We start from the raw sequence: 72,089 nt of genomic DNA, 5'->3' as shown, positions 1-72,089 counted from the left end.
GCGTTCTTAAGTCAATGGCTGTTCTAAGCATTAAATCCTTTGAGAATATTTAATCTATATAAATCAGAGAGCAGTACTTCTGGCAGAAAATGCTCTCCCCAAAAAACAAGTATAAAACTAGACAAAAATTTCAAAAAATGATCATTTCAGGAGTCTGGGAAAAGACCAAAGACAAACAACAAATTAAGAAATATTTATTTGTGAGAAACTGCTGAACTTCTATACAAGCAGTGGGAGTCTGTGGTATTCTTGCCTGGGGATGTTTCCAACTCCCCAACCCTAATACCTTGATAGTGCTACCAAGGTGGGGCTGGCTGTAAAAACCAGCAGCTTCACTGCTAGAAGGGCTGGCTTGATCTGGGTGGAAAGTGAGAAACCCATATCCATTGGAATTGTCAGTAAAAATAGCAAATTTGATGAGAAATAAATGAGTAAATTTCATGTTCTGGAAAACCATGCTTCAAAAAATGAGGGTAAATTACAAATATTCCCAGATAAAAAAAAATCTTAGGGAATTTATTCCTAGCAGGCCTGCCTTCAAGAAATACTAAAGGATGTACTTCAGGCTGACAGGATGTGGTGCCAGTTGGCAGTTTGAATCCACACAAAGAAATGAAGAGCATCAGAAATGGTAAATATGTGTAAATATAAGACAAAGATAGATTTTAATCTTTTCTTCTCTTAACTTAAAAAAAAAAGACCCAAGATCATATAAAAGAATAACTTTAACACTTTACTTTTGGGTTTATAACATATAAATATGTAATATATATGAGAAAATGAAGCTATATTAGAGCAAGTTTGTTAAACTTCACCAGAATTGTGATTATTAACCAAAAGTAGATTGTGAAAACTTACAAGGCATATTGTATTTCTTAAAATAACCGTAAGAAAATAACACCAAACAACTATAGTTAAATCAGCAGAGGAATTAAAATGCTACACTAAAAATAATTGTTTAGCATAAGGAAAGCAATAAAGGAAGAATGGAGGTCCAAAAAAGACATGAGACATAAAGAAAACAAATAGCAAAATTTCAGGTATAAATCCAACCATATTAATAATCACATTAAATGTAAATGGACTAAACACTAATAAAGTGGCAGAGGTTGTCAGACTGGAAAAAGGTCAGGATACAACTATAAGCTGTCTATAAGAGATAAACTTCAGAATAAAAGACACAAATTCGTTGAAAATAAAAAGATAAAAAATAATATACCAACTCAGTTAAAAAAATGGGCCAAAGACCTTAACAAACACCTCACCAAAGAAAATATACAGATGGTTGGTAAAGAAGCATATGAAAAGATGCTCCACATCCTATGTCATCAGGGAAATGCAAATTAAAACAATAAGATATCACTGCATTACTGATTAGAAGTACACAGATATTTAATTTGTCACCATTGCCTTTTTTAGACATCACCAAGCAATATATATCTAAAATGGGTGGTGAGTGATGAGAGTACTTACTGGTTTGGAAATTAAAGGGTTGGAGATATGGACTTATTAAAACTGTGATTAAGAGAATGAAATTTTTAGTCAGACAAATATGTGTTCAAATTCAAAATTTGCCACTGGTATGAGACCTTGCAAAAGTCACCTAACATTTCATGTAAAATAGATAGCTAGTGGGAAGCAGCTGCATAGCACAGGGAGATCAGCTCGGTGCTTTGTGACCACCTAGAGGGACGGGATAGGGAGGGTGGGAGGGAGGTGCAAGAGGGAGGGGATATGGGGATATCTGTATACATATAGCTGATTCACTTTGTTTTACAGCAGAAACTAACACAAAATTGTAAAGCAATTGTACTCCAATAAAAATGTTTAAAAAAATCACTTAACATTTCTAAGCCTAAGGTTTTTGATGTATAAGATGAAGATGATATTGAAATTAGCCTAGTGGATTATTATGAAGATGAAATGAAACTATAAGAAAAAAATGCATGTAAAATTCAATAAAAATTGTTCTGTACATCTTAGTTGTTTTTTTTTTTTTTTTTTTTTTTTTTTTCTTTTTGCGGTATGCGGGCCTCTCACTGTTGTGGCCTCTCCCGTTGCGGAGCACAGGCTCCGGATGCGCAGGCCCAGCGGCCATGGCTCACGGGCCCAGCCGCTCCGTGGCATATGGGATCCTCCCAGACCGGGGCACGAACCCGTATCCCCTGCATCGGCAGGCGGACTCTCAACCACTGCGCCACCAGGGAGGCCCTCTTAGTTGTTTTTGAGAAGAGCTCAATGATTTAGAAACATCCTTGCTTTCTAAGCCATGATTCACTTGATTGATATTTATTTCTTTTGTTGAAACTGTTGATTGCTGAGAGAAGTTATGACAGCATAGAATCACTTAAGGGGCACTTTCACATTTTAAAAAAGTTGTATTTTAGCCTACTGTTTCACAGTATGCACCTAAGAAATAATGGAAATTTACCTATAATTATAAATAACTAAAGGATTTGCATACATTAATTTTATACTAAATTTAGCCAAATGTACTTTGTTGTGCATAACAAATGTCAAGTCAATATATTTAATAATGAAATTCTGGAAATCTGCCCATCTTGTAACTATCATATTTAGGGCATTGTTCATAAATACTTTTATTGGATCAATTGTGAAGAGAATGGGTGATGAAAAAATGACCAAAATAATTAGTAGAAAATGTTCTTAAATTTTTGTGGTCAGAAAATTTTTAAGCACATAATTGGAAGATTTCATATTGTTTGTTAATTAAATGTGTACTTGCCTCATTCTAAAAATAATCCAAACTGGCTATAATTGGATGCTGTAATCAATGAGTCACCAACTGCCATTTGGAAAGTTTCATTTATATTTTAAAATTTCTAAATTACTTTTTTTTTTTTTTTTTTTTTTTTTTTTATAAATTTATTTATTTATTTATTTTTGGCTGTGTTGGGTCTTCGTTTCTGTGCGAGGGCTTTCTCTAGTTGTGGCAAGCGGGGGCCACTCTTCATCGCGGTGCGCGGGCCTCTCACTGTTGCGGCCTCTCTTGTTGAGGAGCACAGGCTCCAGACGCGCAGGCTCAGTAGTTGTGGCTCACGGGCCTAGTTGTTCCGTGGCATGCGGGATCTTCCCAGACCAGGGCTCGAACCCGTGTCCCCTGCATTAGCAGGCAGACTCTCAACCACTGCGCCACCAGGGAAGCCCTAAATTACTTTTTATCAATTACTATTTCTGTGTACTAAATTGTGACCTAAAGCTTCATCTTTCATGGCTAACAATAAATAGCAATCTTTAAAGAGTTATTTAAACAAAAATGATGATGTCCAAACAAAATATTACAACTTTTTAAAATAGTTACAATAGAACCTAATAAAACCTAACACTAATAGGATAGTATATTCAGTGACAGATAAATAAAAGGAGAAATCAATTTTTAAAAAACACAGAGATCAGTAGAATTCTATCCTGATATAATTTAATGAGGGATTCTAGTGAGAAGAAGAGAGTTTGTATGGTCATTTCAATTTGAAAAGATTTATTCTATTCTTGGGTAGCCTGCTTATATTTTATCACTCATTCATTAAAACTGCTGAAAATGTAGTACAACTAAATTTATCGTTTTTCTATGAAGAGAAAAATCCAGAATCTCTTTTAAAAACAGCCTTATGGCCAAGACAAAACCTAGTCAGAAGTTACTTGAGTGAAATGCCAGAAAAGTCATGGACTCATAAGCAAACCCCAGGAAGTCTTTTCGAAAACTTGTGGGTGAGAAGTGAACTCAGCCAGGGCAGGGTGTGGCATCCTAAATGAAGTCAGGCCTTCAGAGGAGAAGCCACTGTTCCTCCCACTTCCCTGGGGAGGGGAGGGGTGGTGGTGATTTAAAAAGTACTTTAACATAATTGTTAATAGGAACTGTTTCGTGTGGCAGGCTCTTCAGATGATTTTCTTTCCCTTTTCTCCCTTCCTTCCTTCTTTCTTTCTTTTTCTTTCTTTTTCTTTCTTTCTTTCTTTCTCCCTTTCTTTCTCTTTCTTTCATCTCTTTTCTTTCTTTCCCTTCCTTCCTTCCTTTCCTTCCTTCCTTCCCTCCCTCCCTCCTTCCTTCCTTTCTTTCTTCCTTTCTATCTCTTTTTCTCTCCCTTCCTCTTTCCTCCCTCTCCTTTCCTCCCTTTCTGCCTCCTTCCTTCCTTACCTCTTTTGTACATTCCAAATTTTAATATTTATAATACTTGTATAATACAAAAAATTAAGAAAAAACTTTTAAAAACATTAAGAGTTTCAGTCTTTAAATTTTCTGCTTTTAATCTTTCTTTTGGCACAAAAAGGAAAATAAGAAATGTATCTCAAGCCCCACCAACTATGCAAAGGGATCCTTTGTGCCCTTGCTGGGGGCAACAAGGCCCATCGCAACAATTTCGTAGTAGTGCAAGTCTGTGATATTAGTTGTCTATCTTTTGTCCTATGTTATAGGCAGAGAAGAAAGAAAGATGGCTTGTAAAACTCATCAGGGGCTTCCCACCACTCTCAGGACAAATTCTAAGCTCCAGTGTGGCTGGAGTCTGGTGAACCAGGGCAGGATATGGAGAACATAAAAGGGGGGAGTTAGAGAAGGACTGTATGTGGGGGTGGGGTGGGGGGGAGATCTTGTAGGACCTTGCGGGTCTTTTGATGATTTTGCCTTTTACTCCCAGCGAGATAAAAAGCCGTTAGAGGGTTTCGTGCAGAAGAGTGATGCAATTCGAGAGATCATCCTGGCTGCTATATTGAGAATGGCTGGCAGAGGGGCAAGGGTAAAAGCAAGGAGATCTGTTGTGGAGTTATTGCTGTGTACAATTCAAGTAAGAGATGATGGTGGATTAGACATGGATGGAAGAAAGTGATGGTGAAAACGGGCAGGATTCTGGATACATTTTGAAGATAGAGTGCATGGGATTTACTGTAGATTGGATCTGGGACGAGAGAAGGTGCCAAGGATGACTCTAAGTTTTTTGGCCTGAGAAACCAGGGGCATGTAGTTACCATAGAGATAGAGGAGACTGAGAGAAGTAGGTTTGTATGTGGGGCAGAGTGGAGAGGATAATAGGAGTAGATCAGGAGCTTAGTTAAAGACATGCCAATTTTGAGATACCTATTAGGAATCATGATATCCTTAAGGAGGCATAAGGGGATGGGACCTAGCTCATGGGTAGAGGGATTGGACCATGATAGTTTATTCTAAGCACTTGGAGACAAGATAAAAATACAGGTACAGATACAGTAAATGGGTGGATGTGGTGGTGGGAGCTTGAGGAAACTCTTTTCTGATTGTTCCTATTTTATCAGTGAAAGGAGAAGCAAGGTTATCTGCTGAGAATGAGCATGGAGGAGAAGGTTATTACAAACGTTTCTCTTTGAGAGAAATAAAAGATGTGAAACATGTTATCTAGGAGAATTGAAAAATGAGTGGACTATAGAAATATAGTATATGGTATTTGCATAGTATTGTAGTTATGAATTTAAAGTGACTCCAGTCAGAATGGTTGTGTGTTTTTCTCCAACCTATTCAGCTACCTGGGGCATCTGGTTCAGGGTCTCTCAGAAGGCTGTAATCAAGGTGTTGGGCAAGGCTTAGTTTTCTGCTTCAAGGTCTCACTGCAGTGCAATCAAGGTGTCAGCTGGGCTGCATTCTCTTCTGGAGGCTCTATTGGAGTAGAATCCACTTCCAAGCTGGCAGATTGTTGGCAGAATTTATTTCCTGATGGCTGTAGGACTGCAAACTTCAAGGGTTTTGTTTATTTGTATTTTTACTGGCTGGAGGCCACTCTCAGCTCCTAGAACATGTGTGAAGTTCCCTGCCATGTGCTCTCTCCATAGGCACTTCTCAACATAGCAGTTTGTTTCTTCAAGGCCAGTAAAAAAAGTCAAAGTGAGTCTGCTAGCAAAAAGTCTTAAATAATATAACCTAATAATTGGCGTGACATCCCATCACTTTTGTCATATAGCATAATGTATTCATGGGAATAATTATCTCATCACCTTTTCCATATTCTATTGGAAGCGAGTCATGGGTCCTGCCCACCTTCGAGGGGAGGGGATTACACAATCCAGGAGGCAGGGATCATGGGATTTACTTTAGAGTCTGTCTGCTGCACCATTCTAGTCCCAATACCTGACACCCAGTAAGCCAAACTTAGTAAATATTAGTTTTTAAACAAAAGCTTACCAAGGTCTTATTCTGAGTCAGAAACTGCTCTAAGCACTTTAAAAATATTAATCCCCACAGCAACCCTAGTAGGTAGGTCCTATCGTTATCCCCATTTTACAGATGGGGGGATGAGGGACAGAGACATCAATTAATTCAGGGTCATTCAGCTAAGTAATTGCATAGTCAGCACTTAAACTCATGCTCTCTGGCTTCAGAGTCCATATTCTTACCTATTATGCTAAGCGGCCAAAAACAAAGTGAATGAATAAATGAGTGCTGTTGAGAGGTAGAGGAAATAATTACCCAGCAGCTCTAAGAACCAAGTAAGTTTTGAAACTGCATTTTGTATTTCAATTTTGATGCTAAGCCAGTTGGCACTATCAGAGACTTTTATTGCGATTTTAGGTCTTTTTTCTATTAATATTAAGTAACACAGGCCAAGTGGAGAGGTGGAGCCTGGAACAAAAAAAATGTGTGGAACTCCTTGCTGTGCCTGAGATTTCTCAGAGGTGACATGCCATTTTTATCTTTTCCTTATTTAAAGATATTACCTGGAAAATATAAAGTAAATTTCAGCTGTAGTAGATTCATAAGGAAGGAATAGGTGACTAGGAGATATCTCCAACAATAACAACTTATGCTCTACCTTGGTTTGTCATTCATATTGAGTTGAGAGGCATAAGAGAACAATGACCAGATAGGTGGTGAGACAGGTTTAGAACAAAATATGTTGCAGCTCTGGTTTCAGTGCTGGCCAGATGCCATTCTAGGCTAAGTTTCTAAGGAATTTCCCCTGGGGACAGCCCCCCTGTGCTTTAGAAATATCCAGCTAAGTGGCCTCCGAAGAGGGTGCCTTAAATATTTGACCCAGGACTCAGAATGGTAGAGAGCCTTTTAGCTTGAAGAGAAGAAAATACACTTGAAACATGTATTATGGTGGTTGAGGTTTTTAATGACTGGATTATTTTTCCACTCATTAAATCCAGAAAAACCCTGTTATACAGTGTTAGGCTTCTAAGTTTGGTTCTGCTTCTTAATTATCTGTTCTATCCTTCAATAAATCACTTAACTTTAGGTGGGTTTTGTTTCCTTTTCTATTAATTAAGGGAGATGGACCAGACAATCTCTGGCTAACAGCACTGGAATGGAATTTAAAGTCCACTCTCCCACACCGTAACAGCCTACTCAGTTTGGAGTCCTGAGGCTGTGTATCTCTGTAATGATTACACACAGCACTCATCTACTCTTTCCCTGGTTCATTTCTTCCTGTTATTTATTTACTTCCTAGATTATAGTCAGTTTAGAGGGGCTGTACTTTGAGTAAATATATATATATATATATATATATATATATATATATATATATATAAAACAGGGTGTATTCGTTATTTCACAATATTTCAAAACACAGCCTGAGCTACAGAAAATTTAGAGAGTGGGAGGAGTGATGAGCTATTAAGTTAGGATGACTCAAGTTCTAGGAAAATATCAACAGGAAAGTCAAAGCCCTAATTCCTCCACCACTCATCTGTTTGTCTCTTGGAAATAGTGATCTCATGAAACACTCATGGGAGCCTTGAGCTAAGCCAGACCTCCTGGTGATCTGATGAACTGCTGGGAAATAACCTGGGTCCTTTAGATGTTCAGGGGCCTAGCTGAGGCCATCACATTCAGGACAGTGAAGGGAGGACTCCTGGTGTATGCTCACTAATACCAGCCCACTGTTTGAAAAGTCTGTGGGGATCCTCACTGGTTGTACTACAAAAGGAAGTGTGGACAGACTGGCACATATCTGATACAACTGCAGGGAAAAACAAGCAAGCAAGTAGCCTCTTTACTTGTTAAGTAACATACCTGCTTTTCTGAAATTAAAAAATATATATTCTCTTAATTGTAAAATAATTTTCACTTTAGTAAATTTAGAAAACACCTCAAAGTCACCGGAATCCCATTGTCCCTAAAAGACAAAACATAAGATCTTCTTTGGTATACACTTCTGAATTTTTGAATGTGTCTGATAATAGCCCATTTAAAACACCTTTCTTGGAATCCCAACATGATTCTGTCTGTTTAATAGAGGACCACTCCATTTCCCTTATTTTCTTTATTTTTCTTTCCTTCTCTTATTAATTCACCTAACACTTACTGAATAATTGCTGTGTGCTAGGTCCTTTCTCTTTTAATTCTCTTATATTGCATGTATTGTTATCTCTAGTTTGTAGATAAGGAAACGGAAGTTCAGTGAATTAGGGTGATTTTTCCTAATCTCACAGCCTCTACCTACCTATTATCTCAACTATCTAATCTATCTTACCTATCTATCTAACTAATGAAAGTATTATCTATTTTTATTTTAAAGCCAAGCTGGGATCATACGTACTACCTAAAATACGTACCCTTTGGTAAATATTCCCTTTTCGATGCTTCTGATTTCACAGTTTATTTAGTACCAACCCTACTAGATCTCTTGCTAAGTTCTCTGAGTACAAATTCCTTGGTTTCTTTTGCTAAGGAGGCATCAGGTGTTGCCAGTGTGAAAACAAATAACTGGCTCATAGAAGCCTCATTTTTAAGGCTGAGGATCAAGGGGTGGTGCCTTAAAGAGTGAGGCTTCTCACCTCCTGGCTCTCTCAAACCCTATTGGACTATCCTTTTTTTTTTTTTTTTGCTGTACGCGGGCCTCTCACTGTTGTGGCCTCTTCCGTTGCAGAGCACAGGCTCCGGACGCGTAGGCCCAGCGGCCATGGCTCACAGGCCCAGCCGCTCCGCGGCATGTGGGATCTTCCCGGACCGGGGCACGAACCCGTGTACCCTGAATCGGCAGGCGGACTCTCAACCACTGCACCACCAGGGAAGCCCTGGCCTATCCTTTTAAGAAATTTCTTTATTTTATTCTCTCCCTCCTCTGAGCTCTGAAATCCTTCATTTGTGCATTCACTGTGGCACTTATGGCCCCTTGGCTTGAAAAAGGAACATCTCCCCCATGTTTATATATTCCCTGGGGACCCAGACCCTAGCTTTTGATTCCCCTTGGTATCTATCACAAGGACTGGCACAGAACAACCCAATAAACATATTTTGAAAAAACATCTATTTGTTCTTGATTGAATACTGAAAAATGTGCCAGTTTGTTCTTAAGAGAATAGTTCAAGCCCAGGGACATCCATATAAATATCCAGGGATTCCAGGCCATTCCCCACTCTGCACAACACGTTTCCATACTCCTCATCTAAGCCTCACTGTTTTCAACTGGAAGGTTGAGAATTAGAGAAAAACACTTTCCTAGCATTATTCCTGTCCTAAGGGAGCACAGCTGTCACCCAAAACAGCACTGTGTGGCATTTACAGCTTCCCAGGTGATGAGGCTTTCCGACCCGGTGATTGAGGGCATGTGACAGGGGACAGGCAAACGATTCTGTTGACTCTCACACCCTCGGTCCTTTCCTCCAGAGCTGTGTGCTCCGTGGGTTAAAGATTTTCTTTTTTTGTTTGGACTGATAGTGAAGAACTCCACCATTAGTTGTATTCTAATTTTTTGAACTTTAAAATTTTTATATAATTTCAACCTTACAGAGAAATTGTCGAGCAGTACAAAGAAGTTCCATATACCCGTTACCCAAATTCACTAATTGCTAGCATTTTCCCCCAAATATGCATTTCTATCACATATACACACATAAGTATGCAATTTCTGTACTGGGATTAATAATCATGAGTTCATGCTAACTTCAATTCCAATCTGCACTAAAGAGGTAATTCTAGCCTCTCTGCCTTTCCATATGTGTAATTTTCTTCTCCAGAAGTAACTTCTCTCTCATTATCTTCAATATATTGTCATTTGCTCACCTCCACGATACAAACAAAAGTTTCAGAATTGCTAACCCACACCACTGTGAAAAGCCAACCTACTAACTAGTTTAACACTTGTTTACAATTCATTTTGTCTTTAGATTGAGGGTAGAAAGTTAAAATACTGTGCCCACAGGTATATTCATATGTCAAAATCACCAAATTGTCCATTTTAAATATCTGTAGTTTATTTTAACTCAACCTCAATAAAGCTGTGAAAAAATACTGTCTTCAAAAGTTACTAGGGTTAATTCCCCCAAGGAACCTTCTTAAAAAGTTATGTTATTTAAGATATAATTAGGTTGATTTGTTTCTCTTTGGTTTCTGTTTCAGGGTTCAACCTCCCTCTTTGTTATTTTTATTTCATTTTTTGAATATGTAAAGCATTAACAGGGTTCCAAAAGTCAAAACTATACAGAAAGTTGTATTTAGAAAAGTGCGACTTCCCTCCCCATTCCTCCACTTGATTCCTACCCACCCTCTGCAGGTAACTAATCTTATTGGTTTCTGTTTTGTCTTTCCTGCTTTGTTTTGTTTCCAAAAATAAGCAGATGTTTGTACATTTTCTTATTTCCCCTTCTTTCATTATGTATACTTGTTTGCACTTTGCTTTTTTTCCCACATACCAATGTCTTGAAAGTCACCCCTTTTCAGTTCGTATCAGTCTCTCTTTTTGTTTTTTGTAGTATTCCATGTAGCTATGTAGTATTCCATGTTTTCTTCTACTACCTGTATGATTTTATACTTTACTCTTAGATCTCTGATGTGTTTGGAGTTTATTCTTATGAATGGTGTGAAGTATGGATCTAGTTTCATCTTTTTCCAAGTGGCTACCTAGTTGTCCCATTTACTCAAAAGTCCAGTGGTTTGAGATGCCACCTTTATGATATAGTACTTGGGCCTATTTTGGACTGTCTAGTCTATTCCATTTGACTATCTATTCACAATTGTTCACGTTGTTCACAGCTATTCACAATCTACCACATTGTTTTAATTATAGAGGTTTCATAGAAAATTTTGGTATCGGGTAGGTAGGCTTCTTATTGTAGTTTTTTTTTTTTTTTCAGTGTTTTCCTAGTTATCCTTTCATGTTTCTTTTTCCATGAGCACTTTGGTATCAGCTTGTCTAGTTTATACATTTATAAGATGGAGTGTAATTTATACACTAACAAAGGGTGTTTTTCCTTTTATCAAGTATCTTTGTGGCTTTTGTGTAGGAATGTTTTACAGCTTTCTTTATACAGGTTTTGCACATTTTGTGTTACATTTAATGTCCTTTGTTGTTATCGTAAATGGGATTTTCCTCTATTATCATGTCTTCTAAGTAGTTGTGTATATGAAAACGATTGACTTCTATCTGTTCATTTTATAGCCTTACTGAAATCTTTTATGATTTAGTCTTATCATTGATTCTCATAGTTTGAATTAATCTTATTGATTTTCTAGAGTTTTCCAGGTACTCTCATGTCATTTGAAATTCAAGGTAGTTCTGCTTATTCTTTTCTAATTCTTAAGTTTCTTACAATTCCTCTTAATTGCATTAGAAGAGATCTTCAGTGTAATGTTAAATAATCATGGATAGTGAGCATCCTCGCCTTCTCTGCCATTATTTTTTAATTTAATTTTATTAATTTTTTCTGCCCCACGTGGCATACGGGGTCTTAGTTCCCCAACCAGGGATCGAACCCACACCCCCATGCAGTGGAAGCATGAAGTCTTAACCACTGGACTGCCAGGGAAGTCACTGCTGTTAGTTTTTAAAAGACTATGTATATAAAAAATATTTTAAAAGACAGAAATAACTCTTTAGGTAAGACATTTCTGGATATTTATCTGGTAAGATGAGATTATGGCCCTTTTTATGCCTAGAAACTAGAAAAATATTTTTAGCACAAAGGGTAAAAGTAAAAATTTGATTTTATAATAGTTCGTTGAAAACACTTGTGTTGGGCTCAGTTCTTCCTCTTTTCTTTAATGAACTCTTTAATAGTGATTTTTCTCTTTATTCATTCATTCATCTGAGATTTATAGAATGCCTATAATACTCCAGACACTATTACAGAGTCTTTATCTTTTAATTTTTACTACACCCATGTGAGTTAGGTATTATCCTCATTTTATAAAGGAAGAAATCAGGGTTGAACTGTGATTTTGAATCTGGTCTCCTACGTCAAATTTTTCTAAATTCTCATATATTTCTTCCTCAGGGAGTAGAAATGTAGATGAGTGACACCCAGTATATTTTTAGAAAGCAATTGTCTTACATTCTCTTCCCTTCCTTAAAGGTCACAAAGCTGTATTATTGTGGGGAGGCTTCTAGGTCTCTTCAAGTGGGAACTCAGCAACATTAATGGGAGTAATTTTGTTTTTAGTTATCATGAAAGGTTTGAGGGAAATGTTCTTTATAGTATCAGGGATCCAAACAACAAAAGGTTTTCCAGATGATGGTAAGTATATCAAGGTATTCAGGACCTAGAACAGTGCCTGACATAGTATAAGCACTCACATAAAAACAGTTACAATTTATTTAGTATTTACTCTGTTCCACATTGTTCTTGTATTGACTGGTTTAATCCTCACAACACCCCTAAGGGGCATAATTATTATTGTCTGTATTTTATAGATGAGAAAACTGATGTAGAAAAGTTAAGTTGCCAAAGATTCCAAGCAATGAAGAAGCTGGAATTCTGCAGATCTCATGTTCATAACCACTACAACTATAAATCTTTCAAACAAATGGATGACATTCTGTGATCATGAAAGATAGTGTTCAATCTCCTGAATGTATAACTACCAGCATTACTCATCCAGGGTAAAATTTTGTTACTTAATGCAGTGGATGATTTTGAAATTGATAAAGAAAATTAAAAGGCTCTTGCACTCAAGAAGGTGGAAGAAAGGCACCGAGATGCCTGAATTTCTTAGGTATTTTGTTAAATCTAGATGTTTTGGTATTTCAACATTTTGGACTTCTTGCAGAAACTGTGCCAAGTGCCACGCGTAAACACAGCTTTTAAAGGCACAGTGCCGAGCATATAATCGCATGTGCACATCCACACAAGGTTATATGGTATACAGGCAATAATAAACAGTCGCACAGCAATGGCCTTGGAGGTCAACCAGTCCAACGACACTTTTCGTGTCATATACTGAGGCCCAGGGAGGTTAAGACCACAGTCACACAAAGCTGACATCGGGCTCAGTCTCTATGGCGCGCGCTTTTCATTTTCTCAGGTTACCTAATACATTTGCTTGCATTTCCTCTCTTGGTTTTTTTTTTTTTTTTTTTTTTTTGGTGCCTATTTGTGCAAAGGTAAATGGGTCTGGTTTCACGTGCTTGCGACCCCAAACACCATAGAACAGAAACACGGTCAGGGCCCTGACTACCTGGCCAACTTGAGACGAAATAGTAGCGCAAGGTCAGAGGGCGCGACAGGCCCGCCCCTGGGGTTCTGCGCTGAGACGTCTGCTGCCGCGCTTTCGCAACCCTCCGTGTGGGTGGTCGGACAAACGCAACCCGGATGACACAGCTCCCAGTCCAGCTCCGCGGTCCGTTTTGGAAAAAGGGGGGCGCCCCGAGCCGTGGGGCCACAGGAAAGACTAGGAGCCGCAGGAGGGCACCTCGAGGAACAACACAGTGACGTCAGAGATCTTAGGGCCTAGCCGTGGTACCTCCGCTGGGCTCGAAACTCGCCCCACCCAGCGAACGCAAAGGACACACCTCCCAGCCGGGAGGACGCTGGGGGCGGGGCCACCTACTGACAGGACCCTCGCGCCATCCCCATTGGACTGGAGAATGAGTGACGCGAGAGGCCCCGCCCCTCCCCGCCCCGCTCCTTCGTGGCGCTCCTCTCCGCGCCCGCCTCGTCGCTTGCTCTGTGGGCGCTGACGTGTCTGGGCGGGTGGTTGCGACGCCTCCCCGCGCGGCCAGCCACTCGTCGCGGCGACGGAGGGGCGGGGTGGCCGGGGCCGGCGCTCCCCCTGGCCCCAGCTCCCGGCCCGCCCCGCCGCCCCGGCCCCCTGGATGAGGGTATATATTCGGAGCGGGCGCTGGACGCCGATGAGTGGCCGCGCCGAAGGAGCCGGAGCTGGGCGGAGCTGTGGTCGCGCCGAGAGAGGTGAGGGGCTCCCAGCTCACTCGCTGTCTACTCTTGGCACCCTGGAGGAGACGGCGGGACTCGGGACCCGGGGCGGGTGGGGGCCTGGTGCCGCCACGCACACGCTTCCACGGCCACGCGCGCGACGTGGACACGCGGCGCACGTACGTGCAAAGAGCCAGCAACCTGGCACACGCCGAGGAGCGCGCTGCCCACCCACACTGCTCCCGTGTGGCCCGCAGCGCTTCTCAGTGCTGGCATGAGGGCGCCCACATGGGCAATGTCTGCAATCAGGGGTTTGTCAAGCGGTTGGGAGCGGAGCCTCGCCTGGACCTGGGATGGGGGCCTTGAGGTTCTCAGGCTAGGGCCTTGTGCACACTTATGCCAAGCTTGGGGGGCCTACAGTGGGGACAAGTCGTTGGAACTGTGCGGTGGGAGTGAGTTGGGGTGTCCTGTGTAAATGAGGGAAAGACTCTGAAAGCGTTGATGGTAAGGATTGGAGATACTTGTGGGGGCCATGAGAGTGGGACAAAGGCTACTTGCCACTTTCGTTTTGTTTTAATACTGGTGATGGAAGAGGGTTGAAATTTCTGGCTTTCCCCTGGCTTGGCCAAGCAGAAACATGGGATTGGAGGGTTCAGAGCACGCATGTGCCGTATGGCTTCCCGAAGATTTTGTTAAGTTTGGCCTGACCCTATGCTATATTTATTTGTACATGGTTTATGAAATCTGAAATCAGGGAATAGTGATTATGATAATGTGTGTATGTTATTATGTAGTGCCTTTAGTTTAAGGGTTTTCTGGTGAAATTAACTAGGTGTGGATCGAAGGCAGTTTCTGTTCCTTCACTGTTATTGAGTTGCCTCACTTAGCTTGGGCTAAAAAAGACTTAATAGGCTATGCTGTGAAGCATTTAAAGGGTTCAATGGTCATGTCTCCTCCCCATGACTATTTTTCAAACGCTCTAAGAGGTTACTTATCAATTTGGGGGACATAATATAGCCGCAGATACAGAGGTAGGAAGGAGACCAGAAAAGGAGGGGGAAATACTAAATATCTTTTAGACTTGAATTTAAATTCTAATAAAGTTATATTTGATAATGGTGGGCTACTGCCAAATATGTCATTGTTTTAATGCAGATGCATTGCTATGGCCATGTAGCAGGTTCTGTCATAATTTCTAGATCTTCAACTTTTTCAGACTTTGGTTGTCAAAGTAAAAATCCTTGTCTAATTCTCTTATTTACTACTGCTTACCATTACACACATGCACACACCTCTTATGAGAATTAATGGAGAAAATAATACTATTTTTGTGGCATGGAGGTGGTTATGTCTGGTTCATCCTGTAAAGTTCCTCTCCTACTTGTCCTGTACATTTTCTTCCTTTCTCCATTCTGTTGGCTTATGAACTCAGTTTTGCAAAGTGAGTCAGGTATAAGAAAATCAAGTGTGTCTGTATTTTTGAATAAAGTACAAATCACCTGTTTCTCTTGCCACCCCTCTCTTTTTACACACATACACACATGCACATACACACGCACATGGAGATAACAGAGTCTTTCTCCTGAGGGTCAGTATAGCATGATGGTTAAGAACGTGAACTTAGGAGTCAGGCTGTTAGGGTTTGAATCCTAGCTCTGTCACTTTACTGGTTTTGGACCTTGAGCACGTTATCTCTGTGGCTCAATTTCTTCCTCTGTAAAGCAATCCCAATAACAGTACCTTAGAGTTGTTTTGAGGATTAGCAGCTATCTATAAAGCAATAAGAATCGTGCTGCCATATATATGTTAGTGTTCGTTGTTATTGCCCCTTCTAGGGACCCACAGATGTAGGTTCTCTTAACCTGAGTTTGTAAATGGTGTTTGATGTTTAATAGTCCTCATGAGGTAGAGAGTATTATTAATCCCACTTTACAGGTGGGGAAACGGAGGCATAGGGAAATAAAGCTGAACTCCAGAATTTTGCTCTCAACTACCTTGTATACTGCCTTTTACTATTCTTACAGGAGAAGATACTTGCTTTTTCTTTGGTACCTACTTTTCCTCTGTCCTTTATATCTGAGCTAAGCAATTACAATGCAGTGATGATTCTTTACAGTGTGTCTCAAATTTATCCCTTTCACTCTTATTTCCTCTGCAACAAATCTGGTTGCTCTTTGGTTTTTCACACCTGCAGTTGTCTTTTAACTTGTTTTCCTGCTTCTAATTTTCCCTCCTTACAGTCTGTTTTGTGCCATGCTCTTTTCTCTCATCTCTCTAAAGCATGGTGGAACGACCCTGTTTAGTAATCTGTGTTGGCTTCCTGTTACCTCCTCTGTTTGGTCTAAATTCCTTTGCTTAGTTTTCAAGGCTCTTCATGGGTTAGCCCTAACCTACATCATTTCCCATCATTCTACATAAAACTTCAACTTTCTTACTGCTCTCCATCCTACACATGTTTACTTATCATGGCCACCAGGCTCTGCTTGTTTCCTAATCTTGTCTATATAATCTCTTCAACCCTTGAGACACAGCTAGATCATACTTACTTTGTGAACTCTTTCTGGACAATGCCTGTCTTCTCTTGCATTTATCTGTATTAGCTGAGTAGATTAAATATTTCCTCATTCTCCTATTTTTTATTACTATTAACATTTGGCTGAATTATCATGGAATGCTCTTAAAAAGCATCTCCTTATCACTTGATTGTTATGTGTGTATTGCTTGTCCTTTAGGGGTCAATTCTTTTTTTTTAATTTCATTTATTTTTTATACAGCAGGTTCTTATTAGTTATCTATTTTATACGTATTAGTGTATACGTGTCAATCCCAATCTCCCAGTTCATCCCACTGCCACCCACCACATTCCCCCCTTGGTGTCCATACGTTTGCTCTCTGCATCTGTGTCTCTATTTCTGCCATGCAAACTGGTTCATCTGTACCATTTTTCTGGATTCCACATATACACATTAATATACGATATTTGTTTTTCTCTTTCTGACTTACTTCACTCTGTATGACAGTCTCTAGATCCATCCACGTCTCTAGAAATGACTCAATTTCGTTCCTTTTTATGGCTGAGTAATACTGCATTGTATATATGTACCAAATCTTCATTATCCATTCGTCTGTCAATGGGAATTTAGGTTGCTTCCATGACCTGGCTATTGTAAATAGTGCTGCAATGAACATTGGGATGCATGTGTCTTTTTTTTTTTTTTTTTTTTTTGCGGTATGTGGGCCTCTCACTGTTGTGGCCTCTCCCATTGCGGAGCACAGGCTCCGGACGCGCAGGCTCAGCGGCCATGGCTCACGGGCCCAGCCGCTCCGCGGCATGTGGGATCCTCCCAGACCGGGGCATAAATGCCAGAGATTTCTGTGCATTAATTTTGTATCCTGCAACTTTACCAAATTCACTGATGAGCTCTAGTAGTTTTCTGGTGGCATCTTTAGGATTCCCTTTATATAGTATCATGTCATCTGCAAAGAGTGACAGTTTTACTTCTTCTTTTCCAATTTGTATTTCTTTTATTTCTTTTTCTTCTCTGATTGCCATGGCTAGGACTTCCAAAACTATGTGGAATAGTAGTGGTGAGAGTGGACATTCTTGTCTTTTTCCTGATCTTAGAGGAAATGCTTTCAGTTTTTCACCATTGAGAATGATGTTTGCTGTGGGTTTATCGTATATGGCCTTTATTATGTTGAGGTAGGTTCCCTCTGTGCCCACTTTCTGGAGAGTTTTTATCATAAATGGGTGTTGAATTTTGTCAAAAGCTTTTTCTGCATCTACTGAGATGATCATATGGTTTTTCTTCTTCAATTTGTCAATATGGTGTATCACATTGATTGATTTGCATATATTGAAGAATCCTTGCATCCCTGGGATAAATCCTACTTGATCATGGTGTATGATCCTTTTAATGTGCTGTTGGATTCTGTTTGCTAGTATTTTGTTGAGGATTTTTGCATCTGTATTCATCAGTGATATTGGTCTGTAATTTTCTTTTTTTGTAGTTTCTTTGTCTGGTTTTGGTATCAGGGTGATGGTGGCCTCATAGAATGAGTTTGGGAGTGTTCCGTCCTCTGCAAGTTTTTGGAAGAGTTTTGAGAAGGATGGGTGTTAGCTCTTCTCTAAATGTTTGATAGAATTCACCTGTGAAGCCATCTGGTCCTGGACTTTGTTGGAAGATTTTTTTTTTTTTTTTTTTTTTTTGTGGTACGCAGGCCTCTCACTGTCGTGGCCTCTCCCATTGCGGAGCACAGGCTCCGGACGCACAGGCTCAGTGGCCATGGCTCATGGGCCCAGCCGCTCCGTGGCATGTGGGATCTTCCCAGACCGGGGCACGAACCCGTGTCACCTGCATTGGCAGGCGGACTCTCAACCACTGTGCCACCAGGGAAGCCCTGTTGGAAGATTTTTAATCACAGTTTCAATTTCATTACTTGTGATTGGTCTGTTCATATTTTCTATTTCTTCCTGGTTCAGTGTTGGAAGGTTATACCTTTCTAAGAATTTGTCCATTTCTTCCAGGTTGTCCATTTTATTGGCACAGAGTTGCTTGTACTAGTCTCTTATGATGCTTTGTATTTCTGCGGTGTCCATTGTAACTTCTCCTTTTTCATTTCTAATTTTATTGATTTGAGTCCTCTCCCTCTTTTTCTTGATGAGTCTAGCTAAAGGTTTATCAGTTTTGTTTATCTTCTCAAAGAACCATCTTTTAGTTTTATTGATCTTTGCTGTTGTTTTCTTTGTTTCTGTTTCATTTATTTCTGCTCTGATCTTTATGATTTCTTTCCTTCTACTAACTTCAGGTTTTGTTTATTCTTCTTTCTCTAGTTCCTTTAGGTGTAAGGTTAGATTATTTGAGATTTTTCTTGTTTCTTGAGGTAGGATTGTATTGCTATAGCTTCCTTCTTAGAACTGCTTTTGCTGCATCCCATATGTTATAGATCTTCATGTTGTCATTGTAATTTGTCTCTAGGTATTTTTTGATTTCCTCTTTGATTTCTTCAGTGATCTCTTGGTTTTTTAGTAGTGCACTGTTTAGCCTCCATGTATTTGTGTTTTTTACAGTTTTTTTCCTGTAATTGATTTCTGATCTCATAGCATTTTGGTTAGGAAAGATGCTTGATATTTCAGTTTTCTTAAATTTTCCAAGACGTGATTTGTGACCCAAGATGTGATATTATCCTGGAGAATGTTCCATGTGCACTTGAGAAGAAAGTGTATTCTGCCACTTTTGGGTGGAATGTCCTTTAAATATCAATTAAATATGTCTGCTCTATTGTGTCATTTAAAGCTTGTGTTTCTGTATTAATTTTCTGTCTGGATGATCTGTCCATTGGTGTAAGTGAGATGTTAAAGTCCCCCACTATTATTGTGTTACTGTCAATTTCCTCTTTTATAGCTGTTAACAGTTGCCTTATGTATTGAGGTGCTCCTATGTGGGGTGCATATATATTTATAATTGCTATATCTTCTTCTTGGATTGATCCCTTGATCATTATGTAGTCTCCTTCCTTGTCTCTTGTAACATTCTTTATTTTAAAGTCTGTCTTGTCTGATATGCATATTGATTCTCCAGCTTTCTTTTGATTTCCATTTGCATGGAATATCTTTTTCCATCCCCTCACTTTCAGTCTGTATGTGTCCCTAGGTCTGAAGTGGGTCTCTTGTAGACAGCATATATATTGGTCTTTTTTTTGTATCTGTTCAGCGAGCCTGTGTCTTTTGGTTGGAGCATTTAATCCATTCACTTTTAAGGTAATTATTGACATGTATGTTCATTTTACCATTTTCTGAATTGTTATGGGTTTGTTTTTGTAGGTCCTTTTCCTCTCATGTGTTTCCCACTTAGAGAAGTTCCTTTAGCATTTGTTGTAGAGGTGGTTTGGTGCTGCTGAAATCTCTTAGCTTTTGCTTGTCTGTACAGCTTTTATTTCTCCATTGAATCTGAATGAGATCCTTGCTGGGTAGAGTAATCTTGGTTGTACATTCTCCCTTTCATCACTTTAAATAAATTGTGCCACTCCTTTCTGGCTTGTAGAGTTTCTGCTGAGAAATCAGCTGTTAACCTTATGGGAGTTCCCTTATATGTTATTTGGCGTTTTACCCTTGTTGCTTTCAGTAATGTTTCTTTGTCTTTAATTTTTGTCAATTTGATTACTGTGTGTCTTGGCGTGTTTCTCCTTGGGTTTATCCTGCCTGGGACTCTTTGCGCTTCCTGGATTTGGGTGGCTATTTCTTTTCCCGTGTTAGGGAAGTTTTCTACTATAATCTCTTCAGGTATTTTCTTGGGTCCTTTCTCTCTCTCTTCTCCTTCTGGGACCCCTGTAATGCAAATGTTGTTGGTTTAATGTTGTCCCAGAGGTCTCTTAGGCTGTCTTCATTTCTTTATTCTGTTCCGCAGCAGTGAATTCCACCATTCTGTCTTCCAGGTCACTTATCTGTTCTTCTTCCTCAGTTATGCTGCTATTGTTTCCTTCTAGTGTATTTTTCATTTCAGTTATTGTACTGTTCATCTCTGTTTGTTTTTTCTTTAATTCTTCTAGAACTTTGTTAAACATTTCTTGCATCTTCTCGATCTTTGCCTCCATTCTTTTTCTGAGGTCCTGTATCATCTTCACTATCATTATTCTGAATTCTTTTTCTGGAAGGTTGCCTGTCTCCACTTCATTTAGTTGTTTTTCTGGGGTTTTATCTTGGTCCTTCATCTGGTACAACATCCTCTGCCTTTTCATTTTGTCTCTTTTTCTGTGAATGTGGTTTTCCTTCCATAGGCTGCACAATTGTAGTTCTTCTTGCTTCTGTTGTCTGCCCTGTGGTGGATGAGGCTATCTAAGAGGCTTGTGCAAGCTTCCTGATGGGAGGGACTGGTGGTGGGTAGAGCTGGGTGTTGCCCTGGTAGGCAGAGCTCAGTAAAACTTTAATCTGCTTGTCTGCTGATGGGTGGGCCTGGGTTCCCTCCCTGATGATTGTTTGGCCTGAGAAGACCCAGGACTGGAGCCTACCAGTGGAGCTCTTTGGTGGGGCTAATGGTGGACTCTGGGAGGGCTCACGCCAAGGAGCATTTCCCAGAACTTCTGCTGCCACTGTCCTTGTCCCTGTGGTGAGTCACAGCCACCCCCCACCTCTGCAGTAGGCCCTCCAACACTAGCAGGTAGGTCCAGTTCAGTCTCCCTTGGGCTCACCGCTCTCTCCGCTGGGTCCCGGTGCACACACTACTTCGTGTGTGCCCTCCAAGAGTGGAGTCTCCACTTCCCCCAATCCTGTCAAAGTCCTGCAATCAAATCCCACCAGCCTTCAAAGTCTGATTCTCTAGGAATTCCACCTCCTCTTGGCGACCCACAGTTTGGGAAGCCTGATGTGGGGCTCAGAACCTTCACTTCACTGGGTGGACCTCTGTGGTATAAGTGTTCTCCAGTTGGTGCATCACCCACCCAGCGGCTATGGTATTTGATTTTATTGTGATTGCGCCCCTCCTACCATCTCATTGTGGTTTCTCCCCTGTCTTAGGATGTGAGGCATCTTTTTTGGTGAGTTCCAGTGTCCTCCTGTCGATGATTGTTCAGCAGTTGTGATTCTGGTGCTCTCGCAAGAGGGAGTGAGCACACGTCCTTCTGTTCCACCATCTTGAACCAATCTCCTGGGCTCAATTCTTAGTAAAAACAGTGGACATATTTTATTGCTTCTTTGTGGAAGTTGCTCTTGAAATAAAATGTATTTTTTATAATTATAGGGTTCCTGTCTTCTTGATATTGTTGTATTCTGAATTCTGTGTTTCTGTCCTTAGCGATAAAAGGAGAAGGGGTTGAAATATTAAACAGTCAAGTGTTCTTTCAGTAGTAGCTTAGTGGTCAGAGAGGAGTAGTATAGAGGCAACTAGAGCCCTGGGATCAGACTGTCTGCATTCACACCCTAGCTCCACCAGTCAGCCGGGTTGCTTTGCCTCTCTGTGCCTCATTCTCCTCAACTGTAAAGCGATGATAATAATAGTATTTATGTCATAGAGCTGTTGAAAATTACATGAGACCATGTAGGTAAAGTACTTGGTGCAGTGCCTCGTATATAAGAATAATTAGCATTGTCTTACAAGTTTGATCTCTTATGAGTATGATCATGATGGAAAGGCAGAATTTCCTTAACAGCAAGGGTTTTAAAAATTTTTTTATTTTTTATTTTATTAAAGATTTATTTTGGCCACACTGTGGGGCTTTCAGGATCTTACTTCCCCAACCAGGGATTGAACCCGGGCCCTGGCAGTGAAAGCACTGAGTCCTAACCACTGGACCACAGGGAACTCCCAAGACTTTTTTTTTTTTTTTTTTTTAATGTACTTACTTTTAACAGGAAAAGTCTCCTCAGGTTTTGAGGTTGGACTTTGACCTGCTACTCATTTCTTTTCTCTTTCAGGTTTACAGGTACAGAAATTACACCCCAGTTATCACAAAACTTGGCTACCAGAGCATTATGAACGTTAATGCCCTCAAACTCAGGTTGTCCAAAGCTGGGCAAGAACACCTGTTGCAATTCTGGAATGAGCTGGAAGAAGCCCAACAGGTAGAACTTTTCACAGAGCTCCAGGCCATGAACTTTGAGGAGCTGAACTTCTTTTTTCAAAAGGCCATTGAAGGATTTAACCATTCCTCCCAGCCAGAGAAAGTGGACGCACGGATGGAACCTGTCCCTCGAGAGGTGTTGGGCAGTGCTACCAGGGATCAAGATCAGCTGCAGGACTGGGAAAGTGAAGGTACTGAGCATGGGAAGATTTGCTCGAAGGCTTATTATGAGATGTACTAAAACCATTAAAGTAACAATATTTTCACTTCCTGAAGACCTTAAACCAGGTGACTGATCTGAGAGTGACAGATTGTGTGGCCAAGAGGCCGCAGTGGCTCCTGTTGCCAGTCTCTTCATTCTCTTTTCATTTCTGGTGCCTCATTCAAGGCTCTTCTCATTCAAGTCATAATTTGCCTCTAGCCTCTTTCCTTTCTCAGTGTCCATACTTCTATTAGATTTCCCTTCCTGAAGCACAAGCTGAATGGTTCCGTTTATGCTAGCTTACTCCAAAACCCTCCCCTAACACGGCCCTATCCAATCTTGTCTCTTATGTTTCTCTCCACTGCTACTGCCCCACACCTTTCAGCTGGACCCTGTAATTCACCTTTCTCTGAACATTCTAGTATGCCTTTCCTGCCTTTGCTCATGCTCATCCTTAGCTGGGTCTGGCCTTTACCCCTTCTCCATGTAGCTGGATCACCTTGTGATGCCACCTGTCTCCTGGAGCTGTGCAGTGAGGTGGCTCTGCCACTTGGGAAACTTACACTCATTCTCCAAGGTTCACCACACATACTCTTTGATCTGTCATCTTTTTGTCAGTGTCCCAGGTTGAAATTATTTGTCCATGCTCATCTTTCATTTTTCCTTATAATAAGGGTTGTTTATGTCTGTCTTCATCATTACATTGTAAACTTTTAAAGAGCAGCCTGTGTCCTAGGTGTCTATGTATGTCACATAGCATTTAGAGCAGTGTTTTGCAGTTATATGTTGGTTGATAAATGTTGAATTTCCACAATGCTTTTTCCTCTAAAGCATATCATAAAATCTGTCCCCAGAGCTAGTACTAATGAGTGCTTTTGACAATGGCAAAATAGCTAAAATTTAGCTTTTTTTGGTAGGGTTAAGAACTGTGGTTTTTATAATCTACTACTCCTCCATAAGTAAAAGTGACTAAATATTGCAGGCCCTTGAGTGTTTGTACATGCTTCTTGTCAAATCTGGACCTCATTTCCTCAGCTGTAGAATGAACAGATTGGACTAATACTTTTTCCTTTTTAAAAAAAAACATTACTTTATCACAAAAATAATATCAAAGTAACAGATATACTGTAGAGAAATTGCCCATAACCTCATGAAATCTATGTTTTTATTTGTCCACATTGCCACCTAGTACTTGATTATATACATATTTACTTTTATAGGTATGATTTATAGTCTATATTTGCACCACACTATGGGTATTTTTATTGTCTTTCGCTTTTTGGCACTCCCTGCAACCCCCCAAAAAAGAAACATAACTGCCATTATCAACCTTCTTCTCTGCCATTATCTTCATGTCTTTCTCTGGGCTTACAGATCTACTGTTTTTCAAACTGTTCCAAAGACCTCTAGGGTTTCGACTGCTGGTGAAACTGTGGAGAGGGGGGAACAGATACTAAACAGGTAGGTCTCCAGCCCCTTCATCTCCCCACTCCAGGAGCAGTTCTACTTTGACCTGTTTTTATGTATTTGATACATAAACAAATAAACCTCTTTACATGAGGTTTTACTTAAAAGGGGTTGAAGATTAAAAACATTGAAAATAATTGGATAATCTTCAATGAGGGCCCTTTCATATTTAAAATGCTTGGTAGTGGCTAACCTCGCTTCTTACTTAGAACAGGGCTCTGCCACTAAGATGTGAGAGAGTGACTTCCAGATGGATCCTTCTGAATGGAGGACAGTAGTGACACTGTGACCCTCACTAACTTTGGATTCATTAATCTTTCCCTCCCTCCCTGGGTTTCACCAAAAGCCACACAGGACCTCTTCTTATCCTCTGGTATTCCAGCTGCCTGTATTTCTCCTTGTGATTTTATGGAGATGAAGTCTTAGAATTAACTCTTATGGAAAGCCAAAGCTTTGGTCTTGTATAATGGGGACCATGAGCAACAGTCAAGACTTCCTATAGTTTGAGTCTTCTTTATGGCCTTTTTGTTGGAATCTGTGGAACAAAAGTCTACATTTATGACTTTTCATTTAGATTAAAATCCAGAACTGTTACAAGCAAGTCTAGTATAAGAAGGTGCAAAGCAAACTTCCTTTTGGCTTGCTGTCAAGGGAAGAATATTTATTTGTGGCTTAAGCAATAGGGGTGGAGAGGGAGACTTTTTAACTGACATTACAACCTTTTCATTAGGTAGAAACTGCCATATGTGTGCAAATTCCTAACAAAATGAAGTTTCTGCAGTAAGTTATCAAAGGAAAGAGATTGCCATTGCAAAGATTTCAATGCTTTATTTCAGATAGTAGGAAATTCCTGATAATTATATCAAAGACAACCTCCCCCCCAGCCCCCGCTGCGCCTGCCCCCATCCCACTGCCCCAGGATAGGGGAAATAAAAGCATTGTACAATAATTTCAAGGGGTCTGGTGGCTACTGACATTAGAAATTTTAACACCTAGTGTGGAAAATTATTGGTGAAGGATAAATACCTAAGCTACCACTGTGCCCTTTATTGAAGAGAGGTCTTGTTTTGATTTAATTCTTGAAGTGTTCTGGCCAGTTGTAGAAAATGGAATGTAGAGGGGTAACTGAAAAACCTCTGTCTTACAAAACTGAGATCTTGGAAGAAGTAATTCAGAAGCTTCAATGAGAATATCATTTTAGAAAAGATATTCACACTGGGAAAATATATTTGCTTAAAAAAAATCCCGTTCTTTATTAAAAGAAATGCATGCTTAAACTGAACACAAAACAATCTTGTAATTCTGTGTTATAATAAGAAATTAATATTCAGTGTTAGCCCTTTTTTTTTAACCTGTGAGACATTTAAAAAATTAATCCATGTAGCACTGTAGAAAAGTAAATGGATTGTTTAGAAAAAATGTATTCATAACATTATCCTCTTCTACATTTCCTGAAATCTAGGACAGTGATATTTCTAATAGATTTGTTTTATTTTAAAAATAACACATACTTATTTTGGAGAAGTTGGAAAATACTAAGAATTACAAAGGAATAAAGATAAATCTCTGCTGTCCCACAATCCAGAGATAAATATTCGCTAGTAATATTTTATAGTATTTTCTTATATATACACACACGTACATTAGGATTATAGTTTATGTATAGCCTGCTCCAGAAATTGTTATTATGAAAAATTTCAGGCATATTTGGAAGCAGATATTTGGTGACAAAAAATAGTATAATGAACTTCTATATATGCATTACCTTAATTAAATAATTATCAAAATTTTGCTAATTTTGTTTAATCTATCCCTCTTTCATTTTTCTCTGCTGTAGTATTTTAAGGCAACTTGCAAACATTGTTTACCCTCATAAAATTCAGTATACATCTCTTAAGTGTAAGGACATTTTCTTCCTAATTACGATGCCATTATTATACCTAATGAAATTCACAATAATCCCCCAGTATCTAAAACCAGTTCAAATAGAGATTTCCCTTATTAGTCTACTTTTTTTTTTTTTTTTTTTTTAAAGAAGATGTTGGGGGTAGGAGTTTATTGATTTATTTATTTATTTTTGCTGTGTTGGGTCTTCGTTTCTGTGCGAGGGCTTTCTCTAGTTGTGGCAAGCGGGGGCCACTCTTCATCGCGGTGCGCAGGCCTCTCACTATCGCGGCCTCTCTTTTTGCGGAGCGCAGGCTCCAGACGCGCAGGCTCAGTACTTGTGGCTCACGGGCCTAGTTGCTCTGCGGCATGTGGGATCCTCCCAGACCAGGGCTCGAACCCGTGTCCCCTGCATTAGCAGGCAGATTCTCAACCACTGCGCCACCAGGGAAGCCCTAGTCTACTTTTTGTGCTTAATATTTTGGGGAAGTAGTTAATCCATAAAATAATTGTTTCACCTGTAAAATGTGATTAAAAATTAAAGACTTAAAATATCTCCTCTCTCGTGTATAGTCTTTCTTCATTTCCACCAGTTGAATAGCCTTTTTATCCCACCCCTTGTCCAGCAGTCCTGAAAGTTTAGATAGAAAGCTCTGGCAATGCTCTGCATCAGAAGCACCTGTGCCATCCTCCTTGTTTCAGGCACATGCTCAAATCAAAAAGTATGTATGAGAGGAACTAGTCCAAGCAGGAAGTTATCCAGGAAGCAGTTGACCTGTGAGAAGCCACTGTAAACTCTTCTCTCTGTTTGTTGTAAATGTTATCAGGAAAAGTGCTCAGACTCTGTTGGGCTAACATGCATGACTCCCCAGGGAGAGAGGTATACCCCTGCCCTGGAAATGGCTCATTCTGGCTTGATTTTTTTTTTTAAACTTCTGATTTAGTGTGTGTTAGGTCCTGATTTCTGTGGGAAGGTAATTAACTCTAGTGACCTGTAATGAAAAGATGATATAGTAATGTACTTTTCAGGGTTTTTTCCCCATATATTTGCAGAAGTTTTGGGATAGAAGTTCATAATTTCCTAATTGTCACATGGGTTAAGTACATTTATAATCAGTTAACATTTTTCAAATAGGTGCAGTGCTGCCTGTATAAAATTTATGGTATGACCCATACAGTTTGAAATCATGTATATTGCCATGTAACTAAAAGGCTTACTGAATTTTATTGGCCTGATTAATTTCAAGAAGTATTTTATCTGTCATTATAAGACAGATACTAATTTATGTTACACACTTTTGATAAACATTGCAGTTTTATTGTAGTAACACAGTTGAAATGGATGAATACTTCAGCCCCACATGATTTGGTATTGTTAACAACAGCTGTAGCTACATTTATTTAGTTCTTGAATTGCAGCTGGCTTTGATACTCTAGTGACTGCTTTCTTTCCTCTTGTTTTTCTCTGTCCATAAGTGAGATGCATACGCAGGAAGAAGTTAATGCAGAGACACCTTTTTATCACAAATATTTATGGGTTGTGTTATAATTCATTATAATAGTTGTAGCTAGATGGAGATAAGATGTAAATGTAGATCTGCCTGGAAATGTACCCCTGGCAAGCATGGTCTCAATGCTACTTTTAAGACATAGTGATTAGATGGCTTATCAGGTCCACAGATGGAAAGAAGAATTGGAGAAAGTATGGCTGTCGGGGGCTTAGGAAACAAACACATGCCATTTATTTCAATGAAGAAAGAGACCACTATCAGCTGTTGGTTAGCACAGCTTTAGAATGGAAACATTTGGAAATTTGGAATGAAGCAGTAGTTTAGGGAACTGATCCAAGGAAGAGAAAAGGTTATACAGTGATATTTTGATAACCAGTAAGAATCTGTGCTGGTTGGTGTTGCTTGGCCATCTGGCAAGCAGGAGCTCAGATGTGGAGCTGACTCTGGGAGTGTGGCTCTTACCTTTTACAGGTAAGGGAGCTGAGAGAAGAAACTTACTTTTGGACCGAAGGTAAAAGTAAGAAGGCAGGAAGGATGATTAGAGCCATATTAACAGTACAACTTAAAACACATGTGCTCTATAAAGAAAATAAATAGTACCAAAAAAACAAAGACCTTTGTGTCCAGAATATTTATCTGGGACATTTGGGGAACATGTTTAGAAATATTTTTGATTCCTGCACCTTTGGTGGTATGTGAGGGTCCAGACAGACTGAAGTTATTTATCTGCCATTCTAAAATGGTGCAAAATCTGACCTGAACAGACATGAGACTATTGATAAACTTTTTGTATCCCACTTAATGTGATTATAAGGTACTGTCTCAGATCTGCTGGGGTAAAATATAACATATTGTCTGTGTACTATATTCCTTTTTAAATTTTGAAGAGTTCTGCATTCTGAAATAAAATTCTGAAATAAATCTGGTTTAGGTAAGGAATTGTGGACCTGTATTTTAAAATAATGCTTTTTGGGTCAGTGACAGCAGAGTTAAATTTATTTCCTAGAAACCATAGTTTCTTTCATAACTCAAGGAATAACCAAATGTAAAATGGTTTTCAAAACTGCTTTATATGGTTCCCTGTTCCCTTCAGATTGCTTCATCTCAGCCAGTCTTTGTTACATGGTGGTTGTGGGGAGTGTTTAAACACAACACGGAGCTGGAATGCTGTTAGAAATTCAGTGTTTGGCAAGTTTTGGAGAATATGGGCTCTTCCCAGCTCAGCAGCTTTTCCATGTAGGGTGATGGGTAAGATAGATAAGAAAAGGCAGCACAACCTCTCATGAATTCAGTGGAAAAGAGAAGGAAGGGCAAGAAGGAAATAGGAAGGACAGTTTACACCCCTAAAAATGATGGTACTGTATAATTTATCTGTTAAATGTTTGGGTGTGATAAGAGACTGCTGTAGGCAGTGCAGTGCTGGTGAATAGGTCAAGTTCTAATCCTGATTCACACTTTTTAGTTGTGTGACCTTGAGCAAGATCATTAACTCATCTGAGCCTATTATCTCTAAAATGGGGAAAATTATACCTACCTTTTAGATTTTAGTTACTATTTTGGAGTCTAACATTACCCCTAGTATTTTATTTTCAAACTCTGATAAGGTACAATGAAATTCCATGGAGAAAAGGACAAGGACAATCTAGTTATAGGCAAGGAAGAACGAGAGAAAATTAATTCTCAGATAGCTAAGCTCTCAGCTTTACATCAAAGGTGAGAATTATGGAAATATCTAATGTACTTTTAAATTTTTTGATTGAAAAAATTGCTAGAAAGTTCTTGCATAACATCCTTGGCTGTACTTAGTTACTAGTGAAGACAGATTGTAGAATCAGGACAGTTCTCATTTTATAATGGATTTATTAAGAATATTTCTTTAAGTTCACAATGTACTAGTATATTAGCTTTAGGAAAGCCCAATATATCAAAAACATAAAGCATAAAGCTGGTAAATTAGACAAACCCGCATTCCCTGAAGATGTGAAAAATAATAATAATTGATACTGGCCACCACTGCCCCCTCTGGCTTGGCCTACAATTGTGGATAGTGGCCTGCCTTATTCATAGAATTTCTGAGAATTTTAATGAAAGTATGAAATTCAGAAAATAGAACAAAACCCATCAACCATTGCTTTATCACATCTGAGCTTTTACAGCTTTTCTAGCTTCCCAGAGATCCAGTTTCTTTGTTGCCTCTTCCCACAAGCTACTCTACCTTCTGGTGCTGAAGCTGTCTACCTTAGAGTTATGAGGTAGCTCTTAGAAATGGTACATGGCAAGATTTTATTTTATTTTATTTTTAATCCAAACTGAGAGCCTCTGTCTCTTAATAACATTTATAGTTTCACTTACAGTTTCAAAAAAACTCCATGTCACATCCTTCTGAGCTGCAATAGATGGCCTATTTAAAAAAAAAAGAAGGCATTTTAATAAATTGTACTGAAGTATAATTACATACAATAAAATGCACTAGTTTTATGAGTTTTTAGCAAATTTACACACCCATGTAACTACCACCCCAATCAGATATACAACATTTCCATCATTCCACAAAGTCTCCTGATGCCCTTTTGCAGGCACATCCCCTAAGCTCATTCACTTGAGTTGGGTTTCAAACCAGGTGTCCTGACTTCAGAGCCCGGCTTCTTAACCGTTGGACTACACTGCTTTCCCAACTCAGGGTTTCTTTTCTTTACATTTACTGGATGGTAGCTTGTCTATATGTTTATATGCTCATTGATTGATTAATTGTTATTGATTGATTTATCAGCTGGAGGTAATTTAATAGCATCATCATTCATCCTGAAGCCTAGGGATCTGCTTTTATCCTATCTTTTTCTTAACTTGCCACATCTGATAAGTTGTCAAGTGCTTTTAAAACATTTATAACATCTCTTGGTCTTTGCCTTCCAACCTTATTAGAATAAAAATTATTAGTTCATTAAAGTATATTATTCATTGTTTGGTGTTTGGTTGGGTTATATAAATTTAATTTTTTAATAATAAAAATGTTTTTATTAACAAGATAGTCATCCATGATTACTTGTGAATTCCTTGTCTTTGTGGCTTATGCAGATAGGGTGACTCTTTGCAGCTACCTTTGTATATGTAATCCTAAAGTGTTGAACTATAGAGTGATACACGTATTTTCTTTTTTAGGACTTTCCCAGATTTCTCAGAACAAAGTGGCAGTTCTTCTTCTAGCTGGTGGGCAGGGGACAAGACTTGGTGTTGCATATCCCAAGGGGATGTATGATGTTGGTTTGCCATCCCATAAGACACTTTTTCAGATTCAAGCAGAGCGTATCCTGAAGCTTCAACAGTTAGCTGAAAAATATCATGGCAACAAATGCATCATTCCGTGGTAAGATATTTCTCATTATGGGACAGTGTCTGAACATATATTGGTTTATAATATTCAAAATGCATATGTACTTTATTCATAGGCAGATGTGTTTCCTGTTACTACAGATTTTCTTGGGAGCTATAATTTACCATATATGTTAAAATAATATGTGTTACAGCTAGATAGATAATCACTGTAGCCTTAATGAGCAATATATACTCACCTCCAACTTTTAATCCCTACCTGAGTATCTTTGGGTACTCAGAGGGTTCTCTAGGTCTAGAAACTTCATATTGATTGGTAGTTTGTTTATGTATAGAATTTCTGATTGAAAATCAGTTTCCCTCTGAAATTTGAAAGAATTGCTCCATTGTTTCAGCATTGCTTTGGAGAGGTCCATTGCCACTCTGATTCCCAATCTTTTTTTTTTCCCCCTTTTGCTCTGAAAGAATTTGGGGTCTCTTTTTATCTTTAGTAACTGAAATTTCATGACGACGTGGTATGGATCTATTTTCAGTCACTGCTGTGGGCACTCCGTGGGTTCTCTCACTCTAGAAACTCATATCCTTAAATATTGGGTTATCTAGTCCTCCTGAAACCTCACCCTTCTCCCATACACACCAGCTGAAAGCCCCACTGATTTCTCTGCTGTGGGCCAAACTGGGATTCTCAGTCTCTGATAGTATGTCAGGTCACCAGGGCCTATCTCGGCCAGTGTTCATCTTCTAAACACCAAGAGATTACAGGAAATTCTGCTCTGTTTTTTAAAAGGTTTTGATTTAGCTCTTGAATCTGTTTCTCAGAGCAGCTTTGGAAGTTAGCATGTTTTGAGGGGGAAACCAGCTGTGCGTTTGAAATCCCTCAAGTCCCTAATGTTGTTATTTTAGCCCCAGGTGACCAGCAAAAACTCTGCTGGTTTCTCTGTCCTTCTGCCTGGTCCAAGCTCAGATTCTCTACCACTAGCCTTTACCCCCATCAGCAAATACCCCCAGGAAAAGGCAGCTGCATATCTTCAGCTCTCCTTTGAAAGATTCTCACTCTCTTGAATTTTAGTTCTAATCCATGTTGCTTTTGTAGCTCTCTGATGCCTTTAAAAATAGGCTTTTTGTAATTTCCTCAGCTTTTCTAGCTATTAAGGATGGTATTGGCCAGCTGTGAACTATTTTCTTCATTTTGATTCCCTTGGGGATTTTTGAAGGCCGTCTGTGTTCTAAGTGGCCAAAATTCTACCTACAGCCCTGGCCTCCCACTATCATGTTGGATTTTCTTCTTTTTCTTTCTCCTCACAGCTCAGAATTTATTTTTCTTATGTGGAACAGTTTAGTCACTTCTTTTGTCATCTAAATCATGATGCCCAAAGTTTTTGTGCCCAGGCTTCATAATACTCATAATGCCCAGGATAATTTGTTAATCAGACAGATAATGACTATGCTGGGAAATGATATAATGTTTTTCATTTAACAGATATTAATTGAGTACCTACTTCTGGGTGCTGGGAACCGAGACAGACAGAACCAAAACAGACAAAAATCCCTACTTATATATGGTTTACATTTTAGTAATGGGAAAAGCTATTGTAGTCACTAATTATGGTTTTAGATAGAATTTTTTTCTCTTTTGCTACGGTGACATGGGTTGGAGTTTTGTGACAACAGAGAGTATAATTACACTTTTATGATTTTAAATAAAGGGTGAGCAGAGCCCAGATTCCATTTCAAAATTTTTGTAAAAAGAACCATAAGAGATAATTAGAATGTATTACATTTACCCTTTTCTCCCTATTACTAGAATAGGAGATTTCAACCTAGAATACACTTTTCAGAGTTCTAAAATGTTTACTTGAGCCAGCTGTAGGCTTTCTGTTGCAGGAGATAGGTTTTAATATTGTTACAGATTTATTTTATACATAAGGATTGATGAAGTTACTGGAAGAAATTCCCCTTGGGTAGCAGCTAATGCTGCCTTATCCAGGAAGAGGATGAAGGAAGTGAAAACAATAAGCAGTGCTCTCAAAAATTTTCTTTAGTTTAGGAAATAGACAGGACTTTACTGTGCCCTAATTCACATAGCGCTATGGCTTAGAAGATTTACTTTTCTCTTGCAAGGTATATAATGACCAGTGGCAGAACAATGGAATCTACAAAGGAATTCTTCACAAAGCACAAGCACTTTGGTTTAAAAAAAGAGAATGTAATCTTTTTTCGGCAGGGAATGCTGCCTGCTATGAGTTTTGATGGGAAAATTATTTTGGAAGAGAAGAACAAGGTTTCTATGGCTCCAGGTTTGTAACCATTCTTATTTAATGGTGACTAGAAGTGGTAGTAACACAACTCATTAAATTGTTTTTTTAAAGTACGGTTGATTTACGATATGTAGCTCTTTAAGTTTTGATTTTTTTAATATGGTGACTTGGATGTTAAAAATTAATATTTTAATTATTTTTAAATTTGGCAATGATTAAAAAAAATGGAAATGCCCATGGGTGAAATGGATATGCTTTTATACTTGCTGTGGATGTCTGCTCTTGAGAGCAATTTGAGCAGCATTCAGAGTATTTATTCTCTTTACCCAGTATTTTATATACAGTATTGTTCATGGCTACATTGTTTATTGTAGTGAAAAATTGGAAACCATCTGCTGCTTAAAAAATAAGAGGCTAGATTATAGTTTACCTGTAGCATTAATTCTTAAACAGTATTGAAATAATTGTGTGGAGATATTAATTGACAAAGCGAAATAGTTTCAGTAGGTTAAGTAAGAGAATGAGAAATACAGAGCTGCATGCACAGTTGTAGTTTGCTAATGGCATCCCTAGGATTGGGCAGTGTGCTGCCTGTGTAGCCACATATAGTGACCATAGGTATGATCCCACTATAAAAGTAAATGTGTCAACAGATTCTCATCTCTGTGAAGCTCTTCTTGAAGGAAAGGCTGAAAGGAAATAAAAACATTATTTACAGTGGTGCTTTGCAGGTGTAGGCTTTTATTTCATCTCAACTCTTTCCCCTCCCACTCAATTCTTTTTAATTAATAGAAGAGTTTACTATTTTTAGCTTTGTTTTGTGAAGTTGTCTAATTTTTTGTCATTTAAATTGTAGCTGAGGTTGTTGTTGGAAGAAGTACATTAAAGCAGCACTAAAAATAGATGGGGAAAGAAGAGGCTTTTACATATATTTAGTTTAAATCACCATAGACCTTCATATTAATCTGGTTTCTTAACAAATCATTTGGTATCAATACTCATGTATTTTTATTGTTGAGATGGATGAAATTGTCAGTGTTGGGGCTATAAATACAGAGCTAACTTGAATCATACAAATAAAACTTGAAATGTTATAAAATAATTATTGCCTGTTAAAGAATTTTATGTTTCACAATATATTATAGGCCAAATTGTTAAAAGGGCTGAGTTAAAAAGAAAAGTATGTTCTTTGGGGTTGCCTAGCCCTACATTAATAATGTTATTATACTTATGCTAAATTACCTTCAAAATCACGTAGTATAACTTTTTGACACCTGGATCCTTCCTTATGGACATTCAGTTTTCTTGGCCCTGTAATGTAAAACTGGTTTTCAGAGATCTTCATCCCAGTTGAGAAACATTAAACAATCTTTGGGTTGCCGTCACACTGAGTTCTGGTGTGCTACTAACAGGCTATTTTATTTCCCAGATGGGAATGGTGGTCTTTATCGGGCTCTTGCAGCCCAGAATATTGTGGAGGATATGGAGCAAAGAGGCATTTGGAGCATTCATGTCTATTGTGTTGACAACATATTAGTAAAAGTGGCAGACCCACGGTTCATTGGATTTTGCATTCAGAAAGGAGCAGACTGTGGAGCAAAGGTAATGCCTTTCTCAACTATAATGAGGCTTTAAGTGGTCTTTCTCTTGTCAGTATATACATTCCAGGAGTCAAACTAGATTTATTAGGGTGATTTGGATATTTTAGAATCATTCATCTTCGAAAGTAACTAAACTATCCCGCACCCACTTTTTTTCTTAAATAGGCAACATTTGATTCTAGAAGTAATGATGTATGCTTAGTCCATCACAAGTAAGAGTTTAAAATATGCGAGGATGATTTGTAAGTACCTGGGAAAGTGAATGGTCATCACTAGGCCTGGGATGGGCTTATTAATATCAAGTTGTTGGATTCATTAATATCAAGTTGTATTTGATCAGATTAACCCAGTTTCTTCCTATGACAAAGTTACTGGAGTAGTAGGTAAAGGAAATATGGTAGAAATAGCAGATGTAGACTTCAGTAAGGCATTTGACAGGGTAACTCATGATAGTCTTGTGAATAAGTTGGAAAAACGCAGATAGGGGATAAGGACAATTAAAGAGATTAAATAACTGCATGAATGACCACAAACATACTGATATTGAGACAGAGGGAGGTTTGTAATGCCATATAATATGGCTGTCCTTGGCATAGTTCTTTTTAGCATTTTTTTTGGTTTCATAGATGATAATATAAGAGACTTGCCTTTATGACATCAAAGACCTTAATAACATTTCGGAAGATTTGAAAATATTAATGTAAATATTACTTTCCTGGAAATCTGTAAAGGTATCAGTTCTCACAGAATTAAAGTGTAACACAATCCTGATCAAAGTCTTAGTGAGACTATTTTAGGGACATTTGACAAAATGATGGTAAAGTTTAGAATAAATAAATAAAGTTTAGATTGTAAAGATGACCAGGAAAATGTTGAAAAAAGATGATGATAAGGAAGGAAGAGGGTTGAAGACAATCTATCAGATATTAAAATGGGTTGTAAATAAAAAGTAACTAGGAGTGTAGTACTGAAACCAGAATAGAATGACAGGTTAATGGAACAGATCAGTCAGAAACAAACTCACGTAAAGATGGCATTTCAACTCATTGGGGGGAAATGAATGGGATAACTGGCTAAAAATAAAGTAAGATGTCTCCCTCAGAGCTCATACCAAAATCAATTTCAAATGCATTACCAAGTAAAAAACCATAAAGATGATAGAAGAAAGTTTAGAATAATTTTATTTATTTTTATTTTTTTATTTGAGTTTAGTTGATTTACAGTGTTGTGTTAGAATAATTTTAAAATCGACATGAAGGGAAGACCTATTTCCCGGAAGCAAAAACCGTATAGGCTTCTGACAAAAGCAAATTAAACTACATATAAATTTTAAATATATGAATTTAAAAAGAAGAGCTGCCATAAGAGACATATCATATCCTTGGTTGGAAATTTTCTATTATAAAGATGTCATTTCTCTCCAAATTAATCTACAAATCTAATGCAAAGTCACAGAAGCTGAAGTCTTAAATTTACTAGTACAAGTTTTGAGAGATTAAGCTGGTAGACCTAAGAAGACTCCTCCTGACTCTGAAAGTAAAGCGTTGGTTTAGTTCATTGATTGAAGACCTCTATCCATTTCAGTACTCTATGAGTATCTGTGCTGTATTGTAAATAGCTACTAAACTGTAATAGAAATAGTGCATTGGATTTTAATTACGTAGCTACTAAGCTTTAAAAAACAAAACAAAACTGTATTTCTGACTTTGTTCCACTTGGTGTCACTCTTCTTTCTAAAATAGAAACTTAAAATTTTACTGCTCTGAGCTTCAGAATCAATTTAAATTCTAAATGATTAGAGAATATTGAACCTGGGAGGGACCTCAGAGATCATCTATCTGGTCAACCCCTTTGATCTCAGAAATGGACACTCTGAGTTCCAGTACTAAATAAGTTCCAGGCTCAAGGTCCTTCATCACATTAGCAGAGGCAGGATTAGAACTGTTTCCCAACTCTTAGTTTTAGTATTATATCACATTTATAAAGCCAAATTCTTTTGATTAATTATGTTTTTGCTGGCAGCTCAAAAAACATTGAATTGGTATGCCAACTTTTATGAGTATATTAATCATACGGGGATATAAATACAACCATTCTCTCTTCTCCATTTCCCCTGGGTCCTCTAGGACAAATCCTGCCTCAGTCTTCCTGCCTAGTTCTGTGTCTGGCATATAATGTAACAGTCACTCAATGAATGCATAAATACATATTCAGATGGAACCGAAATATTACAAGACTGGTATACGTTAAAAACTTTTAGAAATAGTAGAAATCATCTATGTAATCTGTCCTCCCACCTTTTAATTTAAAAAATCAAGATGTTAGAATATATTTTTAAAAACACCTAAATTAGGGAGTGATGCATAGTGTGTAGTAGAATTCTATGCAGGGAATTCTTTTTTAATTCTTTAATAGGCTCCTGTCTTGGTGAATTAAGTATTTTTTATGGAGTGAGAGCCTTGAGAAAAGACTTAGTGGAGTGGTTTACAAAAGTACGTAGCTGAGAGAGTAGGAATGATTGTTAATTAAAGATAATTTTAGGGCTTCCCTGGTGGCACAGAGGTTAAGAATCCATCTGCCGGTGCAGGGGACATGGGTTTGATCCCTGGTCTGGAAAGATCCCACATGCCGTGGAGCAACTAAGCCTGTGTGCCACAACTACTGAGCCTGCGCTCTAGAGCCCGCGAGCCACAACTACTGAAGCCTGCGTGCCACAACTACTGAAGCTCGCGTGCCTAGAGCCTGTGCTCCGCAGCAAGAGAAGCCACTGCAATGAGAAGCCCACATACCGCAACAAAGAGTAGCCCCCGCTCACCGCAACTAGAGAAAGCCCACACGCAGCAATGAAGACCCAATGCAGCCAAAAATAAATAAATAAATACGTAAATTAAATTAAAAAAAAAAAAGAAAAAAATTCCTTTAAAAAGTGTTTTAAAAAAGAAAAGATAACTTTGAGGTTAAAGTGTTACTTTGAACTCAGCTTTTCAGGATTTAACTTGTAGGAAATCAAGAGACCTCTTAATTTTATGCTGTAAATCTTTTCTGTAGAATATAAACTGACTTCCAACTTCATGTACTTTACAAATGCTTTCTTTTGTAATCTGGACTTTTATAGTATTTGGAGGTTCATAGTTGTTATAAAAGTAAACCTTTTACTGGCAGATTAACACTTGGGAAGTAAAGTGTGAATACGCTTATTTTTATTTTATGGTTAGGAGTAGGGTTGTATAGAAGTGATTGGAAAACAAACCTCGTGTGTGTGTGTGTGTGTGTGTGTTTTAATGGGAATGGGAGGAATCTATTCCAGATTCCCTGTCTACTGAGATACCTACTGTAGAGAATGTGAAGTGATAGACTAGAATTGCAAATAGGTCCATGATTGGTTTAAATAATTTTGCTGTATGTTTCCCTCCAGTTTAATCCACTTCTGTGGTAGAAGGTTTCTTTTCATTGAATACTGTACTCCTTTCAGGGCAGCAAACTGTGAAACTACACAGCAGGCCTACGTATCCAGTAGCCCAGCCTCACTGAGCTACACTCAGTGCCTATATCTCTAATTGCTGTGTAAACTAAGTGCTCAATAGTGGCTTTAGTTGTCTGGAAGGGACTGCCACTGGCTGTATTTATTTTAAGAGATCAGTTGCTGAAGAAAAGCTTTAATTTTATTGATATAATTTCATGTATAGTTTGCATAGACTTTTCAAAGTGGGGACAGATTTTTCAAAATACTCTGGAATATGCTGAATTGTTAATGGAACAGGGCAAAAATAATATCTTCATATATTTTAATTGTTTGATTTTCCGCTGGATATTCATCTCATCTGAAGCTTGAGTTTTCTGTTAGCGCATTGCATACAGTTGTTTCATAATTTTATTCTAAACACTTAATTTAGGTCAGTGATATATGCTTAGGGTAGTGGGGTATCAGAATCACCTGTGAGGTTTTTTAAAATTACATACTCTTATGTTTTCCCTCTGATTTTGACCAAATACTTTTCTCTCAGCTCCCTGATCATCCTAGAGTCTTTGCTAGATTATCAAATCACTGGTTTTCAACTTTTTAAAAAAGCATAGAACCTCTTACTTCAAACAAAACCTAGCCTGCAAAACATAAATATGAGTGGGCTTTTCTGATTGAAGTTGGAGTGGAACACTGTGACCTGCCCGCTCTAACCCTCCTACCTCCTAGCCAAGTCCCTGAAAAATAAGGAATTTGCTGTATTCATGAACGAAAATGAAAGAAACACCATTTTCAAATGAAATATTGGTTTGTGCAAAATGAGAGGCAAAATGCCTTACTTCTTTTGTTTTGTGAATCTTAGAGAGATTTTGTTTCATTTATTCTCAAAGTAGTTGAGTGTGGTTAAGGATAAATTCAATAATAAAAACATATTTGGGGGAACATAGACTCCTTATTTAGTTATTCCCAGTCCAATGTGATTTCTTCTGGGCCCTATGTATATGATGGAATTTCTGCTGTACAGTTTAGTTAGATGATAAATTGGAGGGAGATAATTTACCTCTTCCCAGATAGATGATTATCTAAAGATTCCTCTTGACTTAATACCTTAAAGATAAAATAAGTAAAATTGTAAATGTGGTCTTGGAAAATGACAGATCTCCAATGCAGTGCCTGATTGAATTTCTTTCTCTACTGTTGTCTTCCTTTGGTGGGCAGGTGGTAGAGAAAACGAACCCTACAGAACCAGTTGGAGTGGTTTGCCGAGTGGATGGAGTATACCAGGTGGTGGAATATAGTGAGATTTCTCTGTCTACAGCTCAAAAACGAAGCTCAGATGGACGACTGCTGTTCAATGCGGGGAACATTGCCAACCATTTCTTCACTGTACCATTTCTGAGAGATGTTGTCAAGTATGGGCAAGATGGGGGCTTTTAAAAATTTTTATTTACTGTTAATCTGAAGCTAAGTCACTTGAGAAGTAGGAAGAAACTTCAAGTCCATATCGTACATGATTCATCTTCCTTTCTGAGGAGCATCTTCATCAAATGGAAGTTTACCTGACATTGTAGTTGTTTTTAGTAAGATATATCATCGAGTGCAAATTTGTAGTAGCCCATTCTCCTCAGTGCATTAACTGGAGTCCAAAGCAGTTCTCGCTCTTCTCTTACTTCCCTCCCTCCAGCTGTGCTAGGTTCTGGAGAAGCAAAGAATAAGAAAGGGAATACCCTCTCTCTACCACAACTGGAAACCTTAAAAAGTACAGATGTCTACCCTACATCTACTGAATCAGAATTTCTGGAGGTGGATGCAGACATCCATATTTTTAACAAGCTGTCCACACCATTTAATTTAGCTGGTTCTCAGACTAGCATTTAGGAACTAGTGCATTAGAAAGTAATGAAAAAAGAACGTGAGACAAGGATGGAAATCAGCATAGTAGTGCCAACTAAGGATAAAATAAGAGCTATTTTATCACACCAGATTTTAAAATGAAGGACATTCTCAATATCTGATTCTTCACTTGATTGCTTTTTAGACATTTAAGATGACTATTACTTTTTAAAAAGTTACTCAGCTTTACTTTTTTTTTTTAACATCTTTACTGGAGTATAATTGCTTTACAGTGTTGTGTTAGTTTCTGCTGTATAACAAAGTGAATCAGCTATATGCATATGTATATCCCCATTTCCCCTCCCTCTTGTGTCTCCCTCCCACCCTCCTTATCCCACCCCTCTAGGTGGTCACAAAGCACCGAGCTGATCTGCCTGTGCTATGCAGCTGCTTCCCACTAGCTATCTGTTTTACATTTGGTAGTGCCTATATGTCCATGCCACTCTCTCACTTCGTCCCAGCTTACCCTTCACCCTCCCCATGTCCTCAAGTCCATTCTGTATGTCTCTGCCTTTATTCCTGTCCTGCCCTTCGGTTCATCGGAACTTTTTTTTTTTAGATTCCATATATATATGTTAGCATACGATATTTGTTTTTCTCTTTCTGACTTAGTTCGCTCTGTATGACAGACTTTAGGTCCATCCACCTCACTACAAATAACTCAATTTCATTTCTTCTTATGGCTGAGTAATATTCCATTGTATATATGTGCCACATCTTCTTTATCCATTCATCTGTCGATGGACACTTAGGATGCTTCCATGTCCTGGCTATTGTAAATAGTGCTGCAGTGAACATTGTGGTACAAGACTCTTTGAATTATGGTTTTCTTAGGGTATATGGCCGGTAGTGGGATTGCTGGGTCATATGGTAGTTCTCTTTTTAGTTTTTTAAGGAATCTCCATACTATTCTCCATAATGGCTATATCAATTTACATTCCACCAACAATGCAAGAGGGTTCCCTTTTCCCCACACCCTCTCCAGCATTTACTGTTTGTAGATTTTTTGATGATGGCCATTCTGACCTGTGTGAGGTGATACCTCATTGTAGTTTTGATTTGCATTTCTCTAATGATTAGTGATGTTGAGCATCCTTTCATGTGTTTGTTGGCAATCTGTATATCTTCTTTGGAGAAATGTCTATTTAGGTCTTCTGCCCATTTTTGGATTGGGTTGTTTGTTTTTTTGATATTGAGCTGCATGAGCTGCTTGTATATTTTGGAGATTAATCCTTTGTCAGTTGCTTCATTTGCAAATATTTTCTCCCATTCTGAGGGTTGTCTTTTCATCTTGTTTGTAGTTTCCTTTGCTGTACAAAAGCTTTTAAGTTTCATTAGATCCCATTTGTTTGTTTTTATTTCCATTTCTCTAGGAGGTGGGTCAAAAAGGATCTTGCTGTTACTTATGTCATAGAGTGTTCTGCCAATGTTTTCCTGTAAGAGTTTTATAGTGCCTGGCCTTACATTTAGTCCATTTGGAGTTTATTTTTGTGTAAGGAAGTGTTCTAATTTCATTCTTTTACATGTAGCTGTGCAGTTTTCCCAGCACCACTTTATTGAAGAGGCTGTCTTTTCTCCATTGTATTCTCTTGCCTCCTTTTATCAAAGATAAGGTGACCATAGATGCATGGGTCTATCTCTGGGCTTTCTATACTGTTCCACTGATCTATATTTCTATTTTTGTGCCAGTACCATACTGCCTTGATTACTGTAGCTTTGTAGTATAGTCTGAAGTCCAGGAGGCTGATTCCTCCAGCTCCATTTTTCGTTCTCAAGATTGCTTTGGCTATTCGGGGTCTTTTGTGTTTCCATACAAATTGTGAAATTTTTTGTTATAGTTTTGTGAAAAATGCAGTTGGTAGTTTGATAGGGATTGCAGTGAATCTGTAGATTGCTTTGGGTAGTATAGTCATTTTCACAGTGTTGTTTCTTCTAATCCAAGAACATGGTAAATCTCTCCATCTGTTTTTATCATCTTTAATTTCTTTCATCAGTGTCTCATAGTTTTCTGTATACAGGTCTTTTGTCTCCTTAGGTAGGTTTATTCCTAGGTATTTTATTCTTTTTGTTGCATGGTAAATGGGAGTGTTTCCTTAATTTTTCTTTCATATTTTTCATCAGTAGTGTATAGGAATGCAAGAGATTTCTGTGCATTAATTTTGTATCTTGCTACTCTACCATATTCATTGGTTAGCTCTCGTAGTTTTTTGGTAGCATCTTTAGGATTCTCTACGTATAGTATCATGTCGTCTGCAAACAGTGACAGTTTTACTTCTTCTTTTCTGATTTGGATTCCTTTTACTTCTTTTTCTTCTCTGATTGCTGTGGCTAAAACTTCCAAAACTATGTTGAATAATAGTGGTGAGAGTGGGCAACCTTGTCTTGTTCTTGATCTTAGAGGAAATGGTTTCAGTTCTTCACCATTGAGAGCGATGTTGGCTGTGGGTTTGTCATATATGGCCTTTATTATGTTGAGGTAGGTTACCTCTGTGCCTACTTTCTGGAGAGTTTTTATCATAAATGGGTGTTGAATTTTGGCAAAAGTTTTTTCTGCATCTATTGAGATTATCATATGGTTTTTGTCCTTCAATTTGTTAATATTGTGTATCACATTGATTGATTTGTGTATATTGAAGAATCCTTGCATTCCTGGGGTAAACCCCACTTGATCATGGTGTATGATCCTTTTAATCTGCTGTTGGATTCTGTTTGCTAGTATTTTGTTGAGGATTTTTGCATCTATGTTAATCAGTGATATTGGCCTGTAGTTTTTCTTTTTTGTGATATCTTTGTCTGGTTTGGGTATCAGGGTGATGGTGGCCTCATAGAATGAGTTTGGGAGTGTTCCTCCCTCCGCTGTATTTTGGAAGAGTTTGAGAAGGGTGGGTGTTAGCTCTTCTCTAAATGTTTGGTAGAATTCACCTGTGAAGCCATCTGGTCCTGAACTTTTGTTAATTGGAAGGCTTTTAATCACAGTTTTAATTTCAGTGCTTGTGATTGGTCTGTTTATATTTTCTATTTCTGCCTGGTTCAGTCTCAGAAGGTTGTGCTTTACTGAGGATTTGTCCATTTCTTCCAGGTTGTCCATTTTATCAGCATATAATTGCTTGTAGTAATCTCTCATGATCCTTTGTGTTTCTTCAGTGTCAGTTGTTATTTTCCTTTTTCATTTCTAATTCTGTTGATTTTACTTTTCTCCCTTTTTTCTTGATGAGTCTGGCTAATGATTTATCAATTTTGTTTAACTTCTCAAAGAACCAGCTTTTAGTTTTATTGATCTTTGCTGTTGTTTCCTTCATTTCTTTTTCATTTATTTCTGATCTGATCTTTATGATTTCTTTACTTCTGTTAACTTTGGGTTTTTTTGTTCTTCTTTCTCTATTGCTTTAGGTGTAAGTTTAGGTTGTTTATTTGAGATTTTTCTTGTCTCTTGAGGTAGAACTGTATTGCTATAAACTTCCCTCTTAGGGCTGCTTTTGCTGCATCCCATAGGTTTTGGGTTGTTATCTTTTCATTGTCATTTGTTTATAGGTATGTTTTGATTTTGCCTTTGATGTCTTCAGTGATCTCTTGGTTATTTAGTAGTGTATTGTTTAGCTTCCATGTGTTTGTATTTTTTTACAGTTTTTTTTCCTGTAATTGATATCTAGTCTCATAGCATCGTTGTTGGAAAAGATTCTTGATATGATTTCAATTTTCTTAAATTTACCAAGGCTTGATTTGTGACCAAGATATGGTCTATCCTGGAGAATGTTCCATGAGCCCTTGAGAAGAAAGTGTATTCTGTTGTTTTTGGATGGAATGTCCTATAAATATCAGTCATGTCCATCTTGTTCGGTGTGTCATTTAAAGCTTGTGTTTCCTTATTTTTTTCATTTTGGATGATCTGTCCGTTGATGAAAGTGCGGTGTTAAAGTCTGCTACTGTTACTGTGTTACAGTTGATTTCCCCTTTTATGGCTGTTAGCATTTGCCTTATATACTGATGTGCTCCTATGTTGGGTGCATAAATATTTACAATTGTTATATCTTCTTCTTGGATTGATCCCTTGATCATTATGTAGTGTCCTTCTTTGTCTTTTGTAATAGTCTTTAAAGTCTATTTTGTCTGATGTGAGAATTGCTACTACAGCTTTCTTCTGATTTCCATTTTCAGGTTTACTTTAGAATTTCAACTCCAGTTCCAAAATATTTCCCATTCCACTATGCTTTTTGCAGCTGTGTTATTAATTCATCCAAAGTAATTATAAATACTCTTCTTTCCATCTAACACTTGATGGTATCTCAGTTGGGAAAGTTGGGGCGAAGAGTGGAACATTTTATAAAAGACATGGAAATCATGGGAGAGATGTTGGTGTGAGCTGTGTGTGCATTTTTTTATTTTGGAGATCATGATTTGATTTTTTTTAATTTATGGAAATGAATAGGGAAATCTATTCATTTAATATTTAAACTTGAACTGAAATTTAACAAATGCTTTTCCCTTTGAAATCTTAGTACTCATTGTTGGTGCGTTTGCTCCTGAGTATGATTATCAGATTCTCTGGCATTTTAAATTTGGAAAGTGATTATGTTTTTTTTTTTCTTTTCCTACTTAGTATTTATGAACCTCAGTTGCAGCACCATGTGGCTCAGAAGAAGATTCCATATGTGGATTCCCAGGGGCAGTTAATTAAGCCAGACAAACCAAATGGAATAAAGATGGAAAAATTTGTCTTTGACATCTTCCAGTTTGCAAAGTATGTTTCGAATAACATCAGTAAGATTAAGTATGTCTTGAAATGTTGCCCTTTACTCTTCTAGGCAGAACACTCTTTTCAGAAAACAGTTGACAGTGTATATTGTCAGTTATGGCATTTTGATTGTGAGTGTATAGTTTTGACTCATTATCATCCTCTAGTGTGAAACCACCAATCCAAGAATATGGTTTGTGTTGCCTGTGGGTACGTTTTAAAAAATTTCAGTTAGTTTATTATCTGACTCTCCTGCAGAATTGTTAAAGTCACTTATTTTGGCTGAGAGACAGAAAAGGTTGAGATAGAGAATTGGCCCATTTTGTGTTTAGGATGTCTTACTGATCTATGAGTAAATGTTTCAGTGAACATGTTTTTACCTTATACAGCTCTCTGTTAAAGATCACATTGATGTTGAGATTTGTGTCTCAGAACTTTACCAATATGAAAATGCAGAAGTCATCTTCCTATATACATTTCTAAATCATCCTTTTTGCCTGTTTTTTTGTTTCAGAATAGATACTAATATGATCTTTTTGTATTAACATTTCTAATCTGACTTAAGATGAAGTATTTTATTGTTGGGGTTGGAAATAATTTTTCATTTTGCAGAGAGAAGAGAATTCCAACTTTATTTCATCCAGGGATGAACATTATTTCTTTCAGCATTCGTTTGAAATTGGATTAAGAGAGACTGTAATTGAAGACCAAAGGCTTAGCTATATAGAGAGGAGTCAGAAGCTGTGTGCACAGTTTTATTTCATAATAAAGCAGTGTTTGTATGGTTCTACTCTAGGAAGTTTGTGGTGTATGAAGTATTACGGGAAGATGAGTTTTCCCCACTGAAGAATGCAGACAGTCAGAATGGGAAGGACAACCCCACTACTGCAAGGCATGCTTTGATGTCCCTTCATCATTGCTGGGTCCTCAATGCCGGAGGCCACTTCATAGATGAAAATGGCTCTCGCCTCCCAGCAATTCCGCGGTAGGTTGATGCCTTTTCTCTTCTGTGTGGATGCTTCCTGGGCTTCTCCTCTTGGACTTCTTTTTCCTCTATCTCTGATGTATTCCTAGAACTTTTAAAAAAGCAAAGTATTGATGTGGGCAGATCCTGATGTGAAGTAATGAAGGCTTGGCCTGTTACAAAGAGAACAATAGCTTTACTTCCCTTTAAAGAGGAATCTTCTAAAGCTCTTGGTTTTTTGAATGCCTCTCTACTGTGTCAGTGAACTGACTCCTACTGAATAATGGTCAGTAGGTAATTCTTCTGGTGCGCCCCATGGTTAAAGTCCATCAGAGGCCACTATGCCACAGCGCAAGAGGATTGATTTTTGCTGCCCATATATCTGTGGCCTCACTTAAGTGCTATCTACGAGCCCCTGCCCTCCAACCCACAAAAGACCTGCCACCCACAGGCTGCCTATGAGACATAGGCATACTTCAGTTCTCATCATGGCACTTTCAGATTGCTGAGGGAGGTGCCAGGAAGGGATGTGCATGCTACTTACATTCACTGATACTCAAACTTCGGAAACGTTTTAGGATTTTAGAATTAAAAAAAAAAAAAAGAAGATCCTTGGGGCTATTCAAATGTGAGATAAAGCACTTTTAAGCTATGTCTTATGTTTTTTGATAAAACCCCTTTTGGCACCTAGAATTCCCCCTTTCTAAATCATTCGATGTTTCTATACTTCTGTAAAAAACATTCTGCCATATAATTTATATTCTTAAGGGATAAAAAGACTGTTTGTATGCACAAAAGCTCTAGAATGCCTTGGTAAAGGTTAGAACATTGGTCATTGGAACTTACTGGTCCATAACTATGTTTTTACAAAAAGGAGCAGTGGTAGACTGTCTCGCAGTCCAAGGCTACTTTCAGGCTCTGTGTTGTCAACAGGCTTGCTCTGTGCCATGTCAGATTGTCCTCATGCTTCATCTTTGACCACTGAGTTGTTTTTCATTTTTTTTACCCGCACAGATCTCCTTTGCCAAGTTTATAATTTATCATAAATACATGCCTTTCGGTCAAGTATATTTTGCAGTTCCAGTTCATTTTTATTGTTTGGTATGTTTCCTTTCCCATTAATGCTTATTTGTTCCTACATAGCAGTGCTACAAATGGAAAGTCAGAGACCATCACAGCTGATGTCAATCACAAGTAAATATACCAGCCTGCCTGCAGTGCATGGTGATGGGGCTGTGCTTCCCTCCATACTAACTGGCATTGTAGTTTAGTGCTCTCTGCCTTTTGGTGGTCTGCGGGGTGGATGGTTGAAGCTTTGGTGGGGGTACTGCTTATTTGGTGGCAGGTATCTTGCTGGATGACACTAACTCAGAATCTCAGTGCATGCTGGAAATGGGGAGCATGCTTTTCTAAAAAATTTGACCATAGGTATTTGAGCCTGTAGTGACAAGTTAACAAGTAAAAGATAAAATCTAGAGCACGTTACAGGCCAGGGAGAACAAATTTGGATCCCAGCATACCCCTTTTAGCATAAGCTAGATAAAAATAACATTCTGCAGATGTGTCTTATCAAATTGGATATATGCTGTCAGTATAAAGGCTAACTGCTCTTGACATATTTGATGGCTCTTAACGTGGAGAAAACTGTTCTTCTGATTTATTCTCATAGTAACAGCTCCATTTTTGGTCTCTCTGTGTTAATTTTAGTCAGTTACTTCCTGCTCCTAAAGAAAGTGTCTTTTTGTCTTAATGGTTGATAATTTTTAGCTAGAAGTAGCATGTATCTTCTCTTGTTTGGGTACTGACAGAGTTTGAAAAAGCCATTATCTTTATAGCTAAAGAGGCAGCTTGGTATTCTTGTTACACTTTAAAAGTAATAAGGTTTAGTTTGAGTTTTAAGTTTTTAAGATAATTTGGGAAATGTGTACATAGCAAGGATCTGGAGATGGGAGTTTTCTCAGAAATAGAGTAGCAGTGATGTCAGTTTCATCTGTGTGTTTTTTCCTGCCTGTGCCACTCATCTTTGCCCTGTAGAGACAAGTCCCTGTGAGTGTCAGTGTTTCTGGGATGTGGCCCTGGAGACAAGGAAGTGGACTCACAGAGCTGGCTAGTTTCTTATAGCAGCCATAGCTAACTATTGCCCCTCATGCCATAGCAGCTGGGACGCAGTGCCCTTTGTCATTGTCTGTCCCATCCATCGTCTTTAATATGTGGAAGCAAGCTGCTTTTACAATTAAAAAAATAAATTTTTGACCCTAAATTTCCTTGTGATTGAACCACAGCTTTTAACCTGTAAAGTGAAACAGCTTCTTAATTATACAACCAAAAACAACATCCAGCTATCTCAGTTAAGATACAAAAAGTTTTAAACATTATTTAGTTCTTGTTTGAGTTCTTTTATTTCACACTCCCCCCATCCCCATTTACTTCATTTTAACCATTTGTTGAATAGTTAAACTGAAATCAAAGTTTGGCCCCAAATGAGATCATGGAATTAGAAATAGGTCCTGCTGAAATTCTTAGGACTAAAGGATGCCCTCATAGAGTAGAAAAAGATTACTTAAAAATGGGAGATGAAAAGAAAGTATTTTTTATAAAAGAGGGAAGAAACAGCTTGGAGGTATTCTGAAAGAATGGAAGCAAGGATGCTGAATTTTGACAAAATGACATTATTTTTATTTTTTACCTGAATACCTACTCAACAGTGTTAGCTACCAGAAAGATGCTTGACTAAAGAATTAGGGGACAGAGCTGTGTGGGGCTGATTTGCCTATCTCCTGAGATTTTACATTTGGTGACAGGAGTTCCTCTGTTTTCTCTTCTCGGGCATCCAACTTTCTTAGTTTTTTTTGGTACCTTTGTGGTACTAGAAGGGAAGTTATATTCAGGTTGGCTATGTGTTCCTCCGGTTCAAAAACACCTTCAGTTCCTGGCACACCAAATCCTTTAGGGGTTCAGGTGGGGCTGGGTTATATACATCTTATCAATGGAATGGGTCCTCATTTTCCCATTTGGTTTTATAGGACTCCAAGCTGCCCCAGAGGGTCTGGACCAGATCTCTTGAGCTCTTTTGATAGAATCTGATACATATCTACATCTCTGGCTGGAGAGATATGTGCTCCATCTTTTTAGTTCATCTTTTACCTGAATTAGTCTGCCATCCATCTACCCTCAATAGTTCGTTTATTCATTCAGCCAGCAAGCATTTGTAGGCCTTTTACCTGAATTAGTCTGCCATCCATCTACCCTCAATAGTTCGTTTATTCATTCAGCCAGCAAGCATTTGTAGGCCTGCACACAGACCTTCAGGTACTGTTAGTATCCCAGGTGCTGAAGTAGCTTACACAAGAGAAATAAGTCATTTCTTACAGCCTACTGTGAGATTCAAGATGCACATACATAAAGGTAAAGTAACATCATCAGGCAGTATGTATTAAGTATGTGGTATAAATAATTACCCTAGGAGGCAGTGACTTATCACAGGTCTAATAGATTTATTTATTTTTTTATAAATAACTGAATGAGAGCAATCACTATGAAATGCAGTGGTCAAAGGAAGGTTGGGGCTTGAGTTATGTCTTGGAGGGTGGGTATGATTTTGATAGTTAAAGGGACCATAGTTGAGAATGACTTGGAATAATCTAAGGTACATGTGTCTGGCCTGGTTTGAGTGGGAAGTAGCAGGACAAGTGAGTTGGAGTAGGGTATAGAGTGCCTTGAAGGCTCACTAAATGGTTCTGTTGACAGAAAGATTGGGTGTGGCTAACCTCAGAAGCCCTCTGATTTTATTGACCCCACCAAAGCTTCAGACTACATATTTGGTAAAACAAAGGACAATATGTTTTGAGCCTGCAAAAGAGTAGATTTTTGTGTGCCCTGTATCTTACTGGTAAAATTCTTGAAATGGTGAAAAACCTCGAAGTTAGTGACTTTAAGCATATTAAAAGCACTATTTATTGACTTTTGTGTTACGTAATTTAGAAACTCAGGATCGCAGGTGGCTGTAAATGTTAGAACGTGATCTAGAGGAAGCAAGTGGTGACTTTGGTCTTGCCTTCACTTGGGTGCATTCTGCCTTAGCTCTTAAAAAAGGGACCTTGGTGAAAGTAACCGAGAAGCACCTTGAAACATTGAATAAATCAGCTCAGCTAATCTAATCTAGGAGATTTGGGCTGTACTGGGAAATAATTTAACTGACCTTTTAGTCCAATGGAATTTTCTGTAATGAAGGAAATGTTCTATATCTGTGCTATCCAATTTGGTAGTCGTTAGCCATTCATGGCTACAGAGCACTTGAAGTGTGGTTATTATGACTGAGGGACTGAATTTTAAATTTTTAATAAATTTTTAAAATTTTCATTAATCTAAGTTTAAATAACCATATGTGGCTAGTGGCCACTGTCTTGGACAGTGCAGTTTTAGAATGTCGGTCAACGTTAGTACGTAACATGCAAGGCTGTGTCAGGGTTAAAATGAAATACGAAGGATTCAAAATGCCTTGCAGTGAGCCTGGAACACAGTGCGTACTCAGTAACTAGTCCCTTTTCTATGAACTTAAAATTTGGAAATGATAAAAAATGATATGTACATTAAGGGATAAGTATGTTAATGTTGGCGAAGTACTTTGAAGAGCTACTGGTGATTACCCCAGATAGTGTCTTTTGGACCATGATGATTTCATGTTAACTTACTCCTCAGGGAATTAAGTGATCATGAGGGTAGGATCTGTTCTATTTGTTTAGGAGAATTTTGTTATCTGCAGGTTTCTCAGAGGGAAATTATGGTCTGTATCTTCGCTCTGGCAAGTAACACGGGAAGCAGAATCTTTACTGTGTCTGATTTTTTTTTCTTAGCTTGAAGGATGCCAATGATGTACCAATACAATGTGAAATCTCTCCTCTTATCTCCTATGCTGGAGAAGTAAGTTTGCTTTTTGCTTTTTTCCCTATTCTTTTAGAAGTAGGATCGTGATATTGTTTTATGTTGAAGTAGAGTTGTCCTTAGAGAAAATACATCATTTTCCACTGGCCCTGCCCTGAGGAGCTCGTCCTGGGAATGAGAAACCTTCTCTTTGAGAGTTCCTGTTATGGCTTTGCATTTGTCCATTAGTTGCCATGAACAGAATGTTTAATGTTTACTACATTTCACCTACACATTGAAATGCAATGGGCTTTTAAAAAATAAACCTTGTTTTTTAGGTAAATCATCTGTCATTTTTTAGTGTGATGTAATTTTTCCTTTCAGTGGGTCTGTTTTGTTCATATGCTTAGTACTTTCACCTTTAAGACTGGGGGATGTAGGGACCCCTTTATTCTAATATGTAATATTTTTTTCTGGAGATCCTTGTCAGATTGTTCACTTCTAGCATCAGAAACAGCCACCTTGCTTAGAATGTTAACTCTACTGAGTGATGATTATAAGGAAGAATGATTATCATCTTATTAACTTTAAAACTTTTATTATAATCAGAATAACTTTCCCTCTTTTTGTTGTTTGTTTTATGCTTCCATAAATAGGTCATTAAGCCCAGTTTAAAAAGTATACTAAGTAGATTTTTTATTGACTTGTAAATTCTGTATCTCAACCCAACTTGGCATTCATGCTTTATATCATTATTATAGCCATTAAGTCCAGCATTACATGACTAGTGTCCACCAGTTTTCTAACTGTGTTTCATTTCAACCCTTCTTGTAGGGACTAGAAAGTTATGTGGCAGATAAAGAATTCCATGCACCTTTAATCATTGATGAGAATGGAGTCCATGAGCTGGTGAAGAATGGTATATGAGCCAGATACCAAGTTCCACCACAATAAGAATAGCTTTTATTTTTGATAGACCGACTGTGAACCTACAGGACCTCTCCTGGAATACTCAGTTTTCCATATCCACAGGCTTTCATTTTAATTGTTGAACTCTCGTAACTACTACATATTCCCCAAGATCCAGATGACTGAACTTCAGAAAGTGTTTTTATGATTCTCAACTGATTGAAGGTCTTATTTATATTTTTCAATTGTATACTTTTTTTTCCAAGCTAAGGAAAACATTGGCCATCTAGGAAATTTCCTACAGCTTACGTGTAGTCAGGGTGTTCAACATCACTTTACTTGGAGCTGGCAGCGTTTGTTTTTGAAGTTGTACATAGTAATAATATGTCATTGTACATGTTGAAAGGTTTCTATGGTACTAAAAGTTTGGTTTATTTTATCAAAAATTAAATTTTTTTAAGAAAATGATTGGACAATAAAATGAACTTTTCTTCTTGTCTCTGGAGTGTCATTTGTACCTTGAGGGAATTATTCCATTGGGAAAATGTGAATCTTTGGAGAAACTTTGAGATAATGCAAAAAATCAAATTGATACCTCTGTGACTGCAATCTTCTAGTTTTTTTTTTTATGAATATCTAATTTTGAACTTTATCCTCCTATCACTTTATAATAGTGGCCCTCAACCAGAGATGGTTTTGCCATCCTCCAAGGGACGTTTGGCAATGTCTAGAGACATTTTTTGTTGTCATAACTGAGAGGGTGGGATAGTAGTACTGACATCTAATGAATAGAGACCAGGAATATTGCTACCCATCCTGCAATGCACAGGACAACCACCTATAAACAAGAATTATCTGGCCCAAACTGTAAAGGTTGAAAACCCTTGTATATCATTGGCTATTCTCTTTTGCTCAAATATTTGGTGGCACTTGTAATTTCAAAATAATATAATTCCTGCATTTCCCCAGGTGAGTTAATCACTACTATTCCAGTTTTGTTCTGTGTTTTCAGCTAGAGGATTAAACCGACAAAGGTGGTTTTTGGACTTCCCCGGTGGTCCGGTGGCTGAGACTCCATGCTCCCAGTGCAGCGGGCCTGGGTTGAATCCCTGGTCAGGGAACTAGATCCCACATGTGTGCTGCAAATAAGTGTACTCATGCCACAACTAAAAGAGCCCACATACCGCAACTAAAGATCTGTTTCCACAGCTAAGACCCAGTGCAGCCAAATAAATAAATAAATATTTTTTTAAAAAGATGCCATATTAAAAAAAAAAGACAAAGGTGGTTCTTTAAATATGGGCTATAGATCATTGGTTGTTAGTAAGGATTCTCTATGTCTAACATGTAGTTTGCATAAAAATGTTGAGCTTTATAAATACATTTTATATAACCTTTAAGTACTGACCAAAAGCATAAAAATTGACATCTGAATAAATGAAAAATTCTAAAAATTATGTCTAAAGGAGAGATTAGTAAATTTTATTTTCCATTGATAAGTTGTCACATGATAGAATGTCATGGGTGGGTCTTTTGTTCTTTATAAGTACAAAGTTTAAGGATCACTTTTTTTTTTGAAGACTGTATGATATTTATATCTATTTAAAATGTTTGTATGTGTGTGCTAAGGCTTAAATATTGTGTCTAGCATATTTTCTGTTTTATTTCAATAACAGCCCAATTTTGCTATTGTTATCTGTTCCATTTCTCAAAAGGATGTGAGGTTTGAGTTCTTCATCAGAACAATCTCCAAAATGGATTGTGAGTACAGAACTGCCGAGTCTTTAGCATCTGAATGGTATGCTTCATTTCCTTTTTTCTGAACTTTCATCTGCTATTTCCTGTCTCCCTATCTTTAAGATCATACTAATAGTGCCAGGGGAGGGGAGCACTGGCAGTATGGGGTTGTGGTAGTGGTTTTATAGGGGAACAATGGCTGGGGAACACTGGGTATATTAAGGGCAAAGAGTTGGAAAGCCTCTGAGCCATGAAATTATAAGTTGATAGCATTATGTACCTTCACGAGCCCTTGTCAAATTATTGTTCTAATTCAGCAAATATAGAATTGGGTAAAATGTTTATCAAAACATGAATTAGAATCACTTGGCAACAGCATGGGGGAATTTATGTGAGAGTTAATAATCACTGAGTTTGGTCAAAATCACCCTTGCTGTGTGTTAATAACTTTGCTGATAGCCACAAATGAATGTATCAACCCAATAGAGCGTGATATTTGAATATTTCTTTTTCCTCAGTTTCTCTCTTGCTTCTCAAAATTGATCCAATTTTGATGTCTAAAAAGGAATTATTAGTGTTATCTATAAGATGGTGAACAAAAAGAATTCCATTTTCAATTTCTAGTCCTTCTATTCCTAGAAGTTCAGGCTGTCACTGGTAATATGTGATTTCATTTCTAACTCTAACTATCTCCAGCATTTCCTCTTGATGATTCATCATGGTACAGTAAGATCTCAGTTATCAAGGTAAAAAGAGACAAGGAAAAATCATGCATAACCCAGGAGAGTGACTAAAACACAAATCATTCAGTTGGTTTAGAAGTCTGTTCTTCCTCTGGCTGAGACTGATGCTTTTGCAATTCATGATCCTCTTTGGAGCCCCAATTTAGGAAAAGCATGTTGGGAAGTGATGAATGAATGAGTCAGCCAATAAAGGTTGAGTGCCTATCACATGTCCAGCACTACTAAGGGATAAAAAGTGTAACATAGGTCCTCTCCTTACAAAGCTTGCATTCTGCTTAAAGAGATGAAATTAACCCACTTAACACATTGGGAAGATAATCTAGAACTAAAATGTAAGGAATGAAAAGTTCAGTAACAGTTAAAGGTCATCGTTATGACCTGGAGTTTGGTGTGGCAGAACTCAACAAAGAACCTCCTCATTTCCTTTCTCAAATTGGGGTCAGAAGTTTATGTTCTAACAAGAAAATGTACGTCAGTAATTCTAACATGTATTATGAAAAGTCAGTGAGGTTTTTAGTAATCAGAACCCTGTTATGCCCCTAGTAAGCACTCAATGTTTACTCTGACTTATTGACTTTAATTGCCTTAAAATGCAAATGTATATTGTGATTCAGAAATGGGTTATTAAAGGGAGATTATTATTCTGGGAAGAAGGAGTCACTTACCTGTGTGAAGTTGCCAGGTTATGCCCAAGTTATGGGTTAATAAAATCTGTGGCAGTGATTTTCTAAGTGTGGTCTCCTGATCAGGAACATCAGTATCACCTGGAAACTTGTTAGAAATGCAAATTCTCAGAATTGCTACATTACACATTTGTGGATGGGGCACAGAAATTTGTGTTCTAACAAGCCCTCCAGGTGATTCTGTTGCATACTCAAATTTGAGAACCACTGCCATAAGAGAATTCAGGGTGGCTAATCAAACGTTCTGAGATGGTACCAAAAAGAGAACATAAATTAGGGGAGAAACAGAGTTTCCTAGAGCAAGAATAGTTGAGCCAGAAACTAAATAGATATGTCCATTGTGAGCTTTATTCTCTAAAATACCAAGGGAACTCTCTTGCATTCCTATACACTAATGATGAAAAATCTGAAAGAGAAATTAAGGAAACACTCCCATTTACCACTGCAACAAAAAGAATAAAATACCTAGGAATAAACCTACCTAAGGAGACAGAAGACCTGTATACAGAAAACTATAAGACACTGATGAAAGAAAGATGATACAAACAGATGGAGAGATATACCAAGTTCTTGGATTGGAAGAATGAGCATTGTGAAAATGACTATACTACCCAAAGCAATCTACAGATTCAGTGCAATCCCTGTCAAACTACCAACTTCATTTTTCACAAAACTAGAACAAAAAATTTCACAATTTGTATGGAAACACAAAAGACCCCGAATAGCCAAAGCAATCTTGAGAAAGAAAAACGGAGCTGGAGGAATCAACCTCCTGGACTTCAGACTATACTACAAAGCTACAGTAATCAAGACAGTATGGTACTGGCACAAAAATAGAATATAGATCAGTGGAACAGTATAGAAAGCCCAGAGATAGACCCACGCACCTATGGTCACCTTATCTTTGATAAAGGAGGCAAGAGAATACAATGGAGAAAAGACAGCCTCTTCAATAAGTGATGCTGGGAAAACTGCACAGCTACATGTAAAAGAATGAAATTAGAACACTTCCTTACACAAAAATAAACTCCAAATGGATTAAAGACCTAAATGTAAGGCCAGACACTATCAAACTCTTAGAGGAAAACATAGGCAGAACACTGTATGACATAAATCACAGCAAGATCCTTTTTGACCCACCTCCTAGAGAAATGGAAATAAAAACAAACAAATGGGATCTAATGAAACTTAAAAGCTTTTGTACAGAAAGGAAACTACAAACAAGATGAAAAGACAACCCTCAGAATGGGAGAAAATATTTGCAAATGAAGCAACTGGCAAAGGATTAATCTCCAAAATATACAAGCAGCTCATGCAGCTCAATATCAAAAAAACAAACAACCCAATCCAAAAATGGGCAGAAGACCTAAATAGACATTTCTCCAAAGAAGATATACAGATTGCCAACAAACACATGAAAGGATGCTCAACATCACTAATCATTAGAGAAATGCAAATCAAAACTACAATGAGATATCACCTCACACAGGTCAGAATGGCCATCATCAAAAAATCTACAAACAATAAATGCTGGATAGAGTGTGGAGAGAAGGGAACCTTCTTACACTATTGATGGGAATGTAAATTGATATAGCCACTATGGAGAACAGTAGGGAGGTTCCTTAAAAAACTAAAAATAGGGCTTCCCTGGTGGCGCAGTGGTTGAGAGTCCACCTGCCGATGCAGGGGACACGAGTTCATGCCCTGGTCCAGGAAGATCCCACATGCCGCGGAGCGGCTGGGCCCGTGAGCCATGGCCGCTGAGCCTGCGCGTCCGGAGCCTGTGCTCCACAACGGGAGAAGCCACAACAGTGAGAGGCCCGCGTACTGCAAAAAAAACAAAAAAACAAAAAAACAAAAAAAAAAAACCCAAAAACTAAAAATAGAACTACCATATGACTCAGCAATCCCACTACTGGGCATATACCCTGAGAAAACCATAATTCAAAAAGAGTCATGTACCAAAATGTTCACTGCAGCACTATTTACAATAGCCAGGACATGGAAGCAACCTAAGTGTCCATCGACAGATGAATGGATAACGAAGATGTGGCACATATATACAGTGGAATGTTACTCAGCCATAAAAAGAAACAAAATTGAGTTATTTGTAGTGAGGTGGATGGACCTAGAGTCTGTCATACAGAGTGAAGTAAGTCACAAAGAGAAAAACAAATACCATGTGCTAACACATATATATGGAATCTAAAAAAAAAAAGATGCCTCTGACGAACATTGGGGCAGGACAGGAATAAAGATGCTTACGTAGAGAATGGACTTGAGGACACGAAGAAGGGGAAAGGGAAGGTGGAACAAAGAGAGTAGCATTTACATATATACATTACCAAATGTAAAATAGATAGCTAGTGAGAAGCAGCTGTATCCCACAGGGAGATCAGCTCGGTGCTTTGTGACCGCCTAGAGGGGTGGGATACGGAGGGTGGGAGGGAGGCTCAAGAGGGAGGGGATATGGGGATATATGTATGCATATAGCAGATTCACTTTGTTATACAGCAGAAAGTAACACACCAGTTTAAAGCAATTATACTCCAATAAGGATGTTAAAAAAAGAATACCAAGGGAATGTACAAATACTGGTAGAATAATGGAAGATGGGATTTGCAAGGCCTGACCAGTACAATTATAATCGCTGGAACAGTGGTTTCCAAGCCCTGTAGATTCTCTGAATCACTTGGAGAGCTTTAAGAAAAACATACTCCAGTCCTAGAGATTATGATTCTCAGTCTGGTGGAAGGCCTGGGTAGCTAATTTGTAAAAAACATTCAGTGATTGTAAAGGGCAGCCAGAAGTGAGAATCACTGACTTGGCGATGTTGACTTAATTTAGAAATCAACAACCAAGGGTGAGAGGGGAAAAGTTTGAATGTGTTCTGGCTTTGGAAAAATAGACAAGGGGTGGGGCAAAGAGTGAAGAAGATTTCACTTGACAAGAACAGCACAAACAGAATGGATGGATGGGGCCAGGAAACAAACATTCTGGAGACGATTTGATTTTGCAGATATCTCAGACTGCTAGAAAGGAACCACCCTAAACAGTGCTCTTTCTAAATTTTATCCATCTTTGGCTTAGCATTTCCTAAAACAAGGGATGATAGGGGACAAGAGAAAGTTAATGAATAATTTTGCTTAAAAATATATTTCAAGCTGAATGAGAAGTAAAAAGTAAAACGATGTGTTAAGGTGATGGCATTATGGGTGGGGTGTTTTTCTCATAAATTTTTGGATAATTCATTCTTAGTAACTTTATGATAAAAAGTTTTTCCTTTTATGAAGGCTCAAAGGATAAATAAACCGTGGGTATTCACATTAACTAGTTAGGTACAACTGTGAGAGAACTTGGAGGTAAAATGGGCTGTGGTAAAGTTGGGGGGTTGTAAACGTACCTTCAGATAATGGAATATTGACAGTGCACTACTGTAGTGTAGAACAACATGGTCTTCATATGCTGTTCTCTCTGAGCTTGGGCATTACTTGGAACGTCTTTGTGAAATTTGATGATGTAATTCAGACTGGTGTATGAAGCAAATATGCTATAAGAATTCAAGGTAATCCACTTGGAGTTAAAGCTTTTCTGCGAGAGGCTTAACATGAGTCCTCTAGTGTAATACATGAATTCAGTATTTTATTATGGCCTGTTAAAGATGAGAGGCCTAATAGGCTTGCCAAAAGCTCAGTGAGTCAGTGTTGACACCAAATATGTTTATATAGACATAGCGTTTTCAAAGTTCTGAACAAAGGACAATGTAAGAACGAAAAGTCTATCATTATAGCTTCATGACTCATTGTTTCCACATCAGTTTCCTTATTTCTATCTCAGTGACTCTACTTCTCAGGAAGTGTTCCTTCACAGATTTTCTTCTGGCAGGCAAAGTTGTTTCTTTTTTTAACAAAATGATGTGTAGAACTCATAATATATATTTTTTATATGGTAAAATATATAACATAGGTGATATGAATAAGATTGAAATGAGACTTGACAGATTTTCTTTTAAAGTTTAAAATTTCTCCTAATTTATGTATTTATAAAAGATCTGAAATTTGACAGAAGGGAGATTAAATCTCATGAACATACAAAGTGAGTAATTAAGTAATGATAACTATGCCCAGCATTTCATTATGGTGCTTAACCGTGAGCCAGGCATGTATTAAGCATGTTATGTACATTGTCTCATCTAATCCTTATTACTTTCCTATGAGGTGAGAACTCTTACTGTTTGGTCCATAAGGAAACTGAGGCTTAGAGGTTAAGTAAATTGTTTAAGATTTTATATCTATCCAGTAAGAAGCAAAGCTGGAAAGTGAACCCAGAGTCTGAATCCAGAGACTCACTCTTTTTGTTAATTTTTTAATCAGAAAATTTCAAACATACACAATAGTAGAGAACAGAATAATGACCCTTTGTTATTTAGTTCCTAACAATTAACATTGGCTAATCCTGTTTCATTTAATTCCCACCTCCCAAACCCCAGTGAGTTACTTTAAATTTAATTCTACATAAAAACCTTAATATAATTCTTTAATATCATCTGCTATAGACTGGATGTTTGTGTCCTCCCAGAATTTATATATTGAAAACTAACCCTCAGTGTGATAATGTTAGGAGGTGAGGCCTTTGGGAAGTGATTAGGTCATGAAGGTGGAGTCCTCATGAATAGGATTAGTGCCCTTATACAAGATACCCCAGAGAGTTCCCTTGCCCCTTCTTCCCTGTGAGGACACAGTGAAAAAAGATAGCCATTTATCTATGAACCAGTAAGTGGAAACTCACCAGACAGTAAATCTGCCAGCACCTTGATCTTAGACTTCCCAGCCTCCAGATACGTGAAAAGTAAATTTCTGTTGTCTACAAGTCACCCAGTCTATGGTATTTTTGTTATAGTAAGCCTGAATGGACCAAGACATCATCTAGTATCCGACCAGTGTTCACATTTCCCCAAGTATCACATATTTATCTTTTTAATATTGATTTATTTGAATCAGGCTCTGCTTGAGTTTATTTATTGCCTTTGACTATTTGTCCGTTTTTTACCTATCCAGGTCCTCCTCCCTCTTTTTTAAAAAGTATTTATTAGTTGGAAAAAATTAGTTGTTTATCCAGTGTCATTTTGCAGATTTTGGGTTTCATGTTCATGCTGTCCTTTAACATTTTCCTCTATCTTCCATATTTCCTGAAAACTGTAGTTGAATCTGAGGTCTGATCAGATTCAGGCTTTTTTTTTTTTGATAAAAAATACTTTGTAGATGGTTCTGCATACTTCCAATACAAGTTAAATCTGGATAATTCCTCCAAACCTCACTGAGGTCACCTTCAAATGAGATTGCAAGCCCTTTAAAGATAGAGGTACCCAGTGGTGCCCAGCAGTGGGAAAGGAGTCCAACTTGTCAAAGGAAGCCATTTCTCCAAAAAGCCTTGGTTCCTTTGAATAAGAAATGTTATTTAGATACTGTAAATATCTAGGCACAAGTAGTATTTATTGCTAGAGGTTCTAGACTCTTTTAGGAGACTGAGCTAGAAAATACATTTTATTTGTTGTGAAAAGAAAAATATGATGTGTTATACTGATAATTCCAATTTTTTAAAATCAGGTGCTTTTTGGACTTCATATTTGTGTCTCTTCTTAAGCTGAAAATCTTGGTTCCTAGCAATCAGTGTAATTATTTATTTTCTTTATATTACTGTGATGGTTAATTTTATGTGTCAACTTGGTTGGGCCACGGTGTCCAGATATTTGGTCAAACATTATTCTGGATGTATCTGTGACACTGTTTTTGGGTAAGGTTAACCTTTAAATTGTTAGACTTTGAGTAAAGCAGATTGCCCTTCTTATGTGGGCAATCCCTTCAACTCCAATCACAGTTGAAGTCCCTAATAGAACAAGGACTGACCTGTCCTGGGCAAGAAGGAATTCTGCCAGCAGATGGCCTTTGAACTTGAACTGCAATATTGACTCTTCCCTGGGTCTCTAGCTTTCTGGTCTACCCTACAGATTTTGGACTTACCAGTCTCTACAATTGCATGAGCTAATTACTTAAAACAAATATCTCAATATATACACATATCCTATTGGTCTGTTTCTCTGGAGCTTAAGAGAGACAACCTGGGTTTGCCCTCCTACCTGAAACAACTAAAAAACCAGATTAAATAAATGAAACAATGGCACTGAAGACATTGGCCATCAGGCAGTGAAGGTCAGTAATCCCTGGGAGACAGGACACAAATGAAGTAAGCCCTGTGATTGTCCCGGATGGCTGCCTGGAGAGGATTTGCAGGCAATAGCACAGGAAGGAGGAACTAGGAAAAATATGGCTGTCTCCCTGAGTTGAGGAAATAGAGCTAGGAGTTTGGGAAAGTCAAAGTAGCTGGAGTTCATAGCACAGCATACTAGAGAAGAGAGAGCTGCACAAAGAAAACAAGATCTGCAAAGGCACTTCTTTGAGTATTCAGTTGAGTATGATCACATGTGTGTAAAGAAACTACTTGAGGCTGAGGAAAGAACCATCTGAAAGAACAGTGCTTGGAGTGGAAAACCTCATAATTCACATTATTGGGTAGAGTACTAAGAAAGTTCTTGTTTAGACTAAGTGCAGTTCTTGTGCAGCCTAACAGCTTAAAAGCAAGACTGAAAGGATCAAACTGTTTCCACATAATTTAATGATGTCTGTATTATTTTTTTATTGCTGCATAACAAAACCATATATATTTTCTTATAGTTTCTGAAGATTCAGAATCCAGACTTAGCTGCATGATCTGGCTCAGGTTCTCTCATCAGGTTGCAATCAATCTGTCATCCAAGGTGGAAGTCATCTGATGGCTTGACTAGGGCTGGAGAATCTGATGCTAAACTCACTCATGTGGCCATTGGCAAGAGTCCTCAGTTCCTTTGCTATGGAGCCTCTCCAGATTGCTGCTTATAACATGGAAGCTGGCTTTCCTCAGCATGAGTGATCCAAGCAAGAGAGAGAGCAAGCAAGATGGAAGCCACAGCTTCTATAAGCTAATCTCGAGTCACCTAGCAACACTTATTGAATATTGTATTGGTCATTTATTGTGCAATACTGGAAGGGACTGCTTAAAGGTGGCAGAGATTATTGGGAGCCATCTTAGAGGCTGGCTGCCATGAACATAGGTGTAAAATTCTTAACAATATTTTAGCAAATTGAATCCAATGATATATAAAATGGATAATGTATTATAACAAAGTGGGATTTATCCTGGGAATGCATGATTGGTTTAACATTTGAAAATTAATCAATGTGATTCACCATATTAACAGCCTAAAAAAGACAAATTATAGATTAAGAAAATGCATTTGACATAATTCAACATCCTTTGCTGATAAAAAGTCTTACTGCACTAGGGATAGAAGGGATGAATGAGATAAACAAATGTCATGTATGTAGAATCTACAGTTTAATATCACAATGGTGAAAGATTATATGCTTTCTCTCCCAAATCAGGAGCAAGGCAGTATGTTCATCCTCGCCACTTCAATGTTGTATGGAAGTTTTAGCCAGTGTGATAAGGCAAGAAAAAGATATAGAAGGCATCCAGATTGGAAAGGAAGAAGTAAACCTGTCTTTATTTGCAGATGATATGACCATCTACCAAGAAAATCCTATGGGATCTACATAAAAGTTATTAGAACTAATAAGTTGGTTTACTCTTCGAAGTTGTACCTCAATTAAGAAGAAAAAATAGATATTTTTTATAAAAATATAAAAAATATAAAATATTATATTTTACTCCCTATGCGTTTTGAGTTTTAAAATACATTTAAAAATAATTCATTGATCAAGAGAAAGTTTAAATAACATCTAAAATTCCATAACTTAGTAGATGGAACAGTAGGAATGAAAATCCACCTCTATCTGACTCTAAAACCCCTGTTTTTCATTACTACGCTATCTGCTTCCTGCCGTGCCTTCTCCTAATCCCAACAACATTCTAAAAAATGCTATGTTCACCAACTATAGCTTTTGAAAGAGAAAAGTAATGTAATAGTTGTGTGTTGCAATTCCTAAGTTGTCAAGGTTGAGGAGGAATGGAAAAAACTAATAGTGAATGGAGAGCAGTTGCTCTCAGTGAACTTCACAATTAGCAGTTCAATTGAAAGGCAACTTGGTAAGAGATTGGTTTGGCCTACAGTCTCAAAGGAGGAAGGATTTTAAGCACAACAAGAGAGATACCAGTTGATGATCAGAACCAGATGGCTGTTGCCAGGGCCGTGCTCAAGTCAGTGTGAAATAAGGGGAATCACGACAAGGTTATGCAACACCAGTCCCAAGCCAATTATTGTTCTTGAGCCTACGCTACATTTCCTCTTTATACAAAAGTGTGTGTGTGTGTGTGTGTGTGTGTAGTTGCGGGGAATAGCAAAGAGCAGTTCTGGGAGTAACTAACCAACATTCGAGAGTAGACTTGGGCTATATTTAGATAAGTGTAGTTGTTTCAATGGAAAAGTTTTTCTCATACTTTTCCCCCACTCCCTTTCTTGTATTCTCAGCCCACATCTGTCCACTGCTCATAAAAGCCATACTAAGGGACAGTGCATTTGGCAGGCTGAATTTGGCACTGGTTGGATTGTCTCAGCAGAGAAAAAGGCCAGAGGACACTAAATTCTATTCAATCCCATTTACTGAGCTGTTGGGAAATGGAATGGGAACCTTGATAACTTGCTTCTGGGGAGTGAGAAGAAAAACAAACACAAAGCTACAGTTGTACATTGGGTTGCAGGTGGAAGTTGAAAACTTACCCCCGCAGAGAACAAAGTTGTAAGACTAACTACTTTGCTTATTGGCCTATTCTCAGAGATGAGAATATCCTAATGGTGATCAAATTAAGGGCCCATAGTACTCTTTCAACTAACAGCTATTAGGAAAGAGCTTTTTTGCCTCACCCTATCCTTGTATCCATATTTCAGTGGCCTTCCAATAGTGACACTCCCAGGGACTTGTTTCTGGAGTTTTCTGGAGTCCTCTGGAATGGGGCAGCAGCCCTTGGCCCCCTTGCTTGTCCTACCTTAATCTGCCCGGCTATCAGGGGGCTGGAGTAAGCAAAATTTGAGGGTAATGATGAGGTCATATCTGAAGTACTGGAGCACAATGTATTTGCTTAAGCAGATTTTTATAGCTTGATTTTTCACTTATTTTCTGACTGCATTGTAGGCTAGTTCCTGTGACTCACTTGCCTCCCAGAGGGCCTTGTCCTGGCTGGCTCTGGTTCTTGGAGGCCTCCTAGCCTTCCTGGTGGGATTATTTCTGTGCAGTAGAGGGCAGCAGTTTCAAATGCTCAGCCATTAGGAGAAAAGTGGGAACTTGAGGTTCCAGAATGTTGGAATATGTATGTGTATCTCAGAATGCCAGCATAAGTGCTCTGTGAGTCCACTTCCCGCTCCAGATCAACATTTCAGGAGGAGTCCTACCACAGCCAGACCCACACAAACGTGTCTCCTTCATTACCATTCTTATCTGTGGAAGGCCTAAGAGATCACTCATCTGAGTACTTCACTTTACAGACAAGGCAACCCAGACCCAAAGAGAAGTGACTCCCCCCAGGTCGCACGTCTCATTAGTGACAAAGTTCAGACTAGATTCTAGGTCTGAGCTGGAGTTAGGATTTGGGGGTCATCAATTTTTTGAGAGTAATTAAAGGTCTAGATGTGAATAAAATGGTAATGACCGTAGAGTAAAACAAGGAAGGGCAGGGTAGGATGGGGCCTGGACCGAGTCCCAGAAACAGTACCAACAGTATGGGTTAAAGAAATTTGTAAAATTTTCGTACTTTCATATGCTCTCTCCAGATTTCACTCCAACAAAATCCCTTTTGCGAAAAGGATCTGATAAATTTATTAATACTAAAATGATGCTTCACGGATTTCATTTGTTACTTCCCTTGATGTGTTTAGAAAATTAAGTGATAGTAAAAGGATTATTAAAACAATACTAATCCTCTGCCCCACTTCTACTAAACCTCCCTCCCAGTCCTGTTCTGTAGAAGTAACCATTTAAAATTCTTGTAGCTTTTTCTTCTGGTATTTACTTCCATATTTCCATATACAGACTTTCCTCAACTTACGATGCAGTTACGTCCCAATAAATCCATCTCAGTTGAAAATATTGTAAGTTTAAGTGCATTTAATACACCTAAGCTACCAAACATTATAGTTTAGCCTCACCTACTTTAAATGTGCTCAGAACACTTACATTAGCCAGCAGTTGGGCAAAATCACTTAACACAAAGCCTATTTTATAATAAAGTGTTGAATATCTCATGTAATTTGTTGAATACTGTACTGAAAGTGAAAAGCAGAATGGTTGTATGGGTACAGAATGGTTGTAATTATATCCATTGTTTACCCTGATGATCACTGGGTATTGTACCACATGTTGCTAGCTGGAAAAAAAAATCAAAATTCAAAATTCGAAGTATGCATTCTACTGAATGCATATTGCTTTTGCACCATCTTAAATTTGAAAAACCGTAAGTCAGGGACAACTTACACATGTATTTGTATATGTATATACTATGATTTATTAATTTATCAATTTTAGATGTTATCCATTAACTTTCTGTTATTGTAGATGAGGAACTAGCTTTCTAACACCTCGTCTTAAATATCTCCCCTTCATTCTCTTAATATTCTCCTAATATAATTATATCACAATATTTATAGTATTATGTTTATATAAATGTGTCCCATAATTGCTCTAAGTAGTATGCTGTGATTATGCTTTCTTTTATATGTAAATTTTGTTTAACCTAGGGTTAATAATTTCCTCATTTTTTCCATTTGCTTTGCTTTCTATTTACCTACTGCTATTTTATCTGAATACTCCAAAAAATCTGTCAAATACAAGCAATAGTATTTTCAGAATTCTCGAACACCTCAGACCTCCCTTCCACTTCCCTCTATGCTCCCACATGAACTGGTTGTTTTCTAAGCCTTGTTCATGGCTTTTGTCCAGGGTCTTTCTTTTGCACCTTTTTATTGTTGGATTCTGTTTCCATGTCTTCTTCACTGACTTACTCCCTTGCAATGATAGAGAACATACTCCAGTACCTTCCCAAGAAAGTGTGTATGACAGGTAAATATTTTGAATCCTTGCATACTATAAAATAGTTTTCTTTACTGGCATACTTGATAGATAGTTTGGTTGGGTACAATTTTTTAGGTTAAAAAAGATTTTCCTTCAGATTTGGGAGGCATTGATTCATTGCCTTCTAGCTTCCAGTACTGCTGCTGAGAAATCTGATGCAATACTGATTCTCAGCATAGATCTCTGTGTGTATTCTTTTCTCTCTATAAGCTTTGAGAATCTTTTATCTCTGTTGTTCTGATTTCATGATAAAATTCCTGTCATTGCTTTTGCTGACCTCTTGAGGATGCTTTCAAACTTGAGATTCATGTCTTTCAATTCTGGGAATCTTTTGTATTATTTCTTTGGTAATCTCCTCCCCTTTAATCTCCTTGCTCTTACACTTGTGAAACTCCAGTGAGATATTGGACCTGCAGAATTTATTCTCTAATTTCTCATATTTTCCAATCTATTTTCCTTTTCTTTTTGTTCTATTTTATGGGGGATTTCCTTGTATTTAGTCCCTAACCCCATTTTTCCTGAATTTTTTATCTTGTCTATCATATTTATTTAATTTCTAGGAGCTCTTCCATAATCAATTATGTTTTAAAAAAAATTTGTAACATCTTATTCTTATTTTATGTATAGTGTCATCCCTCCACTTTCTTCCATAAAAACAAACTTTATCTTGAAGGTTTTAAGTTTTGTCTGTATTACCTCTGTTTTCTGCATTAGGTATATTTTCTCCAAATACCCTTCTTTTTTGGTTTATTTTAGTGTATTTCATGTTAGAAGTTTTCCTCTAACATTTATTTATATACAGTAATTGTATTTGTTTTATTTATAAACATATTTAAGAGTAGCTCTTTAAAAAAAAAAAAGGGAAACTCCATGTGCACAGCAAGGCTTGTGTCCTTGTGAGTTTGACTGCAGGGTCTCGATGGGTTTTAGCTGGCGGTTTGGTTGGTTCAGGCTGTGCAAACAACTTCACCAAGCTCACTCTGCTTTCAAATCTGTGCTTTATGCTGCCCTGTGCTGTTCCTGATGCTCCTGAGCCCAGAGCCTATCTGGTTAAATTTCCCTGAGAATAAACGTTGGTTCTCCCCTGGCAGAGTGGGCACAAATTGGAGATCCTGACTGCTTGGGTTGTGGAGGAGAGTCTCACTCTCCTGTGAGCCCTGTGCCTCATCCCTGCCTGCTTGGCTACATGGGGCTTCTCAGTCGTAAACTTTTCCAGTGCTCTTCCCCACTTTTCATCCACATCTCCCTGTGGGGGCACTTAAGCTTTATGATACTTCAGCTCTGCTAAGTGTGTTAACAATCCTCAAACTAACTTATCTTCCTAAAATTTGTTGAAATCCTTGTTCACTATTGCTTCCTGTCCCACATGATCAACCCACCATATTTAGTTAGGAAGTATTATGTTTATATTTTAGAATTAGAACTTTAAGTCAGAGAAACAAATTCCTAGTTGTGTAATTTTGGATATAATGACAGCTGTTTCAGAGATTTTTGTGTTGGGGAGGGCAGGGAGATGGAGTGGGATATGTGTTGGGAGACTATAAAGAAATCTTTATTGAAAACTAAACAAGACAAAGTAAAATCTTTTCTGTTTGCTGCCCCTTAGTAGTTTAAAAAGAAAAAAGAGTCTGTCTTTTAAAAAAATACAGATGAATGAGTGAGGGCAGTTTGACTCAGAGAGGAAATAGTAGAGAATTATAAATGAAGAATATCATTTGCTACTTTTCTAAAAAAATAAAATTTTAAAGCACAAATAAAATTCCTCTGTAGAGAAATAAGCTATTGATGACATTTGGGAAGAAAAGTTGAGACTATTTCTACTCATAGAGAAATAGAAAAGTATTTTAAAAATACCTTCTCAATAGAAACTGCAAAGAGATTAGGATTGCTATGAGATCTTTTAGTAGTCCCAGAATTGAAACAAAGATTAGAGCCTTTTTATAGCTATAAAGAAACTGAAGATGTAGATACATGAAACTTATAAAGTTATGGTAGACTGAGTAGCAGTAAGCACACCCAGTGTCAGATCTTGGTTTCTAAATACCATTCCTTAGGGCTTCTTGGAGAAACAGCTGATTCTATGGCTGGGACAGAGAAAACACAAATGAGCATCTTGTAGTACCAGGAAGAAAGTACACAATCAACCAAAAGGATGGGACATGTCAAAGGAACGCAGGAGTCAACTTGAAAGAGCTCCTGATGATCAAAGCTGGAGTAATTTGAGTAACAAAATAAATAATGAAATAATGCAGGGTTGGATTATAAGCTAAGGTATGAAATAAAAATACATGAGTCCATACTGATATAAATGAGTGAATGAATGAATGGGAGAGAAGAGACAAATCTTTCTTAGAGAAGAATTCTAGGTGAAATATGCAGATACATCCTTCTCCAGGGGGTGAAGCTTAATTATCATCCATCTTCCCTTGAGAGTGGGCTAGATTTAGTGATTTATCTCCAAAGATTAGAGTAGGGAAAGGGGACACTACTAATTTAACAGTGGAGAAACCTTGCAAACACTGGCTTAACCAAGTGATGAAGGTTAACATCACCAGTGATGTCATGTGTGTGTCATCTATCATCTGATATGCAACAAGACAACTTCAACTCTGTGCTATTTCTTCCAAAAACTTCTAACCTCAGTATAGTCATGAGAAAAACATCAGACAAATCCAGACATTCTACAGGACACTTAGCAGTACTCTTGAAGACTGTCAAAGTCATGAAAAATAAGGAAGGATTGAGAAACTCACAAACCAGAGGAGACAGGAGAGACATGACAGCTAAATGCAATGTGGTACCATTAATTGGATGCTGGAATAGAAAGAGGATATTAATGGAAAAACTAGTGAAATCCAAATAAATCTGAGGTTTAGTTAATAATGTTCCAGTGTCAGTTTCTACTTTTTGACAAATGTAAGATGTTAACAATGGGGAAACTGTGTGAGGGTCATATAGGACATCTGTGTACTATCTTTGCAACTTTTATAAATTTAAAATTATTCCAAAGTAAGTTTATCAAAAGGAAAAAAACTAAAAGTACAGTAGAAAAAAGGATACTTTTATAATTTATACTGGAGCTACCTGTACGTCCCCTGCTCTTTCTACTGCTTTTGAATAGAACTGCTTTTGAAAGAAGTCAATGTATTTCCTTAGGATTTGCCAAGCCAAGCATTCCTTCTCTATCTTTGTTGTGTGAAATGCCCACAGGCCTTCCTGGTTTTTCTTAAATTTATACTATGGAGAAAGCTGCCTAATTCGTCTACCCTTAAAGCCACGTCAAGTTACATGTAATGAGTAAAAACCCACCCACCGTCGGAGAGGTGCTAACATCATCCATGCTTGCACTCATCTGCCTTATTCTAGCAGATTAAAGGAATTCACACTCATTAAAGGAAACTCGGAAATGCAGAGAAATGGAAAGTGTATTTAAAGTTACCTCTTCTCTAATGCAGATGCTACTAATGTTTTTGTATTTTTCTCTCAGATATTTTTTCTATGTATTGATACTTTTTAAAAAGTCTTTAAGTAATTAACATGGCAGCATATTGTTATTTAATATTTATAAACCTAATTTTTATTTGCTGGATAATGTTCCTTTGGATGTATTTGTTGGTCTAACCTTTTCCTTAGTGTTAAACATTAATATATTTCTTCTAGCTTTTTGCTACTATAAATAATGCTGTGACAAATATTTTTTAAAATAAGAGGTTTTCCATATTTATGACTATTTCCTGTGTATGTATTCCCAGAAGTAGAATTATTTGGTTAAAAGATATAAATACTCTTAAAGTTCTGATTACATATTTTAATATTGCTTTCCTCCAGGATTTTGCCAATCTCTACCTTTATCAACTATTGTTAATTTTCTACTGTTACTCTAAGAAATTAGCACAAACTTAGTGGTTTAAACTATACACCTTTATTATATTTCTGCAGGTTAGACGTCTGGTATGGCTCTCACTGACCTAAAATCAGGTTGTTATTGGGACTTCATTCCTTTCTGTTGGCTCTAGGGCAGAATCTATTTCCTTGATCAATCAGGTGGCAGAATTCAGTTCCATGGGTTTGGTCTGAGGTCCCCGTTTCCTTGCTGCTGGCAGCTGGCAGCTGCCCTGAGCTCCTAGTGGCCTTTCTCTGCTGCGTACATGGCCCCTACTTCTCAGAAGCAGCAATGGGTATTGAATCCTTCTCATCCTGCCATCTTCCAGCTGACTTTTCTGCATTCCATTGTCTCATCTCTCTGATCCAGCCAGGAAAAGCTCTCCATTTTTAAGGGCTCATGTGATTAGATTGGGTCCACTTGGATAATGAAGGATAATCTCCCCATCTCAAGGTTTGTGCTCTTAATCACATCTGCAAAATTGCTGTTGCTGTGTAAGGTAATATATTCATGAGTTCCGGGGATTAGGGCATAGACATATTTGGGAGCCGTTATTCTACCTATCACACCAAAAATAGACAAGTTGTTTATTTCACCCAATTTTAACCTCACTGGGTAATATAATTCCAAACATTTTTGTAGTAATCTGATAGGTTAAAAAAATGGCATCTTGTTATTTAAATGTGTATTTTTTATTTACTTGTGAGGATGAACAATTTTCATGCTTCATACAGTTATTTTTGTCTTTTGTAATTTTTGTTTATGCTTCTCTTGTTAGCAGAAGAACATAAGACTTTTCTATAATATCCCTACCAATTCTTCCTATTGCTTGGAATTTATTACATCTTTCTTCTTGAAGACACATCTACCTCTTTCTGCCACATTCTTCTTGAAATCACAGCTGTATCTTTCTTGGTTTTCATTCTCAGTTTGCTCCAAGTGTCCTCAGGCAACATCCTCAGAAAGTGTGAATGAGAATTAAACTTTCTGAGTTCTTACAAACTTTATTCTCATACTTGATAGATATTTTGTCAGAGTAGAAAATTCTAAGTTGGAAAGAATTTTCCTTCAAAACTTTGACAATCTCACTTCATCATCTTCAAACATCTATTATTGTTAATGAAAAGCCTGATGCCAATCTGATTCTTGTTTATTTATAGGTAAATTATTTTTCTTTTCTCTGGAAGATTTAAGAATTTTCCCTGTATTCTGGGAGATGAATATGCCTAATAGAGGGTATGTATCCTGATACACCCCCCCTATTAAATTAAATAGTTAATTTAAACTGTTTATTATGAAAAATTTCAAACATATAAGTAGAGAAAATAGTATAATGAACTTACATGTATTCATGTACCCCTCACCCAGTCTTGACAATGATCAATTTATTGCCAATCTTGTTTCATTTGAACCCTTCATTATCCCCCCAACTGAATTATTTTGAAGAAAATGAAAAGCATTATATCATTTTATCCTTAAATAATTCATTGTTTCTTTAAAAGGTAAGGAATTTAAAATTTATAAACCACACTAATAAAAATTCCTTAATATCCTCCAAATATCCAGTGTGTGTTGAACATTTTCCTGATCTGTCCTTTCTTTTGTTTTGTGTTTTTACAAGTTTTTTCCAATCAGGATTTAAGTAAAGTCCATATACTACAATTAATTATATGTCTCTTAAGTCTTATTTAAGCTCTAAGTTTCACATCCCGCCATCTCTGTGTGGGTCTCTCTCTCTTTACTCCCTATGTAATTTATTATTTTAAGAAGATGGTAAAGAGCTTCCCACAGTTTGGACCTTATTGATTGCAACCCTATGTAACAAACTGCAGTATTTTTTTGTGAATTGGAGTGAGGTGAGAGGCTTGATTATATCATATTCAATTTTTTTTTGGCCAGAATATGTCATAGATTGTGTCTGCCAGAAGGTACATAATATCTAGTTCTCTTTTCTATTTGTTTTTTTTAAACTTGATCCTTCCTTCCTGCTGCAGCTATTCCTCACATTCTGGTAGTCAGCTGTTGATTTGTATTTAAGGGGAGGAAAATACAGCTGCCTGGGAACTCTGTGATTGTTTCTTTCTCCTAGTAGTCTTTATTTTAGTACAGATAGGCAAAGAGTAAACTGTTACAGTAGTACCTCCCAACTGCCATAATGTGAGGGCTATCTTGAGCACTGTTGATTTTTAGTAAGTTTTGAAATTGGGAAATATGAGTCCTCCA

The 72,089-nt window shown here is 37.8% G+C and overlaps 1 protein-coding gene across 4 annotated transcripts; it reads left to right on the top strand.

Annotated features, from left to right (window-relative positions):
- The first annotated feature begins 13,901 nt into the window (after positions 1–13,901).
- Positions 13,902–52,202, top strand: UAP1 (UDP-N-acetylglucosamine pyrophosphorylase 1). 4 transcript variants are annotated; one of them, XM_081256486.1, is made up of 11 exons: positions 13,955–14,112; positions 22,487–22,823; positions 30,856–31,060; positions 33,148–33,323; positions 34,714–34,886; positions 39,564–39,757; positions 44,836–44,976; positions 45,767–45,955; positions 47,081–47,128; positions 50,788–50,854; positions 51,629–52,202. In XM_081256486.1, the coding sequence occupies exons 2-11, from the start codon at positions 22,544–22,546 to the stop codon at positions 51,719–51,721; spliced, it is 1,566 nt and encodes a 521-aa protein (XP_081112612.1). In that variant the 5' UTR covers positions 13,955–14,112; positions 22,487–22,543; the 3' UTR covers positions 51,722–52,202. The 4 variants fall into 4 exon arrangements, with proteins under 4 accessions (XP_081112614.1, XP_081112612.1, XP_081112611.1 ...); XM_081256485.1 differs by having other exon boundaries at positions 47,078–47,128; XM_081256487.1 differs by lacking the exon at positions 47,081–47,128.
- Positions 52,203–72,089: the final 19,887 nt, after the last annotated feature.

Source organism: Mesoplodon bidens (assembly GCF_964165515.1).
Source record: "Mesoplodon bidens genome assembly, chromosome: 2".
Taxonomy (NCBI): domain Eukaryota; kingdom Metazoa; phylum Chordata; class Mammalia; order Artiodactyla; family Ziphiidae; genus Mesoplodon; species Mesoplodon bidens.
Note: the sequence above shows the minus strand (reverse complement) of the source record. Positions and strands in the feature narration are given on the sequence as shown.

What these genes read in the sequence shown, in the direction of transcription:
- UAP1 (XM_081256485.1), top strand. Translation starts at nt 22,544, where the DNA reads ATGAACGTTAATGCCCTCAAACTCAGGTTGTCCAAAGCTGGGCAAGAA. An exon ending in GCAGGACTGGGAAAGTGAAG is followed by an intron (nt 22,824 to 30,855) that starts GTACTGAGCATG and finishes TTTCTTTTTTAG; the next exon opens with GACTTTCCCAGATTTCTCAG. An exon ending in CGCCTCCCAGCAATTCCGCG is followed by an intron (nt 45,956 to 47,077) that starts GTAGGTTGATGC and finishes GTTCCTACATAG; the next exon opens with CAGTGCTACAAATGGAAAGT.